This window comes from Canis lupus, chromosome 13 (genome assembly GCF_048164855.1).
Source record: "Canis lupus baileyi chromosome 13, mCanLup2.hap1, whole genome shotgun sequence".
Classification (NCBI taxonomy): domain Eukaryota; kingdom Metazoa; phylum Chordata; class Mammalia; order Carnivora; family Canidae; genus Canis; species Canis lupus.
In genome coordinates this window covers 51,783,903-51,844,850 of record NC_132850.1, presented here as the reverse complement: position 1 = coordinate 51,844,850, position 60,948 = coordinate 51,783,903, and the positions used below count along the sequence as shown (strand labels likewise).

At 45.4% G+C, this 60,948-nt stretch overlaps 1 protein-coding gene across 6 annotated transcripts; it reads left to right on the top strand.

The window, feature by feature from the left end:
* The first annotated feature begins 272 nt into the window (after window positions 1-272).
* On the top strand, window positions 273-46,146 carry TMEM154 (transmembrane protein 154). Of its 6 annotated transcripts, none has more exons than XM_072773650.1 (8): window positions 273-495; window positions 7,251-7,304; window positions 21,916-22,173; window positions 22,263-22,301; window positions 27,996-28,023; window positions 29,281-29,366; window positions 31,550-31,607; window positions 35,573-35,694. In XM_072773650.1, the coding sequence occupies exons 1-8, from the start codon at window positions 408-410 to the stop codon at window positions 35,580-35,582; spliced, it is 621 nt and encodes a 206-aa protein (XP_072629751.1). In that variant the 5' UTR covers window positions 273-407; the 3' UTR covers window positions 35,583-35,694. The 6 variants fall into 6 exon arrangements, with proteins under 6 accessions (XP_072629751.1, XP_072629753.1, XP_072629752.1 ...); XM_072773652.1 differs by lacking the exon at window positions 35,573-35,694 and adding an exon at window positions 33,605-35,539 and having other exon boundaries at window positions 276-495; XM_072773651.1 differs by having other exon boundaries at window positions 279-495; window positions 31,553-31,607.
* Window positions 46,147-60,948: the final 14,802 nt, after the last annotated feature.

Here is a 60,948-nt window from a genome sequence, read left to right as displayed (position 1 = left end):
TTCCGGACATTTCCATCATCTCAGAAAGTTCTAGTGGAGAGCGCCGCTCTGGTCTCTGGGCAGCCCCAGAGACTCACCTGGGGTGGAGCAACATCACGAATGGAGAATGCCTGCGGTCCAGGATCCTCAGTGCCCCGGATCCCGGATCCCGAAGCACAAGGGGGCCCTGGGCGCCGTTTCCAGGAGACAGTTTCCGCAGCAAAGGGCTGGAGAGACCTTGCTCCCTGCATCCGCGCTTGCAGAGCCACTTCTCTTTTGCAATCCTTGCTGGTCTGACAGGCTCCTGCAGAATTACATCACTTCCTAAAAAACAGGCAAACACTTCTCCTTCAAGTTAGCACCGACCCAAACAAGCAGGAAACAGGAAATGTTGGGGTTTCAGGGAGGCTGAAGCCCGGCGCCGCACGATGCCGGGGCGCGCGGAGCGGAGGGCTCGGGGGGCTGCCCTCGTGTGCGCGCTGCTGACCGCGCTGCTGCCCCGCAGCCCGGCCCAGGGTAAGCCGCGGCCCGGGGGGCGGGGGGCCGGGGGGGGGGCGGGGGTACCGGGGCCGGGGAGGGGGGGCTGCGCAGCTCGGCCGGGAGGGACACAGCCCGCGCCCGCACCCCCGGCCCTTCCGCGAAAGGAGGGGAGGACATCGGAATTGCGGTGGGGGGTGCGGTGGGGGGTGCGGGGGCGGGGGCGGGGGCTCCCCCCAGCAGCTGTCACTCCCCGTAACTCCCCGCAGCATTGCTCTCCTAGCAAGTTGGGGTCCCTGTAGCTGACCGGCTTTAGCAGGCGCGTTTGGAGAACCACAAACTTGTTGGCAGTCGGTGTAAAAAGAACATTTCAATCAGAAGTGAGGAGGAGTTTGCGTTTAAGAATGCGGGGCTGGGACATCAGCAGTTCCAAAGCCTCCTGGAAAAACTGGGGTATGGAAATGTACACCTGGAAAGTGTACTAAATACTGTAAAAAAAAAAAAAAAAAAAAAAAAAAAAACCAAAACAGTAAACAGGAAATTATCGGAGGAGTTACCCGGCATCCATTCTAACTTAATCAAGAGGCGTCTTTCATCTGTTTTTCTTTGATCTTGTTACTTCGGGGCATATGTTCTTTGCATGGATTGTTGTTACTAACGAACCTTTATTTCAGAAAGTGATGCGATTGTGGCAAATCAAAGGTATTGGAGAAGACAAAATATTAAATATCATGGTTTTGAGCTAAGAGCAGCAATTGATTTATACCCCGGGCAGTTGCTACAAGCGGCACAATCACCCTGGATGGCCTGATTGCCTCCTGTAGCGTTGTTGACATGCCCTTGGGTAAATAAACTCGGGCAACAGTTTCTACCTGCCTCTAGCTTAGGTCAGTATTTCAAGCAAAAGGAAAGTTCTCAAGCTACAGTTCTTTAAGGAGGACCGGGGAGGGGGGCTTGCGGGCACCCGCACTGACCCAGCCACAGTGTGGCAATTTCCTGGAGATTCACCGTGAGTGCCCAACCCACATTGCCCCACCGATCTCTTGCCCTGGGTGCTCTCCACGTGGCCTTGCCAGGCATCGGAGGTGGAAAATGAAAAGTGAAAGGCGAACCATTCCATCTGGAAAGATGTCTGATTGAAATGGGAGGTGGTGATGAAGACGAGCAGGGGGGTGGGGTGGGGGGCAATGTGTAGTCTTAGGCACAGTTTTGGGGCTGGGAGCCAGCATGAAGACGACACAGCTCAAGCTGCCCTGTGGCACAGGTGCAGAAGCTGGGGCAGGGGGAGATCAGATGTCCAAGCCCCAGGACCGGTCAGCTGGCCGGCCTGGGACCCCGGGGTTCCCTCCTCTGCCCCAGTGAGAGTCCTCTGGGCCACACTCCTTTCCCTGCAGGGTGTCCTTGGCATCTCAGGAAGCAGAGCCCAGCCATCCCACTTCCACCTCTTGTGAGTCTCAAGGCTACCACAGGTGCCTCAAACAGGTCCTGAAAGTAATATGTAAGCTTGCCTGAGTATTTTCTTGAGCTTCTCACTATTTTCTTGACGTTTCTGAGTCAAAGTGTCTGCCATCTGGGAGATGCAAAAGGATCATCTGAAGACTCAGTAAAAATTTTCTTTACAATACCGATATCTGATCAGTGGCTCTTCCCCAGTAAGACCTTTGGCTCCGCCTCATTTATGCCCCTTAGACTCTGGTCAACCTCCTTCCCATGGCATCTCCTCCATGTGCCCTCCCGCTCCCAGCCAGTCATACCGAATGGAGCGTGTGCTCCAGGCCTCTGTGGTTCTTGTCAAAAGTGAACAAGTTCTCTTTTTTAGAACCCTGAAGCCCCAGACCCCTACCTCCTCCTTGACGTCTCTTCTCATCTCTCCTTGGCTGGTCACTTTACCTGTGTCATATCCACATCAAACTAGGCTTCTGTAAACACAGCCCATCATGTTGAATCCTAATTGTGCGTGTCTCCCTGTCTCCCACCAGGCTGTAAGCGCTGCCAGGAAGGTTCCTCGGTAGCTCATCCTTGACTTCCCAAAACCCAGTTGGGATCAGCATAAATAAAGACCTCCATAATTCCTGATAAATGCTAAAATCATTCTAGAATGGATTTGAGGCTGATCGCTAAAAATCAATGAGCTCCTGAAAGCAGATAGTGCTAGAATGGCAGAGAAGTCAGAGATGAGAAGCTGGGTTTATCTAGACAATCCAGCACACTTATTGAGCCCTGTCTGGATTTCTAATGTCAGAAAGTGCCCCCCAAATGCCCATTCATAAAAAGCTATATAATCAGAGCTAAGGGGTGATCTCTTATAAATGAAAGATTATGTATTTTTATTTAAAAATAACTTTATTTATTTCTTCATGAGAGACACAGAGAGAGAGGCAGAGACACAGGCAGAGGGAGAAGCAGGCTCCCTGTGGGGAGCCCGATGTGGGACTCGATCCTGGGACTCCAGGATCACACTCTGAGCTGACAGCAGACGCTCAACCACTGAGCCACCCAGGCGTCCCCGATTATATATTTTTACATTAATTTAAAATTTAATTTACGTTAAAATTAATTTAAAATGAGCTAATGATGTCTAAGACTTCAGGATATGAGTTAGTTGATAGTTGTCAAACTCCTATTTCCTTGAATTTTTCAAAAAATATCTTGGAGATGTTTGGTAGTAGAATCCATCCTACTGACTGTATGAAAAATGGAGGCACAGACTTACTCAGGTCACAGTGCTAACTAGTAGATCTAAGCAAGATTCAGCCACAGGAATCCATGCTCCAACATATACTATAATGCCTCTGGGTTTCTGGGCTCTGCTGAAGTATGTGTCTAGTTTCAGGTTTAGAAAAATATGTCTCGGGCAGCCCCGGTGGCTCAGCGGTTTAGTGCTGCCTTCGGCCCAGGTCCTGATCCTGGAGTCCTGGGGTCGTGTCCCACGTCAGGCTCCTGCATGGAGCCTGCTCCTCCCTCTGCCTGTGTCCCTGCCTCTCTCTCTCTCTCTCTCTCTCTATCTGTATCTCTCATGAAGAAATAAATAAAATCTTAAAAAAAAAAAAGAAAAGAAAAATATGTCTCTGGTACCCTTCCAACTATAGATGTATCCCATGCATTCTTAGTTGGGGTCTAAGGTCTAAGGTTATTGCATATTAATAAAGGAGCTGTATCTGGTCGGGTCAGAGACTGGCCTACAGGAAAAGGGTTGGAGAGAGCTGGGGTTAACTCTGGCCTTTAGGGGGAAAGGGAAAGGCTGCAAGGTGCAGAGTGAGCAACAGGGCATCTGGGGATTAGCACAGTTAAGACCAGAAGCAGGAAAAGCGGAATGATGAAGTCATAGGTAAGAGACTTCAGGGTGTGGGAACCAGGGAGAGAAAGCACAGCCTTGTGTCATTCTTTATGGGAGAGTCCTGCGGAGAACTGACCCCAAGGACCAAATAGCCTTCAGAAACCAAACAACAACAACAACAAAAACAGGCAGAAAGGGATTTATTGGGGTTTAAAGTCCCTCCGCGGGATCCCTGGGTGGCGCAGCGGTTTAGCGCCTGCCTTTGGCCCAGGGTGCGATCCTGGAGACCCAGGATCGAATCCCATGTTGGGTTCCCGGTGCATGGAGCCTGCTTCTCCCTCTGCCTATGTCTCTGCCTCTCTCTCTCTCTCTGTGTGACTATCATAAATAAATAAATATTTAAAAAAAAAAAAATAAATAAAGTCCCTCCGCGTCTGAAAGCCTGATCCAAGAAACCAGAAGACGGCTGGGTCTTGGCTGGGATGGGCCCAACTGGGCAAGGAAACAATACGACATGCAATTTGCCTACCTGTGTATAGTTTGCACCGCCCTCTGATGTTGGCAAAGATGAGGAGAAATAGGAACTCTGCACCACTGGTGGGAGGGTTGGTGCAGTCCCTAGACCATCCTGCTGCTTAACCCATTCATTGGGCTTTTAACTTCAGTCATATTTTTCACTCTAGAAAAATTTTTTCATTTCCAGAATAAAAAATGTAGTGTCTTGCTTTTATTTTTTCTTGTTAGTTATTCCTTCTTTTATGTTTTTCTTTTACACATAGTATTTTCTGATAACTTTGATCTGCCATGTATGTAGATCTAATCTTGTTGCTCATTGTATCTGTTGATTCCCATTTGTGAAAGAAATCTTGGGGGCTCTGAGGACCCAATCTGGCACCCAGAAGGTGACTTCACTCCATTTGACCGAAACCCAGATTCTCTGATTCCAGCACCAGGTTACTGTAAACACTTTCCAAATACCATCTAGTCCTATCACCGCAGAATAGTATTTGGAAGATATGGAGGCAGGGATGGGCCAGGCTCGAGGAAAGCCAGTGCTTGGACCTCAGGCTTACAGCCCTGCCTTGGGATGGAGAGGGGACAGGCTGAGCAGGCCTCAGGGGTCAGACTGCAAGAGTTGTATGAGCAGGTGCCAAAACCTCATGAAAGGTACAAGCCAACAAAGCAGAGTCTGCTGTGGGGGCATCAACCAGCAGCAGGTCAACAAGAAAGCCAAGGTTATTGCCAAGGAGAAAGAAGTAGAGAAAATCAAGTTGAAAATCAGAAGGGGGGCCAGGGTCCATGGCATCAGGATGATGGTGAGATCAGCCTGGGGGGGGGGGGGCACACCTGACTCTGACTAGAACTTTGTCAAAATCATTGCTCCCTCCTTTCCTTCCTCTCTTCCTTCCTTCTTTTCTTTTCTTTCCTTCCTCTCTTTTCTTTTTTATTTTCTTCTCTCTCTCTTCTTTCCTTCCTTCTTTTCTCCCTTCCTTCCTTCCTTTCTTCCTTCCTTCCTTCCTTCCTTCCTTCCTTCCTTCCTTCCTTCCTTCTCTTTCTCCCATGGCCTAGTGGTTTTTTTTTATTGGTGTTCAATTTGCCAACATATAGAATAACACCCAGTGCTCATCCCATCAGGTGCCCCCCTCAGAGCCTATCACCCAGTCACCCCCACCCCCCACCCACCTCCCTTTCCACCACCCCTAGTTCGTTTCCCAGAGTTAGGAGTTTCTCATGTTCTGTCTCCCTTTCTGATATTTCCCACTCATTTTTTTCCTTTCCCCTTTATTCCCTTTCACTATTTTTTATATTCCCCAAAAGAATGAGACCATATAATGTTTGTCCTTCTCCGATTGACTTATTTCACTCGGCATAATACCCTCCAGTTCCATCCATGTCGAAGCAAATGGTGGGTATTTGTCATTTCTAATAGCTGAGTAATATCCCACTGTATACATAGACCACATCTTTATCCATCATCTTTCGATGGACACCGAGGCTCCTTCCACAGTCTGGCTATTGTGGACATTGCTGCTATAAACATCGGGGTGCAGGTGTCCCGGCGTTTCACTGCATCTTTGCCTTTGGGGTAAATCCCCAGCAGTGCAATTGCTGGGTCGTAGGGCAGGTCTATGTTTATCTCTTTGAGGAACCTCCACGCAGTTTTCCAGAGTGGCTGCACCAGTTCACATTCCCACCAACAGTGTAAGAGGGATCTCCTTTCTCCACATCCTCTCCAACATTTGTCGTTTCCTGCCTTGTTAATGTTCCCCATTCTCACTGGGGTGAGGTGGTATCTCATTGTGGTTTTGACTTGTATTTCCCTGATGGCAAGTGATGCGGAGCATGTTCTCATGTGCTTGTTGGCCATGTCTAGGTCTTCCTCTGTGAGATTTCTGTTCATGTCTTTTGCCCATTTCATGATTGGATTGTTTGTTTCTTTGCTGTTAAGTTTAATAAGTTCTTTGTAGATCTTGGATACTAGTCCTTTATCTGATACGTCATTTGCAAATATCTTCTCCCATCCTGTAGGTTGTCTTTTAGTTTTGTTGACTGTTTCTTTTGCTGTGCAGAAGCTTCTTATCTTGATGAAGTCCCAATAGTTCATTTTTGCTTTTGTTTCTCTTGCCTTCCCATGGCCTAGTGTTTTAGCTTTGACATTTAGCCTAAGAGATGGACAGGAGCCCCCTGAGAGCATTATATAGCCTCCTATGTCCCTACAGGCCCAAACCTCTGTTCTAGGAAATCCTCATAGGTATATTTGTCTCTGAGTTTAAATTTCTTGTACTATCTTTTGCTTTCCTTCCTTTTTTTTTTTTAATAAACATTTTATGTCCTTGGGATTTCCTTGCTTTTTTGAGATTTCTTTATCAATGTAAAAAGTTGCCTCTTACACTTCATTCAGTAGCTCTAGGTATTGTATATTGGGAGAATTTTTCAGGTTACCAACTATACCAGATTACTCGAAAAGGAAATTTTTCTATATAATCAGTCTGGAGAACAATTTGGAAATACTTAGTCAGCTGGATATGTTTATACCCTACAATCCCAATAATTTAATCCTAGGTATATACCCCAGATCAAAAACAAGTGTGCAGCAGAGTCATGGCCAAGAATGTTAATTTTAGCAGTGTTTGTAAAGATGGAAAAAATAGACGCAACTTAAATGAGCAGAAGAAAAATACATGAATTTTAATACACTCCCAAGATGAGATATCATACAACAGGTAAAATTAAGGAACTAGATAGACCCAAATGTATGAAGATGATTCAATCTCAAATGTAGTTGGCCAAGAGAGCCAATTGAAGATTATCCACGGAATGATTACATTTATTTGAAGTTTTTAGAAACATTCCAAATTATGCTAATATTGCTTAGGGATATAGGCATATTTGAAAATTTGCGACTGATACAAGTTAACTTTAGGATACCAGTTACCTTTAGAGAGGGAGGGAGGGGAATGAGACTGGGAGGAGTACAAGGAGGGCTTTAATTTCATCTGTGATGTGTTTCTTTCAGGAGAAAACATGCTGGTCCTGGAATCAACAAATGAAGACCTACTGGCCCAATTTTGTGAGTGTCTTTTTTTTTTTTCTGATCTATGAGCTTGGAATGGTTTTTATATATTTCAGTGGTTAAATAAACGCTTGTATAATAGCCTGTGTTTTGCCTTTTGGATCTAAAATATTTATTCTCTGCTCTTTAAGAAAAGGTTTACCAACCCATCTTCTGGCCAATATGGAAAAGTGTAAGATAATTGGTAGATATTCAGTTATCTGCTACGTTACTCTATTCTTTTAGGTAGGTAGACATTCATGATGAAAAATTATGAGAGTGCCTCTGAGTTCTCAAGCTTTCCTCCACATTTCCCTTCTATAATTCCCAATCTCTTTGAAAGACAGTCAAGATGCCTTCATCTCAACCCACTGCGGTCCGGCTACTGTATCAAGCACAGGACTCAAATGACTCCATCCGGGCCACCAGTGCCTTCTAATTGCTAAGCCCAAGGGACCCATTTCTGTCCATATGACATGTTTTCCTCTGCATCGCTTAATATAATTAATCAATTATAGAAACGCTTTTCTTCCTCGGGTCTTTTAGTGCCATTTCCTCCTTGATCTCCTACGACACTGATTGTTCCCTTCCCGTCTTTGATGAGGAGTCTTTCTCTTCCACCTGCTCATTTCACAGTAACATCCATCTGTTATTTCTTATTCCTTACACCATTCCTGGGCCACGGCATCCATGCCGATTCCCAAAAAACCACCTCCCTCCAGGCCCAGCTGCCCAGCTCTAGACCTGTATTCTCACCGCCAGCTCTCCTTGGCCATGCAGGAGGGGGCCTTAAGCTCAGCATGTCCAGGAGGGAGCTCCTCAGCCCCCGCGAGTGTAGGCCCTTGTTAGCTCTCACCTAGTTACTTCATTGACTTCTTGACCCATCTCCCTGCCTTTAGTCTCCTCTCCAACCCAATTTCATGTAACATCCAGAGCACTAGCCCTATAACCAAAAGTAATCATTTCCCCCTGCAGTGGAAATCCCCCTTCAGTGGGATTTTGTTTCCTTGAGGTAGATGGACAAACCCCTTGACATCATTACAAGGCCCCTTGTGAGAAGTCCTGAGGTCCTTTCCTGCTTCACCCTTCCCGCCACATGCCCAATGGTACAACTGCCTGAATGTGCCAAGCTCTGAGGCTTTCTATGTGCTTCGACTATAATGTCTTTCCCTGATACCTTTGCTTGATGAACTCCTGAGATTCAATTTAAAAATCTCCTCCTCTGTGAAAATTTCCTGAATCTTCCACCCCCAGGTAAATGAATGCCTTCCTCTCCCATGTCATGTCCTTGTACACAAACAAATGGCTCCTAGTAAACTCTATTATAGTTTCTGATTTATGTGCCATTGTCCCTACTTGCCAGTGTCTTCCCAGGGAGACATACACCTGGTCTCGTTCACCTGTATATCCCAGGACCTAGAATAGTGCCTGGTACATAATAGGCACACGACTCAATGACTGAAGAATGACATGAAATTTATCCAAGATTTACATGTATTTGTGACAAAATCATAATCATTCAAATAATAAAATGAAACTGTGGTAATACTTGGATAATATGATTTTTTTTAGTTAACGCTGTTTTATCTTATTCCAAAATGTTAACTATCTTGAATCTTTTTATGTATAAATAGTTTATTTCTGTCTTCTGGAACTGAAACAGACAACAGTTATTGCTTCCCTTCCTGTGGAGAATACTATGTAGCCACATCTATGAGTAGTCTTGAGAAAGAATTCTTTTTTTTTTTTTAGGCTTTTCTTTATTTATTCATGAGACACTCAGAGAGAGACAGAGATATAGGCAGAGGGAGAAGCAGGCTCCCTGAGGGGAGCCTGATGTGCACATGATCCCAGGATCCCAGATCACGACCTGGGCCAAAGGCAGACACTCAACCATTGAGCCACCCAGGTGCCCCACTGAGAAAGTTTTCTTATCTATCTTCCTCTCAAACTAGGGATGGAGTTCAGACTCAGAAAATATGCATTGAGCAGCATGACAATTTGCAGAAAGTCCAGGTAGTCACAAACATTTTAGGGAGACTTTTGAAAGGAAGACAAAAGGAATACAAATTCCATAGAAGATAAATTTCAAGCCAGTAGGAGCGGATTTGAAAACTCAAAAAAGAGATAAAATTTCTGTAACGTGAAGTGAATAGAAAAATCTGCCTGGGGGGTGGGAGTGGGGGAGGACAACACAGAAGCCTTTCCTGATTAATTAAAGAAGATGGTTTGAAAGGAGAGTTATCTACTGGAGCAGGGTCCAGTTGGTGGTGGTGTTTTTGGTTTCTTTTTCTTGAACAAAACCATCCAATCTAGTTTGTTTTTGAAATTTGAATTTTTCTTCTATGTGTTTTTGTTGTATATGAATAAAACCACCTTTATTATTTCCTGCCTCCCTACTCCATTGTAGTTTTCAGAAATAGGAGCCCCAGTGGTTACTCGGGTTTCCTGACATGTGTTTTTGTCTTCCAGTGACAAAAATATTAATTTAAAAATTCATGTATTTTTTTAAGCATTATGTTTATTTCTGGTTAAGATGACTAGATTTAGCAGATAAAAATATCCAGTTAAATGTAAGTTTCAAACAAACACTTTTTTTTTTTTTAGTGAAAGTACCTCTCATACAATTCAATGTAAATAGAGGCCACACAAATATTGCATGGGACACATTTATACTAAAAATTATTTGTTGTTTATCTGGTATTCAAATTTAACTGGGTATCCTGGACTTTAGTAACTGTGTGAATACGATTATCTCTTATCAAGCAAAGATCATCCCTATGTTGGTGTATCACTAAGACCACAGGCATATTGGCTATGTAGTCAGTTAACAGATATTAGAAGAAAATTTAGGCTGAGTCCTAGATCAAACATTCAAATAACAAGGAAATAAAATTTTTAAAAATTTTTAAAAATTTTTATTTATTTATGATAGTCACACACAGAGAGAGAGAGAGGCAGAGACACAGGCAGAGGGAGAAGCAGGCTCCATGCACCGGGAGCCTGACGTGGGATTCGATCCAGGGTCTCCCGGATAGCGCCCTGGGCCAAAGGCAGGCACCAAACCACTGCACCACCCAGGGATCCCAACAAGGAAATAAATTGTGCTGGAAAAAAAAAAAAAAACAAACCACGAGATAGACAAAACAAAACCAAAAACACCCCAATGCTTACATAGATTGAAACCAGGAATCCAAGAGTGGATCAACTTTAGAGAATCTACTAATGTAATCCACCACGTTAAAAACTAGATAAGAAAAAAAGTGCAGGATTATATTAATAAGGGCAGAAGGGAGGTTGGCAAGAGGTTGGGACTGCCCAGCATCAGCAGCTCAAGCAGCGACAATTCTCAGTGCTTGAACCCTGTTAGATTGTCCAGGATGGAGGGGGCAGGATTGAGTCTCTTTCAAGGTAAAATAAGATCAGGAGCAAGCAGGGCTTAGGAGACCTAGTAAGGGACTTTGCTGACCCCAGAAAATCCAACCCACAATTTGTTCCCTTCAGACACCACTTCAGAGACCTCAGGAGATTACCTCCTTCCTTGGCCTCCTGTCATAAGAACACTTCCCCAAAATAAAACAAACTCTTGCTCTCTGCTCCCCCATAGGCTGGTGATGGTAACTTCTGATTATACTCCCTCCCCCTTCCTCCTGCTGCTCACAGTGAAGGTACATTAGCCCCTGGGATACCAGCCCACATCTCTTTCCCCTGCTCTCTGCCCTCTAATTTATCACAAACATACATCTCCACTCATGTTTTGGCTTGTCCCTGTCTTTTCAGGGGCCTTCTCTGGCAGCTCTGAGCCTGTGCTGACCTGAGGGCACACAAGAGCCCACCTTGTCTCCCTTCCCTACTCAGAGTGGGGCTGATAGCGGGCCAGGGAGAGGGCAAGGGCGTGGCCAAGAACTTTTGTTTTCAACTTACCTTCTGAAGTTGAATTTTTGAAACTGGCTATTCAAAAGCGAGATAGAAGTATAATAAAAACCGAAAAGGATTCAGATTAGTAATGACAATAACTATCATTTTAATAAAATCCTTTTTTTCCCCATTTGCGAGCACTCGTGTGTCTATTATCCCACTAATGGTAGAGAGAGTTGTGGTTTTTAAAATCTGATTCATTTACTTGAGAGAGTGTGTGTGTGCAAGTGGGGTGAGGGGCAGAGGGAGAAGCAGACTCCCCGCTGAGCAGGGAGCCCTACGTGGCGCTTGATCCCCAGACATTTAGAACCCTCGGGATCCCTGGGATCCCCAGACCCTGGGATCATGACCTGAGCTGAAGGCAGATGCTTAACTGACTGAGCCTCCTAGGCGCCCAGTAGAGAGAGTTTTTTTTTTTAATATTTTATTTATTTATTCATGAGAGACAGAGGCAGAGACACAGGCAGAGGGAGCAGCAGGCTCCATGCAGGGAGCCCGACGTGGGACTCGATCCCGGGACTCCAGGATCATGCCCTGGGCCCAGGGCAGGCGCTAAACCGCTGAGCCACCCAGGGATCCCGAGGGTTCTAAATGTCAAAAGTGTATATATATTGCGTCCCATAAAAATACACACATTCTTCTCATGCGTCCCATAAAAATACACACATTCTTCTCAAGCCGCCAGGTGCCCGCAGGCCAGAATAGGTCTGCAGTGTGCAAAACGGTAGTCAGATGGTCAGAACCGCAGCTCCCCCAGGTGAGCAACTTTAAATCGAGACGGCCTCAGGGTCTGGGCAAATCTGAATAAACAGGAGTAAACCTTCTTTTTAAAAGGCATTAAAAAAAAAAAAAAGACATCAAAATAAAACGTTTAAAACGCAACAGACATCAGAGCGTCGCGGGCCCCCTTGGTGGGCCACGTTTTCATCTGACAGTAAATTGCAATCGCAGGTGTGCTTCCCAAGGCAACGGGGTAGAAATGCGAGCAAGCCTCACAAGCGAATGTCTTACCCCATGACCCGCCTCAAAACAAGCACAAGACACTTTGTCAACCTTCTTTCAACGTGAGGCATTGTCACCTCCAGGCATCGGCTGGCTGCGGAGAAAGGTGCAGGGGCACAGGCAGCTCTAGCCCAAGGCCCCTAGAGACTCAGGCCCTGCCCTTGCCCCTCGGGCCTTTGCCCCCCGCCGATGAGCCCACTTCTTCCCACCCCATCCTCTTCAGCTAAGCCAGCCCGGAAAATACACCACACAGTCCAGCCGACATCGTAGACTACGTAGGGCAGCAGAGCTCACGATGGAAACGCCAACCGGGGGACCCAGGGGGGCTCGGCTGCCTTCAGCTCAGGTGTGACCCCAGGGTCCTGGGTTCCCTTCTCCCCGGGGAGCCTGCTTCCCCCTCTTCCCCTGCCTCTCCCTGGGCTTCTGCTCGCTCTTTCCTTCTCTTTCTCTCTGGCAAATAAATAAAATCTTTAAAAAACAACTATCCGTCCAGTTCCCTAATCCTGCCTCCAGAGAATCAGGTCACTTGTGGGAAACTATGGGGAACCCCGGATTCCCCCCTCCCCCACCGCTACCCAAACAAACCAGAAACAGAACCAGAAACATGAAATTTCATCACTCAGGATTCTTAACTCGGCATTAAGCAGTTCCTCTCTTTCTCCAGTGTTTTCTTTACAACTCAGAGAACTGAGGAAACCACCTTAGGTCCCTATTTCTTTGTGACCAAGAATGGACTGTGTGTTTCCTTGGAGGGTGGACAGAGGGAGGAGGACAGGATGTGTATATATATATATATTTTTTTTTTTTTGAGATTGTATTTATTTATTTTTAAAGATTTTATTTTACTTATTCATGAGAGATGAGAGACAGAGACACAGGCAGAGAGAGAAGCAGGCTCCATGCAGGGACCCCGACATGGGACTCGATCCCGGGACTCCAGGATCACACCCTGGGCTGAAGGCAGGCGCTAAACTGCTGAGCCATCCAGGGATCCCCAAGATTGTATTTATTTATTAGAGAGAGAGAGAGCAAGCATGGAGGGGTGGAGGTGGGGGGAGAGAGAGAGAGACAGAGAGCAAGGATGAGCCAGAGGGAGAGGGAGAAGCAGGCTCTTTGCTCAGTGGGAAGCCCGACATGAGAATCGATCCCAGGACCCCAGGATCATGTCCTGGGCCGAAAGCAGACGCTTCACTGTCTGAGCCACCCAGTCCTTCCTCCCCCAGCGATGTTCTTGATAAAAAGGTGAGAGATGCCCTAACATCATCTCTCAGACAAGCCTGGCCCACTTCTATTTCCTGAACAACGCATACCCAGTGGCTACTGAGCAGCAGACAGGGTTCCAGGTGTTAGGGGTAGATACAGAGCCAAACGGTGGAGGCATCGGGTGACAAACAGGTACCTGAATGAAATGCTCTCAGAACCAAGCAAACCAGAGAAAGGGCGGGACACTTCAGAAGCCCATGCGTGGTCCATGCAGGTCGGTGTCCCAACCCCAAGGAGCCCGTGTCCATTTACTTGGTGTTGGCATCTCCCTGCATCAAACACAATTATACTCCCACAGACAGGCTGGGGCCTCATGAGTCTGCTAAGTCAGTGGTTCCCATTTTCCCCAGGCCCATCACAGCCAGATTTCACAGATGCTGAACAACTGCTCTTCAAAAGATACCAGAACCGAAGAGATAGACCATTTATCTGACGGATGCATACACCTGTTAATTTTGCTTTCAGAGGCTTCTTTCTGTGTAGGGTTCTCCAATCATCTTTAAAGCTAGTCAGGACTATCTTCATGAATAGCAACAAATTAAAATAAAGCCAACTGAATTACAGTCTAACTCAGTAACTCTCGGGACGCCTGGGTGGCTCAGTAGTTGAGTATATGCCTTTGGCTCAGGGTGTGATCTGGGGGTCCTGGGATTGAGTCCCACGTCGGGTTCCCTGCATGGAGCCTGCTTCTCCCTCTGCCTGTGTCTCTGCCTCTGTCTCTTTGTCTCTCATGAATAAATAAAATTCTTAAACAAAACAAAACAAAACAAAACAAAAAGTTTAACTCAGTAACTCTCAACCCAGCATACTTACTTACTAAGCTCACTGGGGGAGCTTTTAAAACATATTGTTGCCCACGTGCAGCCACAGATACCCTCACATAACTGCTTTGGGTGGAGCTTAAAACCCACTAGGTGATGTGGGTGCACAGTAAGTGTTGAGAACAAGAGGTGTTATTAATAATTAAACACAACTAAATGAGGTTGTTTGTGCAACTTAAACCAATGGCTGTCAAAGTATGGCCTCCAGAGCAGCAGCAGCAGCAGCAGCAGCCTTTTTTTTTTTTTTTTTTTTTTTTTTTAGAAATGAAGATTCTTAAAAAAAAAAAAAAAAAAAAAAAGAAAGAAACAAATGAAGATTCTTGGAGCACCTGGCTGGCTCAGTCAGTAGAGCGTGTGGTTCTTGATTTTGGGGTTGTGGGTTTCAGCCCCATGTTGAGTGGAGAGAATACTTAAAAATAAAATTTATTTTTAAAAGCCTTAGGGACACCTGGGTGGCTCAGTGGTTGAGCGTCTGCCTTTGGCTCGGGGTGTGATCCCGGGGTCCTGGGATTGCGTCCCACATCAGGCTCTCCTTGGGGAGCCTGCTTCTCCCTCTGCCTATGTCTCTGCCTCTCTCTGTGTGTCTCTCATGAATAAATAAATAAAATATATTTTTTAAAAAGCCTTACAATTCTTGGCCTCATCCCAGACTTACTAAAGCAGTAACTCTGGGAGCAGGGGCCAGCACTCTGTTTGGGAAGCCCTCCAGGTGACTCCGATGCTAAAGTCTGAGGACCCGTGGTGTAACGCTCCCAGCTGTTCTATCAGCAGTGACCTTTGCTGGAGAAGAGGGTTTTACACTCCAGCACACCCTCTCATAGTCAGACTTCCCCTGGATGACATGCCTGTCACAGTTCTCTCTCAGCCTCGCCTGGCCAGAGTCTCCCAGGGGCTCCAGGCTTCAGTGATGATTTTTAAGCGGTTGCATTCTGGTGATCGAGTTGGCAGCTGCCGGGCAAGCCTTTGGCATCCAACTCCCTGACCTCTGATTCTTCTCCAGTTCACCAAGGAGAAGCAGTGAGAACAGGAGGGCAGAGTGCTGGGGTGGCCCAGGGCAAGACAGGAAGTGGGTAGGGTGGGGGCCTCGGATTCACCCTGAGAACTGCAAAAAATACTGAGGCCTCCGTTCACTGCAGATATTATGAGGTGAAGCTTTAGGCCTCAGGTGTACGAGAAGGTGCCCAGGTGATTCCTCTGTGCGGCCAAGGCCGAGAACCACCGGAGAGCTTCTTGGCTTGGTTTTGTCTCACCCTTCGAACACTGGCTGGCTCTCTGCCGTGTGCGGACGTGCAGGGGGATGGGACGTAGGCAGACTTTGGTGCCTTGAATATCTTGAGATCCATATCCTCCAGGTACTCCTCAGAGCAGGGCTGAGTTTGAAGGCCTCACACCAGACTTGCGTCTTCTTTCGTTTCATTATCTGAATTATAAAATTGTTTAAAAAATCAGAAAATAAGCGGAAATAAAATAGTTGACACAATTTGTGCCCGGAGTCGACGTAACAGGTGAAAGAACGGGTCCTCCGACTGAGGCCCAACACACCTGATGCGATCCTGAGCTTAGTGCCCTTCTCTCAGCCTTGCTCCCTTTTACGTTATAACAGCAGCGTGGCGTTCTTGCAGTTGGAGGTGATCCTTGTTGTTCTCTTTTTAACTTAAAAAACTGGAGCTTGCTTGCCTCTTTGTCCCATTCTCGAAAAAGAAGTTGGCTGGTTTGCTTTACCGGGAAGCAGAGTCATTTCCACTTAGTGACGGGCTTTGGAGCAGTGATGGGGCCGCGTGTCCGCTCACCTGCTGGGGCTGCCAGGCTCACCTCAAGCATTGCCCCCAGTTTTCCACAGATGAGGATGTGCCCCCCAGAGTCCCTGCCACATGTGTGGAATGTGCATCCCAGATGTGTTTGCATGGCTGTTGTCAATAATCATTTGTAAGTGACTCCGGGACTGTGCAGTTGATTATTTGGCAATTTGAGGATTTGAGGGTTAAAAGCCAAGTGAAGTAGTGCAGCTTGGGGTCATCCTTCACGCGACCCCTCCCATTATCTGTTGGTAAGGCAGAGGGAGAGGGATGGTGGGAGCGAGAATGCGGCGGGAGGGGGCTGGCCTGCGCTGGGGCCACTTGGGAGGGAGACCGAGCTTTTGCCAGAGCAGCCACCTGCAGCCCTTGCTGCCGTGGTTCCTCGGGCAGGTCACTGCGGGCTCCAGGGCCACGCACTCGGTGGCCCTCCCACGGCCTGTCTGCTTACCACGTGTTGTCCCTGCTCTTTCTTCTTTTCTGTACTTTTGCTGGCCAATGCGGCTCCCTTTTCGCTCTTCTGCTTGATCCTCTTGGTTTCTGCAGCTTTTTCAGTTTTAGTCCCCCCCGGGGCCATACATCTTTTACCCTGAAATATGTCCAAATTTGGGCAAGAAGACACAACAAGAAAAATGAAGACATTATACAGGCAGTTAGTCCCCTGGGAGCAGCAGAGACCCTGGTGAGCCTAGGGGTGGGGGAGGGGGGCACAAAGAGGTGGCGAGTCTCCCAACGCCTGGCATGAGTGGGTGCTCCACAGGCCACCCGGCAGCTCAGGCTCGCCACTCCCTTTGCTCTTCATACGAACACGGTGGGGTGGGCAGGACAAGGGCCTCCTTCTCTGGCCTCTAGGAAAGAGAGGGGTGAACCCCTGGGGGGCTTTCTTGGGCCCTGCTGGTGGGAGCCCCCATCCTGCCCTCCACGATGCCGTGGAGATACCCGCAAATTCCATGAGCCGCACAGGACGTGCCCTGCACATTCTGTTCCACACACGGCTCCAGGCCCACTCCCTGAGAGAGAGTTCTGGGTTCTCCCATAGTAATGCTGACCCAAGAAGGGTCTGTAGGATGTCGCTTTTACCCAAGAGTCCAAGATGGTTCCTGTGGGAAATTGCCATTGGCTCTTACGGGCATGAGCGAGTGTTGCTTGGAAAGGCTGGGGTCGGGCACCATGATGGCTCAGTGGTTGAGCGTCTGCCTTCGGCTCAGGTCATGGCCCCGGGGTCCTGGGGTCCTGGGATCAAGTCCTGCGTCAGGCCCCCCGCAGGGAGCCTGCTTTTCCCTCTGCCTCTGCCTCTCGCTCTCTGTCTCTTAAGAGTAAATAATAAAATCTTAAAAAAAAAAAAAAAGAAAGAAATGGCTAGTATCTAAAGATGTGTCTGAGCTTGAGTGGTTTCAGGGGGCCTTGTGTCCATTGGGGTAAGAGTTGTTGTTGCCCCCAGGCCACAGGAGGAACCTCCCCAGTGCTCTGGGGAAAAGTCCCTTGAGTTGCCCTCTGCACCCCCCCTGTCTGCTCTTGTGACCCCCTGGCTCCCCTGCGGGGCCCACCTTGGGTTCATCCACCTCTGGTTTCCTTACCTGACTCTTACTCTGTCCCCATGCTTGGTTACTGATTCGATTCAATGGCCCACCCTGGTTTTCCAGCTTTCCTTTTGGTGATGTGTAATGCTCCTGGCACAAATTCTTGGGGCTGATCCCCACAATTTGTCAACTTCCCCCCTTCCCGTCCAGCACCCCCTACACACCCAGCACTTTCCTGACTTCGTTTCTGCCGGTTCTCGTTGTGTGAGGCCTGGACTGGAGCGATCTTGGACAAGTCGTGAGGACAGACCACCCAGAGAAGTTTGGTGCTGTCCCCTCTCCTCCTGCACCCAACACCCTCACTCCTGCTCTCCCACACTCGAGACGAAATACAGACAGGACGTGCACGTGTGCCAGCTGAAGGACGCGCAGGGGTGCTTATTGTAGCATCGTTCAATGCACAAGAAACAACCTAAATCTCTATCAATAGGAAGAGGTTATGATACATCCTGGTAATAGGGGAAAAAACAACTCTCTGTGTATAGATATAAAGTAATCTTGAAGACCAATTTTGAAGTGCAAAAAGCAAGAGACAGAACGTATATAAATTTTGTTATCTTTTGTGTTAAAAAAAAGCAAACAGGAAACGATATTTATATATGCATGGAGTTTTTCTGGAAGGCAACAGAAACAGTGGCTGCCTCTGGGGAGGGAACGTGAGTGACTGGAGGAAGTGGTGATAGTGACATTTCCTTTCTGAGAGCTTAGTACCACGTGTCTAGTGCCAACTCAAAAATTCTAATTAGAAGCAAGATGAGCACCCGAATGTGTGGAAATGTGGAAATAGATGGGGTGCTGGGGATCACCGCTTAGTTGTGCAGATTAGGACATTAAGCCACAAGGGTAAATAATTTGTTCAAATTCCCAGAACGACGAAGCGACAGGAGCTGTGACTAGAACCTTTACTGTTATTTGGCATTTATGCTCTAGGAAGCACAGCTTCCAGACCCTATGTAGCAGAACTTAGAAATGACAGGCCTGTACCCCAGGCCAAGACGTTCGAGAATCAGCTTCCTCATCTGTAAAATGTGTACAGTACAGTTGTTGTGAAGATGAAATTAAGTAGTGCCTGTGTCCTAGTTCCTAGCACATACCAAGCATCTGATAAATGCCAGTTACTGTTATTTATTATTTTTGGCTACGATAATGTTGGTTGGGGCAGAGAGGACTGGGAGGAAGGTTATCAGAGAAGTATCTGGAGATGAAGGTGTGTAGGGTGAAAAGAAAAATAAAACAGAGAAGGAAAGAGAGAGAGAGAGGCCACCCCCTTGGTTCTTATTTATGTAGATAGTCACTGGAGATTCTGAGGGAGTCAATGATGCAAAACGTATGTTAGGATGTATGTGAGAGGGATATTGGGGAGAGAAATCCCAGCCCATTTTACTGCAGATTGTCACTAAAGGCCACCTGTGATCAGCACTGCTCCTTATGCTAAAAATAAAAGTATAACCCAGGACCATCTGGTGTGCTTTCTTTCCGTTTCTCTTTTGTTCCTGATTACCCAAATGCCCTTGTTATTCCTGCCACCTTATTCCTTTTTCTATTTTCTCTCCTGGGGCCCTGGGTCAAGTGTTGATTCAAAGCCTCTCTTGGAGGGGCACCTGGTTGAGCATCCAACTCCTGGTTTTGGCTCAGGTCGTGATCGCAGGGTTGTGGGATCGAGCTCTGCTCTGGGCTCTGTGCTCAGGGCATGTCTGGTTGTGATTCTCTCTCCCCTTCTCTCTGCTCCTTCTCCCACGAGCTCTCTCTCTCAAATAAATAAATTAAAAACATAAAATAAATAAATCTTAAAAAAGAAAAGCCTTCCTTGGAGAGGTGCTGAACACACCCTGCTGTTCTGGGCAGCTTTGCTTACAGCACATCTGGGCTGAGTCGCTTAGCAGGAGCCCTACAAAGCCAAGGTTTCTGGGACTCAACCCCCGTCCTTCCCCTTTGTGCCAGGAAGCCACCTCCTTATAGGCAGAGGGGCAAGGACATGGGGTTCCATCTCTTGTTCACCCCGTGATGACTAGTAACCATTCTATTCCTGTCTTATTAGGAAGATACCATGTGAGTGAGGTTTAAAGCTCAGGTTCAGTGACTAGCCTTCGTGGGTTCAAATCCTCCTCCATGATTGCTCTGTGACCACAGGCCAGTTGTGTAACCCCTTTCCCCAGTTTCCATCTGGAAAAATGGTGAAGACAAAATGAGATAATCTGGGTAAAAGGCAGAGCACAAGACTTGGCTTAGTAAATTCTCTATAAAGGTTAGCCTGATACAGTGGCAGCAGCCTCAGCTCTGCACAGCCTCAGCTGTAGTAGAAATAAGCAAAAGAAATAAAAGGCAAGTCTGGGTATTTGAAGAAGGTCCATAAGCACTGACCTCAGGGAAAGGGGTCAGGATCACCAAGTGCACCTGAACCTGTGCCACTCCCCTGCCACCACCACCCCCATATATGTCCAGTTGTCACTGGCTGGATTATCAGTGAAGAATACTATTTGATCCCAGTAGTTCTGCAAGAAGGGTGATGCTAAGGAGGAGATTTCTCTAGTGGACAAATATCTTTTCCTGGTTCAGGGTGATATATGATGCATCGAAGCCTTTGACGTATGTGTCATTATTATTAATTTATTACCTTATTTCAAAGACATAAATATAAAATAAAGCCACTTAACCCAGACAGAGGTCAATAAATAGTAGATATTTTTTTAAAAAATCCTGCTTTTGGCAAAAACAGATGAAGAACACCAGTTCGTTAGACTCTGCAGTTTGTAATTGATTCTGGTGGTTTGGGGTGGCATTTACCAATGGGATTATCAAATGGATTCCCTGGTCTTGGAGGAAATGGAAATGTTCATATGTATAACCAAAAAAAAAAATTAGACAGTGATCAAACAAGCATTTTTATAAATTAAATCAGAGGAATCCATTGTCCTTTGGTCATGCAGGTTGATAAGGTGGGGAATTGGCTCTGCAGGGGCCAGTCTGTCATTGTGTGCAGGGTAGCCTAACCTCTGCTTGAAGCAGCTGACTTTTCTGTTTACATAGCAACTCACACTTTAGAGAGAACTTTCACATAAGTTATTTGATAAGTCTTCTGTGGCCTAAACTCATAGGCCCTTTGCCTCGGTGGGCCCCCTTTGAACCACAGGCAATGTTGTACCCCGGTAGGACAGTAACCCCCCGCTTACTAACTGTGCTCACTACCTAGCCCAGACAAGGAAAGATTTCTCAGGTAATCATCAGGCTAATGGTCCTTCCCTGCCCTGTGATGGTTTTCCAACACAATCTGACATTCAAACAGAATGAACTTGCTTAGGCTTCTATATAGGGAAAGTTCTAAAGATGCTTTTTTCTTAAAAACATTTAAATATTGGTGCAGTTTCCTTAGTCTCTAAGGGAATCTCCTTCTTGAGAATTTTGCCTCACAAATGAGATCTGCACTGTGTTTTTATTTAGAATCCAGGAGGATTTCTGTCAGATAATCTCAGAGAGACTCAGTTCTCCGCAGAATGTGCGACCTGACACTGAGACCCCAGATCAGTCACCCCAGTTTCCAAGAAAGAATTCTTGGAAATAGGTAAACTTTTATTAAAAATTAGGACAGTGTGAGACACCTGGGTGGCTCAGTTAGTTAAGCTTCCGACTCTTGGACTCTTAGTTTCAGCTCAGGTCGTGATTGTAGGGTTGTGGGATCGAGCTTACTGTCAGGCTCTGCACTCAGCCAGAGTCTGCTCCAGATTCTCTCCCTCTCCTTCTGCCCCTCTCCCTCTGCTCCTGCCCTTGCTCACACGAGCATACGTGCGCTCTCTCTAAAGCAAGTAAATAAATAAATAAAATTCTAGAAAAATTCAGGACAGTGTGCCTTCCCTTCTACCCAAGTGTTATGTGGCAAGTAGTTAACTGTTAGTAAATATGGATTTAGATTTATCCAGAAATGTTATTGAAATAGCCTGATACCCTATAAGAGATGTTCTGGAATATCACCCTTGACATAGTAAAGCTTCTCAATGCCAGATACATTTATCTGGTCAAGACTAAACTGCCTGCATTTGTGGAAGTTTATCTCTAGGCTCTGATTCCATGTTCAATATACTCTCAGCTTGAGCTCTATTTACGTTAAATCAATACTCCGTCACACAGAACGAGAAGACCAAATGCAGTGGATCAAGTTTACCACTTGATGCATGTAGGATATATTTAAAAATCATTGAAAACATAACATAGTAGCTTTGTCTCCATGGCAATCTCAATTTTGTGTGTGTCCCTACAGATTTATCTGAGGAACCAGAACAGTCAGCGGATATGCCCTTGGAAGTGTATGGAAGAGAAGATTTTAATACTAATGCTACGTTTCCCACGGTGACCACAGAAACATTACCTGCAAATACAAGTTTTATCGACTTTGACGATGATGCAGATCAGTTAGAATTTATATTAATGGTGTTGATCCCACTGATTTTATTTGCCCTCCTATTTTTATCAGTGATAATCCTTGTAACACGCTATAGGAGAAAAAGAGCCAAACAAGGTAACCATTTCGTATGTTCCCATTTCCAGACAATTGCTTCGTGTGTTAATGAACAGTCAGTTAACAAAATACTTCTTGCTTCTACACAGAGCCGTATAGCCCAGGATCTCAGAGTGCCTTACAGACATGTGAGTATGATCCTGACGCCTGTCTGGAGTTGGGGATGGGGAAGGAAAGAACCAAGGGTTTTTTAAGTTGAGCAACAAAGACTACATAATGTAGTAAGTGATGAATATTCCCTTATATTTCAAAAAGAGAATAGCTTCAGCCTCAATTGAGATTTAAAACACACAGCTGCTGTCTCTGTACCTTATCCAGACGAGGGCCCTGTCTAATACCAGCCAAGAGGTCCATGCAACATTCCATAAGGTGTAGGAAACCAGGAAGATGGCAAAGCGGTGGGTCAGATTGGGGCTGGGGATGAGACCTGGGCTCGTCTCCACCAGAAGAGCATTCTTCTGTGTATATTTCTGTCAAAGATACGGTTTTCTCCTCCATGCCACATCCCAATTTGATTGTGCAAAGGCTGGAGTAAAGCATTGTTCTTATTCTGATTAAAGCCATGATAACTTTTGTATGAAATTCCCAATTGGCTGCAGATTACCATCAACAATCTGAAACCAATCCAATAGGGAGTTCCCTAGCTCAGAGATACCCCCGCGAGTATTCAGTTCCAAATCTAGAAGCAATGAACACTGGGTGTCAGGGTGCTTCTAAGTCCACAGTAGACGTGAGTATTTTTGGCTTGTTCTGCTAAAAGTGACTCCAATTAGATTTTTTAAAAATATATTTTATTTATTTATTTGAGAGAGAGAGAGAGTGAGTGCACATGAACCAGGGGTAGATGCAGAGAGAGAAGCAGGTTCCCCACTGAGCAGGGAGCTCGTGGGACTTGATCCCAGGACCATGAGATCATGACCTGAGCCAAGGGCAGATGCTCAACCAACTGAGCCACTCAGGTGTCCCTCCAATTATATTTTTATAAGTTGAAGCCTTTGGTTATTCCAAAAAATCACTCGAGGGCTGAGACCATCTCTAGTAAGCTACGTATTGATACGTGCATACAAAACTCACTCAACATCCCTCCCACTCACTACTAAGGACCCCCTGGCTTCGAGATCATGCCCTTGGCCTGCAGGCCCGGCTCACTATCCTTGCACCAGGAGAGCCTTTAAGTTCTCAGCAGGAGCTATCAATGATCATTTTCCATTAGGCCAGCAGGTATGGTAAGTAGGAGCTAGGGAAGAAGCACTAATGTGCATTACCTTTCTTGGCAGGAACCAATATAATAGATTCCAAGGGAGTACAAAATGCACATGCCTCTCCACTGCTTGAAATTTCAGGGTCACATGGGCGCTCCTTTGTAAGCTAAAGAAAAACATAAAGCAAACAGGGCTATCTGTACCCCTATTTTTTTAACCTCAGGGAAAGTAAGAATTTCCTGCTTAAACCATAACCTGAGCCAGTTCTACCTAATGATGTCACCGGACTTGGGGGGGAGGATGGGGGTGCCCATTCAAATGTGTGTGCTTTTAAACTCTAAATCCAGGAAAGGATTTTTCACTGACCTTCATTGTGAGAATCTCAAAGTTCAAAAGCCATTCATAATCAAGAACTGGCCTCATTCTCAGATGGCTCGTGCATCCTACACTGGAGCCACACTCGAAGTATTTGCTGTTCCCAGAGCCAGGCTTACACATTCATGATGCTTTCAGGCCTGGTTGACACTATTCTTCTGTTTGGGGTTTCCTTCTTGTCTGCTTGGCAAACTGCCACCCTGTTCCTCAATGCCCAGTTCTGAAGTTTTTATGAAGCCTTGAGTAATCACTCCCCGGGCAAAATTAATCACCGCCTCTTGCTTTTACAGATGATGTTGACACTTACCTGCACTGTATTTATGTATTTATGTTGGGATAAATTGGTGACTTTTCTTTCTTTTTTTTTTTTTTTTTTTGGTCTCTCTTACTACATTATGTTCTCTCTACGGTCCAAGAGAACCAAGAGCTTGTCTTATTTATCTCGTTTAACAGTGTGGTGTGGAGGTTAGAGTACAGGTTCTGGAACCACACTGCCTGGTTGACTTTTTCCCAGCTATGAATTCTCAGACTCTGTTTCTTTATTCTGTGAAATGGGTAAATCCAACACTTGGCTTACAGAGCTGTTGTAACAATTAAGTAGATTCATCTAAGTATGCCACTGAGGAAAAAGAGTAGCTGGCATATTGTTAGCTGCTGCTTCTTATTATTACTGACCCTTGACCTAACATCGTGTCTAGCCCTACACATATATTAGCTGCTCAGTAAATGCCGTTGAATGAATGAGTTAATCAAACAGTGTTAGAACTTTTTTTTTAAGAACACCTCCCTATTCTCAGAGGAAAAAACAAATTTGCAACTCATTCTTAACACAAATTTGCACATTCTCTTTGGTTTGAATATGCCTCACTTTGAGAGAACACAACACAGAAATCTTAAAATTTCAAAACAATTCCTTATCGCAAGTTTGGAGAGAGAGAGCTTTATCTGAATATTTTCTTTAAGATATACACAGCTGGTTAATTGCTTAACACACAGATATCTCTTCAAACTAAATGCTGAAAAGTTAACAACTACTGTCTGCTAAAGTCCACCTGTTTATATTTTACATTATAACACAAGTCAGTAAAAGGAGAGGAACACCTGGGTGGCTCAGTCTGTTAAGCATCTGACTCTTGATTTTGGCTCAGATCATGATCTCAGGGTTGTGAGATGGAGCCCCAGGGCCAGGCTCCATGCTCAGCAGGGAGTCTGCTTAGGATTCTCTCTCTCCTTCTCCCTCTGCCTCTACCTCCACCTTGCCCACTCACTCTCTAAAAAAAAAAACAAAAACCAAACAAACAAAAACAAATAAATAAATCTTCAAAAATAAATAAAAGGAGAACATTACAATTAACAAAATTTGATTTAAATATTCTTTCCAGGAAAAAATAAAACTGTCACACTGGGTCAGACCAGCAATTTTCTTGGAAAGACTCCAAAACAATGTTTTGTGGGAGGGCATGGATGATGTCCGCCCAGAGAGTTCGAATTAGACATATTGGTTCCCTCCACATGAGCAGAGCCTGGTGTGCTCTTCTGCCCCAGGAGGTGAGCCTGTACCTTTGATGACTAGGGAGGGCCTGGCCCACACATTCAGAAAGAACCCTTCTTCCGACTGGCAATCATGTTTTTCCTTTGGGCCTGTTTCAAGTCCAGGAAAAAGGGAGGTGCTGGGCAGTAATGCCAAGTTCCATCGCCCCTCTTCCTAGGCCTCCAGGCGGTAGAGCATTTGCGGTTGTTATTATTTACCATTTATTAAGGGTCTTGGTGTGCCCAGTCCTTCTGAGAGAGCTGCAGGGAGAAGAGCTGGCAATAAGCCATTGCTCTAAATAGGCTGTGGCTACATGACACCTGGCTCAGCGCAGGACATCTCCAGAAAGAGACTCTCTCTCTCTTGCTCAGTGTTCCGCCTGGAAAGAGAGAGAAGCGAGCCCATCCCCTGCGGGGCTCCTGCTCCCATTGCCTGCCCAGCAAGCGCCCCACCGCCCCACCGCCCCACCGGAGGGGCACAGGGGAGAGTAGCTGACGGTGGGGGCGGCGGCAGGCTCAGGGGGTGTAACTGGGAACTGCAGGCAGAGGACGAAGTGGGTCGAATAGTAGGAAATGGAGGGACTGTGGGAGGGGAGGTGGAATCAAGCGCAGGTGGGGGGCTGCGGAGGAGCTACATTTGCCCTCTGGTTGCAGAGGGAGTAGATGGCTTTTAATAAAGAGATCCAGGCCAGGTGGAGTGGAGAGGGCAGGGCCTGATTGCTGGGGACGCGTAATTGGTCTCCCTCCTGGTTTAATGCTCTGCTCTAGTGAGCTCTCCCAGATGTTTTCCTGTTGCCATGGTGGCTGGGGCAGGGCTAATGGTCTCGGAGCAGGGGAGACAGGCCACAGAAGGCTTTTTGCTCTGTTTGAATACTGATTACAGGAGCTTCGCATTTGATGCATCTGGAGCACTTTTGTAATGGGTTTTTAAACTTTTCCATCATCTGCATGCAGGGTTAGGTTTTGCTCACCACAAAGCCTGCAGGCACTCAAATAATACAGATAAATCCATACCCTCGTCAGTGGGGCTGTGGGGCCACTTGTTCTCTGAGAAATTAGAGTGTGTGTGTGTGTGTGTGTGTGTGTGTGTGTGTGTGTTGGGAGGAGGTTACTAAGCAGGAAAAGAGGGGAAGGGAAAGGCAAAACAGGGGGATCTTTAGGGGTCACATCTAGGGGAGGTTCAATTGTGCAGGGACTTTATTTATAGTAAAATCCCTTAAGGAAATAGCATATCAATTTTAGATTAAAAGTATTAATATAGAAATATAAGATGAACGTATACCCGTTTCCCCAGTCCAAGTGTCTGAGGATCAGGTGCCTGCAGGGAGCTTCAGGTTCCTACCAGGGGCAGAAAGACATAGCCCAGAGCCCTTGGAAGGTGAGTGGTGATGGCACAAGGCTTCCCTCTGTGCCCAGCTGTCCTGGATCAGCGATGCCGTGAGAGCTTGCCAACCCACAGGAAATTACGGCGGCTCTCGGCTGCCAGGAGCTCAGTTCCAGGTGCCTGCTGGTTCTGTTTCCTCGATGGGGACCTGCATTTCTGCAGGCCCGGCGAAAAGAGACCTCTGATTGCCAAGGATCAGGAACATCTGGCTCTTCGGCCGACCTCTATGAAGTGGTTCGCTTCTCAATGCCTCTCCCGTCACAAGAGGTGCCGTGGGCCTATGCTATGCACTCACTTGACATCGCTGCCTCATTTCTCTGGAGGCAAAACAAAACAGAGCTTGAGCTGGGGCACTGGGCTCTTGACTCCTGCCACACATTCATCTGAAGTCTGATGGGCATTTGACAAACAGTTAGCTGGTTCTCACCTCAACTGCAGCAACAAACAGCGGGTTTGCTCAAAGCTTCACTTTTATGATATGACTAAGTCCAAAACATTGGGCATGAATTTAACCCGTGTTGGACCATCCAGATCAAGACCTGCTCATTTATTCAATACATGTTTACTGGATGTTTGCCAGGTACTGTGACAGCTAGACGGGAGGTGAGGGGACATCAGGACGGACAGGACAGGCATGATCTCTGTCCTTTTGGAACTATGTTTTAGTGGGCGGGACAGACAAAATTAAGCAGGTGGATTGACCAATGGCAAATTGTGCCAAGGGCTGTAAAGGAGTAAGCAAGGTGCTGAGCTGGGAAACAACTGGAAGGGTGAGCCCTGCTTCAGCAAGAGGGTGCTCCTTGAGTATAAACTGAGACCAGAAGGGCATGAGAGCAGAGTTCCAAGGAGAGACCTTGATGGAATACACCACAGCCTGTCCCGGGACAAAGAGACAGTCACAGTGTTGGGCTTGTTGGGTCACAAGGAGATACAACAGTGATATTTTGAACTGGGACGTTTTGGGGTAGGGGACCAAGGAACAGTCCTTCTTGTCTGACTCTTCCTTGCTTTCTCTCACCATGAAGGTTTTCTCCTTCATATGGATTAAAAATAAATAAATAAAAAGGAATAAACATGTGATTTGAGGTAATAAACACTCTCAGAGGGCCATCATATCTTGAAAAAAACAAACAAGCAGATTCCATATGGATTAGGACCTCATTTCAATACGGCACATGTTTGACTCAGAGGCTAATTGTTGCTCCCTTAAAAATGCTATTGACTTAAAGTCCCCTCTTGTCTCTGTGGAGATTTCAGCTGTTGGTGAAATAAAAAGTTGTTATAAGACAATGAAAGCTAACATAACTTTTATATATTTTTTTTCTCTTTAGATGAACTGGGAAGTGAAAACATCAAAGTGTAAGTCTCCGCTGCCTCCAACCCAGCTCAGTGTAGACAAGGGTATCAGAGAGAAGGGCAGAGTAGAGAGCCACCTGCTTTTTTAAGAATCGTTGTTCTGATACCCTTGGGGGGCCTCTTGCTTCCTGGGCCCCAGGAGAGGGCCCTTAGCAGGCTGCAGGGGGAGGGGGGGTGCACTCTAGTCCCCCAACCTCCATTCAGTAGAGGGTCTGGGTGTTGAACAGGGTCCTCTTCCAAAAACCATCTTGTCTGACTGCTATCAGTTCCAGATGCATTGTAGTTAAATATTCCGACCCTGGGTGTATTTGACAGACATCGGTTTGTTTATTCTGATTAAAAATGTTATCACCAGGAAAGCTAATGTTCACTGGTATTAAAGCAGGAGAGCCTTGGTAGAAGCATAAAGTTCATGCAGCAGAGCCACATTAGGGTGGGAGAGAGAAGAGGAATGGAGGGGGAGAGGAAGGAAAGAAGGAGAGAGATTGAGAGAGAGAGAGAGAGAGAGAGAGAGACTGGAAAAGAGGGAAAGAGAAAACAAGATTCCACCAGAAGAGTGCTCTGGGGCAATGTCACCACCTCCTCCCCCACTCTCTCCCCAGCAACTTTGCCTGTTTAGACATTTTGCTCACTTCCTCTGCACAGGGTCACGCCCATGCTGTGGTTCAGAGTGGGTGGTCCTCCACCCCAGCCCCATTTACATTAACCAGGGGCTTCTTTCCCATGACCGTGTGCTCTGAGCCCCAGTAAGGGAAGGCAGTGGGTTTCTGAAAGCAATGGTTCCATGTCTCCACCATGGAAAAGCCTGGGAGTTGACAGGAGAGGTGATCAAAGTAGCCTGTTCTCAGTGGCCACTTGACCTGGGGCACAGGTCAGAAACCTCAAGAAAAGGGAAGTGAAATTAAGCAAGGCCCCAATGCTATACAGGGCAGCTCCCCTGAGGATGGTCGTGGTGGAAGCCTGGCAGCTCAACTTTGTACCTTCTGGGGAGCAGAGTCTCCTGGGCTCCCTTTCAGCCTGAGAGCTAGACTGTGTGGCCTCCGTCTTTGGATCAGTGATGGATGAAGGCCTATCTGAGTTCTAGCCTTTCCTTCTTTGAGAATTTGGGACATGCGAATGGGGCAAACCCCCAGTCTGCCCTGGAGTGTCACATGAGAAACCAGGTTCATCTTTCTCCCATTCAACAGCCCAGGCTCTTCCCAAATGAACTGGGCACACCAGTGGATTTTTGTTTCAACACTGTTTTTGCTCTTCCTCTAGGCCCATTTTTGAGGAAGACACACCCTCTGTTATGGAAATCGAAATGGAAGAGCTTGACAAATGGATGAACAGCATGAATAGAAATGGTACAGTAACTTAGAGTCGCTTTTTCTGTCTTCTGTCGTATGAGAAGGTGCAAGAGTTTTAGAAACACCCAGTGAATGCTGGAGTGGATGGCGTGAGCCCAATCCACATGAGATCTGCAGCATGTAGATAATAAACCTGGGTCAGACCATCCTTAAAGACTCGGTTTGATTAGGGCACCACTTAGTGCCATTTGTTTTTATTTTTGCACAAGCTTTTGACGTGGCCTCTTTGAAGAAGCAAATGGTCTTTTTTCAAACAAGGAACTCTCTAGGTCCAAATTATCTGGAAGAAATTAGCATCTGGCATTACCTTATATGCTGTAGTATTTAGAGATCTACAATTTTAATCTGTATGTGGTTATAAAACTTCACCACATGTAGTTTACATAGTTCAGTGCTGTCCAGTGCAATAGACACTAGCTATATTTAAATTTATTTAAATTAAAATTTTAAAAATGAAATAAAGTAAAAAATTTTGTTCTTCAGTCACTCTGGCCACATTTTGAGTGCTCAGCAGACTATATTAAACAGTGCAAATCTAGAACATTTCTGTTGCTATAGGAAGTTCTATTAGATAACACTAATATATGTAGTATAATAAAAATTCTCATGAACTTATTTTCCATTTGATATCTGGCAGTAGTTCTGTATGTTCCCTGCTTTTTTAAGTCAGTATTTGAATTTAAAAATGATGGCAACTTGGGGCACCTGGGTGGCTCGGTTGGTTAAGCATCTGCCTTCGGCTCAGGTCAAGATCCTGGGGTCCTGGGATCAAGCCATAGAGGTGCTCTGCTTCTCCCTCTCCCTCTGCTGCTCCTCCCACTTGTGCTCTCTCTATCTCTCTTTGTCAAATAAATACATTTAAAAAAAATCCTTAAAAAAATGATGGTACCTATTTTTTCTCCTTTTAAAATTCCTTTAAAAGGTCAATAAATTATTTTTCATGCTCAGATTAACAAACTCCACCATTTTTATTGTCATATAATTTGTATTTTTTAACATTCATCTTTTAAAAATACCCTGGGGGTTGGTCAGATTCAACAATAACGAAGTCCAAATCCAGAGACCTGTTATCAGAATTATTGCGCCAGACGCTTATCAACATAAGCTTTCCAGAAGATTAAAACCATTCAATGAACTCGTACAATTTTGAACAGAACAGTTTTTTTAAAAGATTTTATTTACTTATTCATGAGAGACACAGAGAGAGGCAGAGACATAGGCAGAGGGAGAAGCGGGCTCCTTGCAGGGAGCCCGATGTGGGACTCGATTCCAGGACCTTGGGATCACAACCCGAGCAGATGCTCAACCACTGAGCCACCCAGGCATCCCAACAGAACCGTTTTTCATAGCCCATTACTGAGGAAAGAATGGCTCCATAAAGCATTGAAGGTTAGGGGCAGGCCACTGAGATAATGCTTAAGGTAGTTTCATTTTGTTGTTTTTAGTTTATAAAATATACATTTCATAATTTGGAAAATGCAAAAAAAAAAAAAGTAGAAAGAAGAAAAACATCACACCACCCAGAGATAACCTCTTTGAATAACTTGACATATTTCCTTTTGTGCCTAAGATAATGTAATACAAAATCAGGACCCTGTTACACTCATTAAATCAGAAACTCGGAACAAGGCCTTTCTATTTAACGACTACAGCAGAGAGTTATTTTGACACATTAGTGATGGAGCCGATGGATTTTGTTTTTCCTTAAAAAATCACTGGCCCTAATAGGAGAGAACTCTGACAGCTTTAAGAAGGTTAGTTATTCCTCACTTTCCCTGCTGCTTTTGGAGTGTGCGTCCTGCCTGAAGTCATGCTGCAGGCATGTCAGGACCTCCGGTAAAGCTATTTTATTCCAGTGTTTAACCTGAAACATGCAGATTCTAGCTTTTGGAGCAACAGTGGGGTTCTTCAGGGACTGAATAACCAAGCAGTGATGAATTGTGCCCTTTCCAACAGGGGCAGAGGCATGTTGAAGTCTTGTATCTGTGCTTCTAATGCTTTTTCCATTTCAAGAGCCTTGCCACCATTAATCTTTTAACCTCTGGAACTCCCTAGTGAGGCCATTTCTGCACAAGTAACTGGACAGATCAGGGACATGCAATGCTCAAATATAGGGGTTTTGTGGATAGAAAAATAAAATTTTGGTGACTAACCATGAGTTTGCTTTTTTTCCATCCTAGCAGACGGCGAATGTTTACCTACTTTAAAGGAAGAGAAGGAATCAAACCACAACCCAAGGTACTTCTAATTTCTACCATTGATTATATGTATGTGGGGGAGGGAATTGGAGACCAGGGTAGAGCACTTTTGCTTACCGTCTCTGTGCCTGTACATTTTATGTGACAATTCACATATGTGCGTAGTGTGGGGAAAAGAAAGCATGGCAAATAGAAAAATATAAAGTAAATATCCTTGTTATATATAGATACAGTCTTTAGAAGTAAATTAGGACTGGCATTTTCTTGCCCTTCTAAAGAGACACCGTTGAAGCGGCTTCTGTTTTAGTCATAAAACTTGACGATTATATCAAACTATAGTTTTGTTTCGCTTGGGTGAATAGATGTTTGGTAAGGAAAACAGATGGGAAGTGGCAGTCTTAAGGGGGATAATTGTGAATAAGAGCGGACAAAATGAACATCTAAAAACCAAAACAAAAGAAAACCCCACCAGGCTTGGATTGTTAGGAGAGAAATTAAATGAGAATTTACTAAGCACATTCCATTCCACCACTAGGTGGCTCTGCCTGATAGAAAATTTTAGTGTCTAGGGCTTGGGTGTTTTTCCGCACACCATGATCTTGTTTAAATTTTGTTATCTTTTATGAGGATAAAAATGTGCATGTTTGGGGTGGTTTTGATCGGAGAATTATTTGGTCAGGACATGGGAAGTGTCATAGGAGAAAGGATTGGTGATTCAGCATTCCAGGGACCTGTTCCACACAATAGCACTGTGATTTGGGGGGCACCAAGTTGTTGGTAGGGGTGACTCAGAGGTGATCAGTGAGCAGAGAACTTGACAGAGTCTGTGACTGACACTTTATAATAAACTGGGCGCCTGGGTGGCTCAGTCAGTTGAGCATCTGCCTTCGGCTCAGGTCACGATCTCAGGGTCCTGGGATCGAGGCCCACATTGGACTCCCTGCTCGGTGGTGGCGGAGCCTGCTTCTCCTCTCCCTTTGCCCCACCTCTGCCCCTGCTCTCTCTCAAATAAACAAATAAAAATTTTAAAAAATTAGAATAAACTTTCAGAGCAGGATTCTATCTTCTCTCCCTCCATGTTAACCAAAGGCTGTGCCAGTCATCTTAAATGCTTCCAGAGTGCAGTCACTGGTCACTGGGCAGTCCAAACGCTGGAGCGTCCCAGGGGAAGATTGAGAGTAGAATGTGGTTGGGGCAGTCAGACGTTTGTCTTCTGGACTCTTCTTCTGCACCTTCCCCAAAACCTTATCGGAGAGGTGGTCACCCCACATCTCACACATCAGGCCCTCACAGTCCTTTTTTTTTTTTTTTTAAGATTTTATTTATTTATTCATGAGAGACACAGAGAGAGAGGGAGGCAGAGACACAGGCAGAGGGAGAAGCAGGCTCCATGCAGGAAGCCTGATGTGGGACTTGATCGTGGGACTCCAGGGCCGAAGGCAGGCGCTAAACCACTGAGCCACCCAGGGATCCCAGGCCCTCACAGTCCTAATGAGCCAAGCCTAGGCTCTGACGTGGAAGTCCACTTTGTATTGAAGATATCAGGCATTTCTCTTAAAGTTGCATCACTGGCTCAGGAAAGATTCTATCCTATTTAAGTGAGATACCAGATACTAACAAGCAGATGAAAGAGAAAAATTCTAGGGGGAGTATCACAAAGGAAATCACAGAGCAGTATTTTCTCTGCAGTTTAGTCTTAACCTAAAGATGAGTCACTGTGTATTTCTGTGTAGGGTTCACTCACATCACCACCAAAACCCTATAAATATCTTATTACCATAACTCTGACGAATACCCTCCAATGATGCGAAACATAGGGGGTTTTATAGACCTGCCTCCTGATCTCTGAAATTATTGGCAACATGGAAGAGACCTAATGTTAGAGAATTACATGGTTATGACAGCATCTTAGAAATCACGTTTCTGAAATACTGAAAGGTTGGTCTTTAAAATAAGCTGTAGCTCATTTCTGCCTATAAGACAAAAAGCCTTAACTGATTTGGGGGGCTGCTTTATGCTAAACTATTATTTTTTCAGGTGAATGTCCACATTCTTCTGTTGGTCCAGAACTATCTGGCTTTGATTCAGAGGACACTGGTCAGGCCTTACCCGCTCAGCGATGTCAGAACCAGGGCTATTCTACCAGCAATGGCAAATCCCAGGGCCTTGGTGCTATAAGGACGTTCTGATTACTCAAAGAGCAGTACAATACTATAAAGCAAATCTAATTTTTAGTCACCAAAAACTCCGAAAGATACAAAGCACTTAGAACAAAGCCTGCCACAAAGCAAACTCTCAATAAATATTGATATTATTATTAAAATTCATAGACATAAATTCACTGCACTTTGGGCTAATAAGCCTGTGTCCAAAGGCCCAGGCACATCCACGTTAGTGGTTGGGGCATTTTTTTTTTTAAAGCTTTCTATTTTAGTTTTAGGTGTATAGCAAAATGAGCGGAAATGACAGGTCCCATCTGCTCCCTACCCCTATACACACACAGCCTCCCTGACTATTGGTGTTCCACGCCAGAGTGGTACATTTGTCGCAATAAGTTAACCTACTTTGACACATCAGTACTCCCAAAGTTCCCCATTGGCTTTAATGTCTGAGACTCATCCTTCCTCTGCCATTTAAGCAGTGAACAGGTGACTGTACTGCTTCAGAAAGTATGTAACAGTCACTGTAGATTGAACTTAGTAGAAAACATACTTCTCCATCCTCTTGCTAAATTAAGACTTCCAGAATGCATTTAAAGAATTCAATTCATCTTGATGCTAGAAAGACACCCTGACACAGAACCTCTGTTATATGTAAAGTCTTTGTACTTCTGGAAAAAGGGGTCAATCTGGTCACCACCCTACACTTAATGCACTATGTGGGGTGTAAAGACTTTTCTCATCAGGATCCATAGTCTCGAGTCTTTTAGAACTCTTCCCACATATCCCATTGACCAGCCATTGTTCATTACTTTGCCCTGTCCTCATTGAATGGACATTTTCTTTTATGTTGTGGAATCTAAAGTTTAGCACAGGATTTTATTAAGGGCCAGAGAACACAAAGCAGTATGGGAAGTTTATACTATGGTTTTCATGTCTTTTGAAAATCAATAAGAAGAGACAACAAAGGAATTGTGTACAAGGGGGAGTTTTATATTCATATTTCCTACCTTAGCATTTCTCCCATAATTCATATCTGTTATGTGTGAGACATTGTAAGTGGAATGCTGTTTAAGGGTTGCGGCAGGGCAGAGGGAGAGGTCTGCCCTAGAGTCGAAGAGAATTTCATCACTGGCATTGTTAAGCTTTGCCAGCACTCAGTGATAACAGAGAGCAGATCTATTGAGTTGGTTATATTATTGTTTAAATTCTCTGTAAAGAATGCACTGCCTTATTGTCTGCCCCTCCCAGCACCTTCCTGAATGCTGCTAGATAGTAGTAACCACAAAGATAGACTCCCTTTCATCATAGTGCTTACGGTCTAGCCAGCCTGTCCCTTCTTCCCGAGGCCTTTATAGTTAGACAATTTCCTGCAAGCGTAGTGTTTCTGTCTCTGCAAGCTTAGGTGACGAACCACAGAAAAGGAATGGCAAATATTAGCCGAGTGTCCATCTTCTTTCCCTTATGCCAATTGGCCACAGTGATGAGTTTATATTGAGTAATAGCATTGGGAAAGACTAGGGAAAAAATTGATTTGGTTCCATCCAAGTGGATTTATAATTTTGAAAGCACATTAATAACAAAAAATAATAAGACATTTATATAGCATTTTATACATACTGGATGCCTGGGTACTATCACGTAGGAAGTTGAGCAGTCAGAGAGGGTAAATAACAGCATACCTGTTCTGGTTTTGTGATAATTCTATTGTTTATTTTATGATTCACATCTGAGCTCAATGACATAAAAATGGATCACTTCAGTATTTCTCGGGAAAATCTAGGTTAGTTTAATAAAGAATTTCGTGAATTTCTTCCTGTCTCTGCTCTTTGTCTTTTTTTTTTAGAAAATTATGATGATGTAATTTTACAAAATATATTTACTGAACAACCCAATATGTGCCTGGCATTGTCTACATCACATCAGTTCAACCAGCTAAAAATGAAATAAACTGTATGAGTAAACCTGGAGCTTGGAGCGGTTCAATGATTTGTCTAATTTACACAGCAGGTTTATGATAAAACTCAATGTTTCTTTTAAAACTACATTTTTGAGACGCCTGGGTGGCTCTGCGGTTGAGCGTCTACCTTTGGCCCAAGGCGTGATCCTGGAGTCTCGGGATCCCCCTGCAGGGAGCCTACTTCTCCTTCTGCCTGTGTTTCTGCCTCTCTCTCTGTCTCTCATGAATAAATAAACAAAATCTTTATAAAAAAAAAACCCAAAATTACATTTTCATTTTCTTTTATTAATTAGTTAAGAGATATTCCACAAATTAGAGATCAAAAAAATAGAAGGAACACTCAGCAGCAAAAAAGGCAGCCACCATGAGGCTAATGCATGAAAGTATTTGGTGAATGATGTATCCATCACCTCATGTATTCATGGATGAGACTGAACCATTAATTGCAAGAAAACAGCAGTTTTGGTGAACTGTGTTGGCCTCTCGGCTCAAGTAAATCTCTGTGGCCCCTTCCAGTTATTTTCTCTATGAGTTTCTTTCCTCTTTTCCTTTCTAGTCTCTCAAAAGTCCTTTTAAAACTCAGTAAGTATTAAATAAGAAGTATATTGAGTGCCAACTGGTTTCCCTCAAATCTGAGCTCTGTATTTTGAGGGATACAAAATAACTGCTTATTAAAAAAAAAAAAAAAAAAAAAGGAACCGCTTATAATCCTGCAGGATGATACCTTCAAATAACATTGTTAAAATGCAAGTGTGTATGTGTATGCGCACGTGCGTGTGCATGTGGTGGGTGAGGCAAGATGTATTAAATTTAATAAACCACAGCATTGCTTGAATAGTGGCCCAGATTATGTCTGCTGTGGGCATGATCTATGTGTGTTGGATGAATGTTAGGCCTGGGTGTGATGTTAGCCAGATGTGTGACCTCTATAATTCTCTCCCTACCCATCCCACCTCCCTCCCACCCCTTCCCTGCCCCAGGGCCAGGGCCAGGGCTACTTCGGGAAGGAGAAGGGATGTTATATTGCTGAAGAGAAAGGGAGCATGATCTAATTGTGAGGTGACTTTGTGCTGTGCTGAGCTCTGTACTCCCCCCACACCAAGTTAGGAAGCATCATCACACAAGAAAGGTTTAGTGCAGGTTTATTGCCATCTTTGGAGCGAGGAAACATTAGCTGTGGTCACGAAGAGGAAGTGTGAGAAGATAAACTGGTCAGGAGAACAAAGATGGCTGCGCCCCGGGGGCACTCGGGAAGGAGGCCTTCAGAGCTGTCCTCATTTCACTGTTAGCTTCCCAATTTAATGCTTTCTTAAAAATCATAAGATGACGCTTTGTCATCAGTTCAATTTGTTTTTACAGTTTGTGGGCCTGTTACTATAAAGGCTTTTGCGAAAGCTGTCCCACATTCTTAAAATATCTGCATAACACTCAGAAAACGTACTCTCTGATGCCGCGGCCGTAGACAAGACGCTAACACTGCGGAATTAACACTGAGGCAAGCAATAGAAGTTTGAGGCAGGATCACTTATTGTATTTGGTGCAATTGTGTGGCAGTGGGCCAAGATATTTTTAACAGGGAACTCTAGGATCTGCCAGAGTTGGAAACGCCTGGGCTTATTTGATCATTTCACAGAGATGATAAGTAGCCACAGGGACAGCAGGGAACACGTCTAACTCGACAGAGGAATGAGCGGGCGAGCGAGAATGCCTCCGGGCGCAGGTCGTGGGCCGGAGCCCAGGTTGCTGACTCTCACACAGGCCTGACGGCCACTGCGCCACCGCCAGTGAACATTTGCGTGTGAGAGTTGCAACACTAGGAATGACCTGATGTCCCACGGCTGAGGCAATTGGTATCCACTTTGGGACAGTCTTGTGTGGCAGGCCCTGTCACACTGCTCGCAGGCCACAGAGCCGAGCAGAGAGTGCCAGGTGTGAGCTCTGGGCTCCTTGGTGCTTGAAGTAAACAAGTTCTGGTTGGTGACGGTGCCACCAGCTAAGCCCTCAAATGCTTGTAGAGCGTTTTAAACAAACCACATTTAAGTACATTCTCCTCAGAAATGGAAAGTTTGGAGGCGCCAAACTTTGGCTCGGTCTGTTAAGCATCTGCTTTCAGCCCAGGTCATGATCCCAGGGTCCTGGGATTGAGCCCCACATCGGGCTCCCTGCTCAGTGGGGAGCCTGCTTCTCCCTCTGTCTCTGCTGTTCCCCACCCCCCATGTATTCTCTCTCTCTCTCTTTCAAATAAATAAATAAAATCTTAAAAAAAAAAGAGAAAGAAATGGAAAGTTTGTTTTGGAAGATTCTTTCTTAAAGACTTTGCATTTTGAAGCAGTCAGTGTTCAAGCTTGTGTTTAACCAAAAAACATTTGCTAGCATAGAATCTGCAAAATAAGAATAACATACATTTGTGTGTTTGTGTCAGGCCGCTAGTATAGTGCCTTACGGAGATTTGCTCACCTATCCTTTACAACAACCCTGTAAGATACATGGTATTATTATGTGTGTTTTGCAGATGAGATAAACACAGAAAACTGAGCCTAAAACAAGGTCAATTTGCCCAAGATCACACAGCCAGGAAGTGGCTGAGCCTTGATTCAAGCTCTGGCTGTCTGACCCTGTGCTCTTATCTACTACGCTGAAAGAGCCACTGTTAGCACATACTAACCTTAGTACTGCCATAAAAACAACACGAGGTGTGAAATACCTAGGCATAAACTTAACCAAAAAATGCATGGCATAATATAAAAAGAAATGGTTCAATTTTATTGAGGGACATAAAAAATTTTTTTAAATAGAGAGACACATACTGTGCTCCTGAAAGACTCCACAATGCAATAAAAATTAAAATTTAGAGCTCTGTCTCATGCCATAGATTAAAATAGACGCCAAATAAGATTAAATGCTAAAAAAAGAAAAAAGTACAGAAAAAATATAAATATTATTATAACTTTGAGGTAGGGACTAGTTGAAAGCATGACACACGAATCAAAAACCATATCAAAAAAGCATAGATTTAGAGGTGCCTGGGTGGCACAGTCCGTTGAGCATCCAACTCTTGGTTTTGGCTCAGGTTATGATCTCAGGGTTCTGTGATCCAGGCTCACATGGGACTATATGCTCAGCAGGGAGTCTGCTTGGGATTCTCTCCCTCTCCGTCTTCCCTCCCCCCTGCTCTCTCTCTCAAATAAATAGATAAATATTTTTAAAAAGAAAGAAAAGCATAGTTTTAAACTACATTAAAAGCTCTAAATTTCTTTACTTCAAAAAACACAATAAATAGAATGAGGAGGAAAAGGAAAACTGGGGAAAAGTATTGGCAATATATGTATAATGAACAAAAATGATTAATACACAAACCAATAAAAAGATAGTCCCATTCTATTTATTTATTTATTTTTAAAGATTTTATTTATTTATTCATGACAGACACAGAGAGAGAGAGGCAGAGACACAGGCAGAGAGAGAAGCAGGCTCCATGCAGGGAGCCCGACGCGGGACTCGATCCTGGTCTCCAGGATCATACCCCGGGCTGAAGGCGGTGTTAAACCGCTGGGCCACTGGGCCTGTCCAGTAGTCCCATTTTAAATGAGTAAAAATTATCAATATTAGCAATTTAGCAAAAGAAAAAAATCAAAATTACCAATAGACCTTTAAAAAATGTTTCTTTTTCTTAGAAATCATAAAAAGTAAAGGTAAATATGACGATATTTTCACCTATTGGATCAATAAAAAATGAGAATAATAATATCCAGGATTGAAAAGGAAATCTCCCTAAAGAGAATGTGGGGAGGAAAAAAATCTAGGGAAGGGGTAATTTGACAAAGGGCTATTTAAGCTTTAATATGAGATACATTTTAGCCTGGCAATTTCTCTTCTAGGTATGTTTATGCAAAGGTAACAACTGGGAGTGTGCAAAGATTTTTTTTATACTAAATAAAAACTGAAAATCAGAAGTAGTCTACAGGTTTAACAATAAGGACGTAGTTTAAAAAATGGTTTTTGGTCTGATGAGACACTAGAATGCTCTGTAGCCACTAAAAAGATACTGTATTTTTATTAGCAAGGAATGATGTCTGTATGTGAATGACAGTGAGAAAAGCAGATCACAGCGTGATATGCATAATATGATTCCATTTTTGTACCAAAGAATGTATATCATGATCAGAGGAAGGAAGTTTGGAAGAGTACAGACCAAAATGTTAACTGTGGTAAGATTGTTAGTATTTTTCGTTTTGCTTATTTGTTTTTGTTTTTTCGTTTTGCTTATTTGTATTCATTTTTTCAACAAAGAGTATGGATTGGTGTTTGTTTGGTTTTTGTTTTTTAGATTTTGTTTTATTTATTTGTTCATGAGAGACACACAGAGAGAGGCAGAGACACAGGCAGAGGGGGAGAAGCAGGCTCCCTGCAGGGAGCCTGATGCAGGACACGATCCCAGGACCCCAAGATCATGACCTGAGCCAAAGGCAGATGCTCAACCACTGAGCCACCCAGGCATCCCAGTTAAAAAGTTTCTTAATCTTCCATCAGCTTTCCATTTCAAATAAGTTTTGCTGTAGAAGTTGTCTTTTGCTCACAACTGCCCGCCTCCTCCTTTCCCATCGATGGTCCGACCTTATCACAGCTTCTTCACAGCACAAACACCAACACATAACCATACACACATTATCTCCCCTCTCCTTCCATGGATAGATCTATTTATCTATCAAATTGCTTCAGTCTTTTTAGAAACACATGCTGGTTCCCTGAGCAGGAGAGCTCTGAAGCAGGCGTCAGGAGAACCTAGCTGTTGCAGACTGTACACACCTGTGAGCTAAGGAGTTGTGAGGTTCTGTTGATTATTATCATCCAGGCACTTTCTTGGAGACAAAGGTCACTTCAAGTAGGGATGTTCTGGAATTGGAGCGAAGGGACACAAAACTGAAGAAAGAAGTGGGAGGAGAGGTAGAGTGGCCTGCTTTCCAGGAGATGTGGGTGGAGGCATGGTCTCAGTGGGAAAAGCTGCAGAGCCAGATATGTGGCCAAGATAGCCAAGTCAGAAACAAAAGCACAAATGAGCCAGCACAGTCATGTCCGAATACCACGTCCCTAATTTATGTCGACTCACACCCCAAGATGCATTAGGCATCATTAGGATTGAATTCTAAATGACACCGAGAAGGCATCTCTAGATCCTTTGTGGATGTGAACAAAATGGGCTTTTGAAAACACGCCAGGACCACGAACTCCTGAGAAAAAAACAATGCATGGAAATTTTTTAAAAAAGGAAGGGGGGAAAAAAAGCAATTTGGCATGTATTCATAGGAGAATGGGATTAGATCTATTTAAAGGGGGGGGACCCCCAACTCCATCTGGTTCTCTCCACATCAGCACAAGGGAGGGATCTTAGAGCAAGAGCTAGGGATTATTTCTTGGCCTTCATGGATTTCCTCCTCAGGGATCAAATATAAAATCCAAACCAAGCTTTGTTTCAGAAATTGTAAGCTGGACCCTGTTGGCTTCCTGATCGTGTACGCTCTCTGGAGTCCCCTCCGTAGTGCAGTGACCAGCTCTCGGTAGCTTCTTGGAAACATACCATGGTTCTGTTTTTTTACAGTGACAGTGAATCCTGAGACTGAATGGTGCTAAGGTTTTCCAAGAGAAGCAGCCCCGGAGGGAGCCTGCCGAGCCTGCCAACAGAGGATGAAGAGGATGCGAATTTAATTAATTTCAAATCAACATAGACACAAGAACCTTTTGCTGTTTCTCCCAACGCCCACTCTTCCTAATGATGGCATCACCTGTACTTGGAAGAATGCACGATTGAGAAGCGCGAGGGAAGAGGCTTGGCTGCCGTCCTGGGCCTCTGAGGGAGGAGGACCCAAGCAGGCTCTCGCCCCCAGGAGCGCCTCTTCTCTCCTCCAGGCCTACCCCTGGCTGCCCGGTCCTCTGGGCCATGCTCTCTAGGTCTTTGTTACCTTTCTGCTTCGTTCCTCAAAGTTTAAATCAGGAAGCTGTTTTATATATGGCTTCCTTCTGGGTCACCTTATTACCTAATTAGCGCTGGATAATTTCCTCTGATTAGTCAAGTCCTCTGATAGGTCATGTGCATTCGGCAGCAGCTTTCCTCAAGGCGAGTTACATCATGGAAAAGACAGAAAACAAAGCGAGCGTTTCACTGTGTGCATCATCCCAGGGGCTTGGTAAGCTCATCTGCCTGCCAAGAAGACAGAGTGGGAGAGGCCGCCGTCCGGAGGAGACGCTCTTTGGGGCCTTGGGGACTCGAGTTGGCCAGAGCCCTTGGGACCTTCTTGGAGGAAAAGGGATCTTCAGTGACAGAGCAAAGTGATTTCCTTCTCAGCTACAATCACCGGCTTGTTCACATTTCCCCAAAGCTCATTCTTACTCTCGCCACACCTCCCCCGCCTGTGGTCTGGGACTAGGACATGGGCACAGGGTGGGTCATCTGTCAGCCTTCTATGTTTTCAAGATCTTTAAGGTCATTTGAGACAGACAGAATAGGAATAGGAAATACCTGTGCCTGTGGCACATATCACTCGTCGCACTCTCCTGTCAGGCTGGGGCAAGCCTGGTGTCCTCCTCGACACGGCTCTCCGGGAGGCCACTATCAGCCCATCAGAGATGACATTCAACACGGTCTCTGTTGACACCCTCGCACGAGTAGCAGCAGTGCACCGTGCAGGAGGGCCTGCTTATCATTCCCACTCACGTAAAATCAATCCTCCTTTAATCCTTAATTTTCTAATTCTGACCTTTAAAGCAATCTAGCAAATCGGAGTCCTCAGGTCTTCTACGACACTTGGTATTTTATTCCAGGGAAGAAGAATGAAAACTTTATTTATTTTACTGTCCTCATATCAACTGCAGGGAGATGAGGCTCACCAAACTCTTGCTGTTGAATGGGGGGGCTTGTGTCTGGAAGGCCGCCTTGAGGCGTAGCAGAAACGGGCCTTCTCCACCCTCTAGCTGGCATCCGCCTTCTGACCTGGGCTCCTCGTTTTGAAGGCAGGGTTCCAAGCCAGGGAAATCTTTCCACACAATAAAAGAAAACTATCTGCTTGTGTTTAACCACTGCTATTATGCTAGCTTGAGACTTCACAAGGCCTTGGCGAAGGACAGTCTTCACGGTATAGAATTTCAACAGATTGATCTGTCATATTCTCGTTAGCACATCCTAATAGGGCATTTTTGTTTTCACCCCTGTTCTGCATATTCATACTCAACCTGCAGTCCACGGTGACTCTCAGATATTTCTGCCAAAATTGCCATTTTCTGAATCACCGAATCTATTTTGTTACTTTGTTTCTTCTCAACATTTTGACTCTCAGAAGAGTCTCAGATCGCTTCCTTCTCTCTCTAGGTATCCAAGATTTTTGATGAACTCTGAGGCCTGTACATTTTATCCAAGTCTATCAAATAATGGAGACTTGAGAAGTTCAGAGAACTATAAGGGGTCTTGGAATCTCGTTTTGATGAAGCAATATTTTATGATACGATAAAGATATTCTCGTTCAGTATTTAAAATCACTTCAAATTCCAGCAAGAGAAACTTCAGCAACACGCCATTCAATTTATGTCTGAAAAATGTACCGGTGTCTATAAGTGCACAGTACACAAGGCATTTGTTTTAAAGGTAGTTTATTCTTGGCCAGGTGTATTAACCAAAGCTGTGAAGGGTCAATCCTAGCGCCCTCTTTTTATTACTGTTCAATTAATAGGTATCATATATTGAGGATAATTTCAAGAATTGCTTTTAAACCCAAAGTTAATTTTATGTTTCAGATTATTGTTAGTAAAAATTTAACTAATTGGCCTTAATTACATAGCCGATCAGAACAAAATCTGGCTTCAGAATATTTTAAAGATATGTAAGTTTCACTGCATTTTTGTACATTTTAAGCAGACTAAGTTAACAATATTGTCAAGTCGAACTCCTCAGGAAACTTATTTAAATGAATGTGTAAGAATATCAATCTGTTACTCTTAACTCAGTGATGTGACTCCTCTTTCTGAGGAGCTCGTTGTTACCCAAACACATACAGCACGGATCCAACTTCTTATCCATTGGGGGAACAAATGCTTCTATCAGTGTAAATGGATGCTTTAAAAAATGCTTTTGTCTATTTTTAAATTTTATCAATTTGTACCATCTCTGGAAGAAGGCCCCTATGATGAGTAAACATAAAATATAGACTTCAGTTCCAATATCTGTCAGAATTAACACAAATTCAGAATGTAGTGGAGTGATAAGACACCGTTTTATACTAAGAAGACACTGCTGAAATTCTCACTGTGGGGAAAACATTGAAATTTTATACTGAATTAAATTTACACATGTTATGTTTTCACTCTCAGGAGATACTCAAGGTAAATCCTGGGGTTCCATTTAATATGTACAACAGGCAGACCAGGGTAGCTTCACTCATAGATTACATTTCCTCGATCTTAAAGTAACCAGAAGAGTCACTGTATAACAGTGTGGAGTGAAATTATTCAAATTGGTTATTAATAATTGCATAATCCAAATAATGAATTGCCTAGATTTGTTTATTTGTTTGAGCAGCTCTGTGACATTACCTTGGTACTGTCCCATCTGGTACTAAAATTTTATTTTCCTCCTAGTCCTTTTGGGGGTGGCTATTTGTAGATACTTGGTGGGGTTTTTTTGGTTTGTTTTTTGCCCTATTACCTTTTCTAAATAACATGTTATATTCATGAGATACCAATCCATGCAAATATATATGAAACTAAAACTTTTTAAAATCAATTCTATAGATACTCTAAGCTCTTCTTGAAATACTTTAAAAAGTTAAATTTATAAACCAAAGTACATCCAGTAATGTGAAGACTTTAATTCCAGTGCCATACAAGTTTAGAAATACAACACTGAAGCATTTAAGACAACCAAAGGTGAATGGATTCGCTTCCATTAGACTTCAGGTGTAGAGGGCTCAGGTAATTATACTCCTCATTTCCCATCACAGTATCATCACTGGCCTTTGGTGCTTTATAAACAAGGAATTGGACCTTTTACAGAAAGCATATTCTTCACATTTTTCACCTCTTTGGTCTGCATGTCAAGAATTCAATGAAAGATATGTAGAAACTACAAATAGTAAGCAACATTTTTTCTAGTGTGAAGATCAGTGGAGAGTGATCACTAGATTACTCTGACTTAGGTGAAACCCCTGAAATTATAAATAACATCAAGAACATGGGAAAACTCTGCATGTTTAATAAATGTCAGACTTCAGAAAGGGCGGAGATTGTAGTTTTCCAACAAGTTAAAAAATAATCTGCTAGATCATTAGTAACTTAGCATGTATACATCTTGTTTTTAAAAGTAAGTGAAAATAGTGTAAAAAATGTATTAGACTCTCTCATTTTTCAAGCAGTAAAGTACTTCCTCAGAAGGTCACTGAGATCATCAGACATTGTATTTACCACTTGGCTTCAATGTATAAATCCTACCTTGTAAGCCCCTTGTAAGAAATGGTCCCATCACTATTGGTTAGAACTGATTTGCAAAACTACTAAAGTTGTTTGTTTGTTTCAGAGAGGGAGGAGGTTAGGGACAGAGGGACTGGGAGAGATGGAATCCCAGTGTGGAGCCCAGCATGGGGTTTGATCTCACAACCCTGAGATCATGACCTGAACTGAAATCAAGAGTCAGACGCTTAACCAACTGAGCCACCCAAGTGCCCCCAAACTATTCTAGTTTTAAGACTGATGAAAGGTTTTAGGGTTTTTTTTCTCCTGCCTTGTATGCTGAGAATAATATATGTAATAATATTTTTCCTTTACAGCTTATGGCTTTAGATTTGTCAGATATACATGTATATATGTGTAAACTGCTCTCTTCTCAGCTGCATGATTTTTTTTTAGAAAAAATGAATAAATCCGTACATGCTTGTATGCTAACTTATTTACTCCACAGTGATAGACTTAAAAGCATTTCTAAATTTAACTGAAAAATAAAGCACTCTAAGATAGGAGTAAAGAATATTTTTGACATTAGTTTCTATGTAATTAACGTATACCAAGATTTAAAGTAAATGTTTATTTGAAGGTGAGGTATTTGTTTACTAAAATGTTGCTGACTAAGGGTAGAGGAGTGACTTAAATATCTTTTTAAAGGAAATTCCTTTAACTTAACTTCTGTGACTTTGAAAAAGAAGGATTGTTACCTTTGATGATTATGCTCTCTTGATCTGTATACCTCTTTAAATAAATGAAACAATACCAATTTTAAAAGTTCTTGTAGAATTGAACCTGCCTTATACAAAATTATCTACCCTAAAAATTAATTAGATTTTCTACATATCTAAAAGATATTATAACACATTCTTGTCTTTTCTCTTTGCAAAATATTTTTAAATTGAGAAATGCGATTTTAATTGTCAATGGAATGTAATTTTTAAAATTATTTTTAATAAAAATAGAAACAGCTCAGAGCTAAAGCCTTCTCTTTTGCCTGATTTCTCACTTTCCTTCATGTCTTTGAGTCTAATTTCATTTTCTACACGTTGGCATTATGATAGCTAGAGCAGGACTGACGAGCAAGTTCATAACACATAGGCCATACGAAGACGTCTTTGAATGAGGATGCATTCTTGCAGGGCAAAAAAACTAGTCAGCACATTGACAGAGAGCAGAAGGATAAAAGGCCCCAGCAAAAATAAAACCTGGTCAGTGATGGCAGCATTGTACCCCTAGAATCTGTGGCAGGGTGTGCTTCCATCCTCTCCTAACCAGAACAACTAAGGGACCGAATGTGGGACAGACCCGCCTGGAGATGGCTTGGACCCAAAGAGCGACAGTCCTCTGGCATTAGAGAAATGAGACTAAGAGAAAACAATAATGTTAACTGTAACTAGCATTTATTGTGTGTATCAGTTCAGGAATTAAGTTTAGCTTCTAAGAGTAGACACACAGAACACAATTGTTTTAAGCAAGATCTTTTCTTCTCACGCATCAGAGTACAGAGGTAAGCTGTGGTGGTAACTGCATGGTCACCTGGGTTCCTTCTAATTCTCCCCCCTCCATCAGTGCGGAGCTCCCATCCTCAGGGTGGCTGTATGATGCATATGCTCTAGCATATGGTGGACGAGGGGATCCATTTATTTCCCACCTCCATGAATCTGTACAGAAATTCCTCCATCTTGTCCCATGTGGTGACTCCTGACTTTCACCTCATGTGAATGTGCCTCTCTGTTTATAACCTGTCCCTGTCCCATTCTGGGTGGACCTCCATTTTTCCTCTTTGCTTATACTGTCCAACACTCTGCCTTCAGAGACCTGGAATAGATATATCTGGAGAAGGAGCCCAGTGAATTCATGTCAGGAGTTGTGTTCTGAGTGGGGCTGGAAAAGGGAGTGAGGAGTATGTGAGGAAAAGCTCTTGGGGGGTTCTCTGGTTCAACAGATGAAACCAAGATTGGTTGTGAAGACCAAAGGGGCAGGATAGAAATCAAAACCTGGGACACAAGTCTGAGCAGGAGGTAGACAGAAGCAGACCACAAAGTGTTGGCAGTGAGGAGGGTGTGGAGGTGATTTCCACAATGGAGCTGAGTTGTCCAGTCTGTTTTCATTGGCCACTGGATGCACAGGGAATGGTGGTCAGCCTGCCTTACTGGTGGAAGGGCAGAAAGGACACTAGGTAATAATACCTTCTCTATGGCAGAGCTGCCCCTCCTCCCTGTTAATTTGAGAAACTCAGTTCTAGAGAAACAGCATGAATATTAAACTCTGGGCTAGGATTTGTGCTCCCACAGCACTGGGACCCGTACCCTGACTCCTATCAGAGCTGTGAGAGTGGTGGGAGCCAACTGGATTGTCTGAGAAGGGCAGACCACCTACATCTCTGGTCCAGGCAGGCAACACAAGGTGAATAAATTTCTTTTGAATAAATACTTTCTTTTGAATAGATTTTTAAAATTTATCCTAAATATACTTTTCCTAATTTTCTGCCCTTATGTGTAATGTTGGTGTGTTTGTTTAAACAAGACTCTTAATTCCATGAGAAAATGTCCAATTCAAACTACCTCAGACCAAAAGAAACTTAATGGGGGGCACCTGGGTGGCTCAGTGGTTGAGCATGTGGCTTCAGCTCAGGTCATGATCCCTGGTCCTGGGATTGAGTCCCAGATCTGGCTTTCTGCAGGGAGCTTGCTTTTCTCTCTGCCTGTGCCTCTCTGTGTGTCTCTCATGAATAAAATCTTAAAAAAAAAAGAAAGAGGAAAGAAAGAAAGAAACAAACAAACAAACTTAGGGGCTCAGGTAACCAAGTTGGGCAAAGGCAAGAAGTTGCTGCTTTCAGAAACAAACAGAAGCAGATTAGGCTACAAGAAAGGGCAGCCGGACTAGATACTCAAACACAAGGCTCCTTCGTATTTTTATCTTTCCTTCATTGTCTGAAAACTTTTTCCACGGGGCCATAACTATTGCAGGTAGTAGCTTCAGGGAGCTTATCTTTCTGTCCTTACCACCAAGGTAGAAGGGAATCTCTTTCCTTTACCCAATGAAGAAAAGTCCCCGAAGGACTTCCATGCCTAACCGGGTGAAATGGTATTGGGACTGACTGGGGTTGACATTTCCCTGTACAACCACAGGTTGAAGTGTGTGTGCGTGTGTGGGTGTGGGTGTATCTGGTACACACATTGGTTGGTTGTTGGGGTGGGTGGGTGATTAGTTCATCGGTTGGTTGGTTGAAGAGGATTCATGAGGAAGCAGTTTTTTTTTTTTTTAAGATTTTATTTATTTAGTCATAGACACACAGAGAGAGAGGCAGAGACACAGGCAGAGGGAGAAGCAGGCTCCATGCAGGGAGCCGGACATGGGACTCGATCCCAGGTCTCCAGGATCACACCCCAGGCTGCAGGCAGCGCCAAACCGCTGCGCCACCGGGGCTGCCGGAGGAAGCAGTTTTTAAAGGGAATCAGAGTGCTATGACCAGCAAGGCAATCTGTATTCTTAGGAGTGATATGGAGTCTCCACCAACTGTAAGAAAGGGAATGTGAGAAGAAGGCTGGGAGTGAACCGTGATGAGGGTGACATGGGGCCACTTCCTCAAGCAGCCTGGAGGGAGCAGCTTTCCTGAGAAGAGTGGGAGCACTTCCCAGCTGCTGTTCTGGGTTTCCAGGGGTCCATAGGAAAGGGAGCCAGTCAGAAACCCCAAAGAGAGAAAATACTAGAAGGCTTCCCTGAAGATGTCACCGGGATCCATTCATTTTGCAAACATTTATTACAAGCCTACTCTGTGCTGGGCCAAAGGGTACAGAGGGGAGGTGGGATGGCGTGGGAAAGGCCGTAGGCTCTAGAGCCTGACTGGCTGGGGTTAAATGCTGGCCCCATGCTTCTGGCCAGGTTACCCAACCCCTCTGTGCCCTACTTGCCTCATATGACTTTTGGAAAAAACCAAGTGAGTCAATCCATGCGAGCGCTGTGAACAGGGAGTGTGTGGTAAGGATTGTATAGTGCTGGCTGTTGCTGTTGTCATCTCTGCCCTTAAGGAGATCACAGTCCAGAGGCTGCCATGACACAAACTGGAAGTCTATGGAACAAGATGAAAGACCTACCAGACTCCTTTGGTAAGATGCAGAGTTGCTGGGAGGCTCCCTGGCTGAACGGCTTGTAGGAAATCACGCTGCCCAGGACTCTGTCCCCAGGCACCATTTTGTAGGTAATTGGGTCACAGAAGGCACTGTCACCCAGTGAGCGCCATTCCAACTGGGAATGACAGTATGATGATGAAGACTTTTCTGGAGCACACACTCTGTGACAGACACTCTTCTGTGTGTTCATGTGAACTAAGTCGCTAAGGACTCTGGCCTGCCATCCTAGTGCTTGTGACTCCCTCTATTCCACCCCTGTGGAGGGAAGGGAGTGCCGGTTGTCGCTGTGTTTTTTGTTTTGTCTCAGTTGGGCAGGCATGGGATAGAGGGGGAGGGGCTCATCCACTCTCTCCAATACTCTCTTCCCCCAACTCCTCAAACTGTCTACCTAGTCCTCCCCTGTCCTCCACAGAGGGGAAGGAGCCACTGAGGATGTCCCAGCTCTAAGCCCACTTGGGAGCAATAGACCTCTGTTCCCCAGCTGACGTAAAAGGTCTTCATCTCCAATATCCCTTCTATCCCCTTCCTTATAGAAGGGAGGGGGGAAGCAGCCAGGATCCTCAGCTCTCTTTCACAGTTGGACACATGGAGGCTTTGGACCCGGGTGAGGCCAGGAGTAGGGTCCCATGGATCTGGGCCCAGCTCTGTGGCTTTGCTGCCTTTTTCTGTGGCCAGTTCCAGAAGTGTTAGCACCACCTTTCTTCCCATTCTTCCTTCTGGATTCTTAGTCCCCAGGTAAGTATATCATAATTACCCTCATTTTATTTATTTATTTATTTATTTATTTATTTATTTATTTATTTATTTATAGAGAGGGCTGGGGGAAGGGCAGAGGGAAAGGGAGAGAGAATCTCAAATAGACTCTGTACTGAGCATGGAGCCAGATGTGGGGCAGCTCATGACCCTGAGATCGTTAACGTGAGCCAGAACCAAGAGTTGGACGCTTAACCAGCTGAGCCATCCAGGTGCCCCCATGACACCCGTTAATAGGGAGGTGAGGCTGCTGGCTTATGGCCCACAGGTAGCGTGTGGTAGAGCTGGGGTTTGAACCCAACTAGTCTGTTTCCAAAAGCGGTCTGCTTGTTACCAGGCTCTCCGTGCAGGTATACCACGTTCATCAACTGGGAAGGACTTGTGTGAAGGGTGACCCTGGATGGCATTCTGTCCGCTTATTTGAGTTTCATTCATTTGTTCCTTCAGTTAACATCTTTTGAGCCCCTTGCTCTAAGTAGAGCACAGTGGGTGCAGAAAAGAAGCCAGGATCCTCCCATCAAGCTGTTTCAAGAGATAAGGCCTCTGCCCCAATGCAGAGTGACAAGTTCATGGGGAGGAGCAGATGTAGGGCTCAGAGACACAGAGGAGGAAGGGTGATGGGCTGGGGACAGCAGGCAGGACCTGACGGAGAAAGTTGAATTGGAACAAGGTCTTGAGGGACAGAGGGTTGTGACAAATGGTCGTTTAAGAGAATGGCATTCTGGTTGCTAGGGGAGAGTATGAGGAAAGGCACGGAACCGGGAGCGCCATACAGCACGGTTTGGCTAGAGCACGCCAGGCATGTGAGAGAGAGTGGCAGGTCAGGAGGGAGGGAAGCCAGGGCCTTGACCTCTGGCTTGGAGGTTGCATGTCGCTTAGCAGGAATGAGGAGCTCTTGAAGACCTTTGGGACTGAGCACAAATGCTCGGCACTGGGGTTTGGAAGAGTGATCCTCACAGGTGGAGGGTGAGTTTCAGGGAGAGATGCGAGTAACAGGAAGTGGGTGCAGCAGCGGAGAGAATTCGGAAAGAAGGAGAAAAGAAAGAGGAAGGACGCAGCAGATATGATCAGGTCACTGCCCCCACTCCTTTAGCTGCTTAAAAACCTTGAGGTGGCTTCCCACTGATGTTTAAATGGGCTCAAAGTCCTTAATACGGCCTGAACACCACCTTTGCCTCTTGCATACCTCAGGTCTCCTAGTGCGTTAGCCAACAGCCTTCTCTTAACTCATGGACTATACCCTGCTCCTTCCTTCCTGGGACTTTCTCACGTGCTCTTTCCTCTGCCTGAAATGCACCCCACCACCTCGTACCCCACCCCATCCTTTGCCACAGTAGCTCCACCCAACCTTCGGATTTTAGCTTAGTCAAAGCCTTCCCTGGCCCCCACTGTGTGTTCTCAGTACCTTTCCTTTGTGGCACATGTGCCACCGTTGCAATTTTACATTTGTTTGCATGATTAGTCAACTAATGGCTGTCTTGGTCATAAGCTTTGCGAGAACAGATAAATCCCTGCCCTTGACTGCAAGCATCATGAGAAGCAATAAATATCTATTGACTTATTCTCATACCCCCGGCACCAATCATCTTTTGAGCTAATATACACTCGAAATGTTAGATCAATGAATGGAGAATCTACAGGATTTGGTAACTGACTATTCAGAGGAATACAAACTAACACCAGGCTTTGAACACCAGTGGCAAGAAACATGGTGTTGCCATTTGCTGCAACAGGGAACACACGAGGAACCATTTTACAGGTTATGTTTTCCAGATTATGAATCCAGCATCGAACAAATTGATTTGGAGGTGCCATCAGGTCGTCAATTTGTCTGGTAGGCCACAGCAAATTTAACACTACAATTTAAGGGAAATATCACAGCTAGAGAAAGAAAGAGGGACAAGTTTGGGGGATATATTAGTAAGAATTAGTTGCCTACATGTAGCAGAAAATCCAAAAGAAAAGAGGTGTTAAATTTGTAAGGATTTATTGTTGCCTCACCGAAAAGAAGCTTGGAGGTAGGAAGCCCAGGACTGGTATGGTAGGTCTGTGGTGGTCTGAGACCACGCTCTAGCTTTCTATGCCACTGTTCATGGTACGTGGCTGCTATCTCAAAGCTGCCTTTGGCCCCAGATAGCTGCTGGAGCTCTGGTCATCCAGCCTGTCTCGCTGGCAGGAGGGAAAAAGAGCGAGGTGACACGTGCTCCCCTAAAAGGCTGATGCGCTTACATCTCATTGGGCCAAACCACTAGAAAAGCAGGGCATCTAGCTTTAAGTAAAGCTGAGAATGTAGCCCTTTAGGTGGGTGCGTTGCTATCTTGAAGAAACTCAGGGGTTTTACTAAGAATAATGTATATTCGATGGGCAATGGCTTCCCACAGGAGCCACAGCCTCGATGAGATGTTCGAGGTCATGCGAGAAGTGCGCAGTTTCATAAATGTTCATCCAGCTGAGCGGAATGAGTGCCCCGTGACAGGTCCGTGGGATTTTAGAGGAGCAAGGAATTTCCATAATCACTTAGTGCAATCCCTGCATTTTGCGGACAAAGACCTGACCCATAGAGACAGAGAGCTTTGGCCAATGTCACAGCACATTGGGGCCAGAACCAGGTTCCCCACATCTAAGACTGTGCGGAGAGTTTGTAGCAGCCCCAGCTCATGCGCGAGTAAGGGCTCCCTTCATGGAGCATTGGAGCGACTCGAAGGAGGGGCGGGCATGGAACAGTCTTGGGTTTAAATCCCAGCTGTGTGAGCCTGGGCAAGTTACCCAGCTTCTCGGAGCCTCAGCTCCTCTTCGATGTAATGGGGCGATGGCACGGAATAGGCACTTTATCACTGGTAGTCATTATTATCATTATTATTAAAAAGAAATGTCTTTAGAATAACTCAGTGAATCAGTGAACAAACCAAATGTGACAACAGACAGCTATCGGTCATCGCCACTGTCGTTGTTTGTTGGCTGAGAGCTTTAGAGCTGGATAGCTCGTGTCTTCTATGCCCTTGTATGGAATTCTATTGCTCTAGCTTTCTGCGTGTGCCCTACTAGCATCTGTGCTTCCTTGGACTCACGCTGGCCTGCCTGCCAGCCCATGCCATTCCCCACCCCACCCCCGCCCGTGACACCTGTGCCACTTCTAAACACACCGACTCTATGGAAGACGAACTAGACACAGACTTCCTCCACTCCTTGATTTCAGTTTCCTTTTCCCACCTTCACATATCCCCTCTCACAATTTCACCTGCCCCCCAACTCCCCTCCCATCCAACAGGCAGCACATTTTGAGTGTTGACACAAGACTGAGCTTAGTGCTTCAGGAGAGTAAAAAGAAGACAATAGTCGTAGACTCTGGCCTTGAATTGTTTTCAGTATGATGACAAATGTGTGAGCCATAATGACATTTTCTAAGGCATCATTACTTTGAGGTATGATGCAGACAGCTGTGCCGGAGCCGTGTTTTCCCCACCTTCCCCCTTTATTGCTGACATTTCCCCAATGCTGTCATTATCGACTCTTTGATACTTTACATAGTTTTGGGTTATTAATTTGTGTGGAATTTTAAAGGCTGGGAAATAGTTATATTAATGATCTCTTCTTTCCTATCTTAAAAAAAAACACTTCATCAATTCAGTATCAACGCTCAAGGTAAAATAGCATTAAGTTACCAAATGAAACATGCGAAATCTATAAACACTATGTGAGATCCTCGTTAAAATTAATTTATTCTCTTTGGGCAGATACCGGGTTCTAGTTTGATTTGGAAATGCAGAATTTATGTCTGTTGTAAAATATGGCAATAAGTCCCATATTGCTGTGGCCAGGACGAGATGCCAGCTGGAGAGGAAACAGTTCAGAATTTGCCTGTCTGGGAGGGTTTCACATCCAGAGAGCCTGAATCCCTCTCTGCAGTCAGAACACTCCTGAATTTCCTCTCCTACCATGAACTAGCTGGGTGACTTGGGAAAGCTGCTTCGCTTCCCTGGGACTCAGTTTCCCCATCTGCAAAACAAAGCAGCTAGATTAAATCATTTCAAGTCAACAGTTCTCACACCAAAGTGTGCACAAAAAGCATCTCTCTGAGCAGCTTCTTAAAAAATTGAAGTCCTGGGTCACCAGGCCAAAGGGGGTTTGACCCATGAGCCAGCAGTTTTAAAGAGCATGTCAGATCATTCAGAAGCAGGGAACCTGTGGACCTCACAGAAATCTGCCACAAGCCCTTATTCAGCCCCCGTATGCTGTATCTTCCTCTGAAATATATTGCAAGTAAATTCTCAAAGAAGAAGGGGCACCTGGGTGGCTCAGCGGTTGAGCATCTGCCTTTGGCTCAGGTCATGATCCTGGGGTCTCAGGATCAAGTCCCACGTCGGGCTGCCTGCATGGGGCCTGCTTCTCCCTCTGCCTGTGTCTCTGCCACTCTTTCTGTGTCTTTTGTGAATAAATAACTAAAATCTTATAAAGAATTCTCAAAGAAGTAGAAGATGGAGAAGAAGAAAGAAAAAGAATAATCAAGAACCCTATTATTATCCCTGGGGGCAGAGGTTTGAAGGCCAAGCCCCGTGGTCCTCAGGGCCGAGCTGCTGGCCCTGGCCCCTCTCTGCCCTGAGCTCCCGAGCCCTCGCAGCTCCCCGTGCACGGGAAGGCCCAGCAGCGGCTGCCTTTCCCACTAGCTTACTGCTCCCTGGGAATGAATGTCTCATCTGTTTCCAAGTTCAAGACCTCTGGCAGCAGGGTCTGCTTTGACTTACTGGGCATTTTTAGCAGCCCCTCCTCAGTGTCAGGTGAGAGCCCCCCAAGACTCAATGAGATAGCAACACAAAGGAGGCCTACCTAGCTTTGAGCGCTGTAAGAGCAGGTCTGTCGTGGTTTTCCACCCGTGGGGAAGTTCGAGCATGGCCCTCTCAGAACCCGGGTGCAGTACTTCCAAAGACCAGCTGCCTGACATATGGCTCTGAGAGGGAGAGGAGGAGGGGCTTCATTTTCCCTGACGAGGTCTTCCTATTGCTAGTGTAGGGTGATGGGCAGAACTGAGCACTTTTTGACATTTATTTTTATTTTTTTAAAGATTTTATTTATTTATTTATTCATGAGAGACACACAGAGAGAGGCAGAGACACAGGCAGAGGGAGAAGCAGGCTCCCTTCGGGGGAGCCCGATGTGGGACTCGATCCCAGGACCCCGGGATCATTCCTTGAGCCAAAGGCAGACACTCAACTACTGAGCCACCCAGGTGCCCCACTTTTTGGCATTTAGATTAGGGACTCCTTAGGACAGGAAGTTGAAACACTGACGACAGTGGCTAAAACTTACTCTGTGCTAGGCAACATCCTAAGTAAGCACCTGTACTAACTCAGTTAAGCCCCTCCACAAACCTGTGAGAGGGGTGTCGTGCATGTATTCAATTTCCAGAAACCGAGGCGTGAAGAGGTTGGATAACTTGCTGAGGGCCACCATCTAGGAAGCAGGAGACCCAGGATTCCGGGCAGGGCAGCCTGACTCCGCAGCTCAACTGCCTCCCTTATGTTCTGGGGAGTCTCAGCTCTCCCTCAGCTGTGGCCTGAGACCACAAAGAGCTCCTTACCCATTCCTTTCTTATTTTTTTCCGTTTACATCATCGGTGTGCAGGCGGGCTGTGTGGAGAGGGGGCCAGGCAGAGAGGGATAATGCTCTTGGGATAATGGAAGGCAGCCTCGATGCCTTCCTTCACAGTAAACACCCAGAAATCTGGGAAAAGCTGATAGCTTTGGTAAGCAGAGAACATACTGGAACTGCTCAGCAGCGATGATCGGACCCTTTGGGACCCTGCTGCAAACAGACCTGCAAATGCAAGTGAGAAGCTGGAGCAGCTGTAAGCCCCTCTCCACCCGCTCCAATAACTTTCAAGGCAAAGGTCCAGTGCATCTTCCTTTGAGGGTTGTCCTTTTTTTCTTTATGCCCGAGTAAGCATGCTCCTCTTAGTCTTCAGGTGATTAGATAGAAAGATAAAATGCCTTGCACATATACAGCTTCCTCCTGCAGGAAGTGAGCGGATGGGAGAGAGTCACTGTAATGATGAGTCACCACCTGGATTTGAAACAAACACACCTACCAAGAGACGCAGGGTGTAGACTCAGTAAATAACCAGCCGACTGGCACTTCTGAAACCCATTGCTGCCACGGATTCGTTTTCCTAATTTTTTTTTCTCTCTTCATTATTCACTGCTTGGGGGCTGTCCTAGGCAGCAGCCTGTTCATTGTCTCCATTAAAATGCAGAGCTATCCTTCGCCCTCTACCTTCAGAGTCCTGGGAGCCAGGTTCAGTAGGAGGGGAGAAATGAGGGCAGGGCTAAAGAGGGACATATAAAAAATTAATGAGCCATTCATAAAAATGAATATTATTACCAAAAGGAGCCGTCTGCCAACATCTCCATATATATTTTCTCTCAGCTGCTGGGCTCTGGAACAGCGCGGAATGAAGCCAATGCATCATCTTTTTAGTGGTTGCTCAGTTGATCTACTATTAACTTTAAACAACCAATTGTGAAATGAGCACTTCGCTATGCCGTGATGATGATGGGCCTTGCCCGGCACTATTTTTTTTTTATCATGTAAGCTTGAAAATTGGTAAAATAAATTCAGCTGTGCTTAGCACAGTCCCGGAGCCCTACAGAACCAGATTTTCAGGTGTGTGTGTGTGTGGGGGGAACGGCTCCACTCCTCCGGCTTCGTGAAGTCATTTTTTTTTTTTTGAAGATTTTATTTATTTATTCATGGGAGACACATAGAGAGAGAGAGAGAGAGAGAGAGAGAGAGAGAGAGGCAGAGACACAGGCAGAGGGAGAAGCAGGCTCCACGCAGGGAGCCCGACGTGGGACTCGATCCCGGGTCTCCAGGGTCAGGCTCTGGGCCAAAGGCAGCGCTGAACCGCTGAGCCACCCAGGGATCCCCCCTCCGTGAAGTCATTTGCACAAATTCTAGAAACTGCCTTTATTTCTCTCCGCCTTAGCATCTCTTTCCCTGAAAATCCCAAATGCCAAGATGTTGGGCTTTTTGCTGTCTCCACGAGCGATTGCAGACGGCCTCCCTTTCTTCCCACTGACACACTTGCACGTGGGATGCCCGTCCTTCCCCCGAGGCCCGGTTGGTCCGGTGACCTTTGGACCCCCCCCCGCCGGACCGACCGGCACCTGCTGCTCCAGGAGCACCTGCTGCTCCGCCCGCTGGCGCTCCGCTGGGTGGCCCGAGGCTTTCTGTCCTTTGCTTCTGGGGGTTGTCGTGCCGGCCCGGCTGTGGGCTGTGACCCTGCAGAACAACCCCGGTGCCCCCCGGGCTGTGGCCCAGCATCGCTACTGGCGGCCGCAGCACCCCCGCAGGCCCCAGGCTGCAGCCGCGCGGCCGCGCTCCAGGACAGCCCCCGCGAGCACCACGCGCCCCGCAGGGCCGAGGATGGCCACCCCCGACCGCCCTCCGCGGGGGACCCAGGCGCCGCCCCGCCTCCCGCGGGGAGGGCAGCGCAAACAGACGGGTATGGTTGGTTGGGTTTTTTCTTTTTTTCTTTTTTTTTTTTTTTTAAGATTTTATCTATTTATTCACGAGAGACACAGAGAGAGGCAGAGACACGGGCAGAGGGAGAAGCAGGCTCCCTGCAGGGAGCCCCAGGCGGGACTCGATCCCGGGACCTGGCATCACGCCCTGGGCCAAAGGCAGACGCTCAACCACAAGCCACCGGCGCCCCGCGGATATGGGTCTTCTGCAGCCCCCTCCCTCCAGCGGTTGCCCCAGGGCTAGTCCATGCAAAGCCTAATCCTGCCATAGACTTAGCACCCTGCGTCAGGGTGCAGGGGTGGGGTGAGGGCGGCTCTGCAGGTCCCCATCCGCAGCTGGACACTCTGCGGGGGTCATCGAGCTCATCTTGAACCTTGACTGTTGCCTTCACATGGAATCAACCCTGACCACCCCTCAATTTGGGACGTCAGGCCTCCTGTGAGGAGATGCGTTTCTTTTCTTTCATGCCACTCCATGCGGTGATGTGTTAGGGCGGCTCTAGGGAACGAATTCATTGGGGGTACCAGCGCACCCCAGGCGGCTGAGAAGACACCAGGTGAAGGCCAAACAGTCTCCCCTTAGAACTAAGAGCTCATTAGCTCGTTTGTGTGAAGTTTTGACACCAAATATCCTTAGAGTTCGTGCTTCAGGTCGCTGTATTGTAAAATACAGAAAGTTTTTATTTCATGGGGTGGGGGGTGTTGAATCCACTCTTGTTGTTACCATCAAAGGAGTCCTGAGTCCAAGCTGGAAGCTCACCTCTGTCCTTTCCCCACAGGGCGGAAACAAGGACGCTGTGACAGCTTCCCCTGGAGGTGACAGTTCAGGGTGTCCTTTGTAACTATTTCACAGTCATCTCCATGTGGTAGCCACGTCATCCTTCTCTCTGATCTTCTTCCCATCCTTCCTTTTACCTTGGCCTTGCCTCATGCAGCTGCATACCCATTTTGTGGGTATGATCCTAAGAATTCTGATGGAAGGAAATCCAACAGTATCCTTTTTTTTTTTAGATTTCATTTATTTATTCATGAGACACAGAGAGAGAGAGAGAGAGGCAGAGACACAGGCAGGGGGAGAAGCAGGCTCCATGCAGGGAGCCCGACATGGGACTCGATCCCGGGACCCCAGATCACGCCCTTGGCTGAAGGCAGACGCTTGACCACTGCACCACCCAGGCGTCCCTCCAACTGTATCTTTAACCTAAAAATGAAAGGGGACACTTAGGTAGCATTTACGCATTTAAGAACTTATTTAATTCTCACAACCAGCTTGCTACTATCCTTTTACAGACAATAAAATTGAGGCCCAGAGAGGCAAACTTGCCAAAAGTCAACAACCACTAAGTAACAGGACTGAGACAGGAACCCACAAAGTCTGGCTCAAGAGCCCTAACATGTAACTGCAGTGCAAACTGCTTCCAAGGTTAGCTACAGACAAAAAGGCCCTACTGGGGCTGGCAGCCACATGCCATCTTCTGCTTCCCAGCGTTCGCCTTCCGTTTGGGACTAACCCACTTGTGACTGAAGCTCCCCCAGAGAACACACCGATCCAGGCAAAGACTCACAGCTCCACCTGTAATTCCTCAGCATCCCCACCACTGAGCTGAAATGGTCAAAGCAAGCCTCAATCGTAACACAGAGGGCAGCATGCCCCAGCTCCTGGCCCTCAGGATGCGCCTTGCCACCTTGCTCCCAGGCTTGCTCTACCATGGAGGCCCTCTTATTCTCTTCCCCAGAGGTGAGGTTGGAAAATTATGTCTACATTCAGGCCCAAAGGCAGGGGGAGGCTGTCAGGAGAAGGGGTTGCTCTTCCGGCCTCCTGCTCCTGGCTCCCTGCTAAGGTCCAGCTCCTTCCCTGGGAATGACCACACACATATCCTACTGGAAAAATCCCCCCCTTTACCCGAGTGGTTGTGGTCCTCTCCCCTCATCTCAACAGGACCTCTACATCCTAATACAACACAATAAATCTGGGATCGCACCCTGAGGCCTGCAGTTCCAGGAGCAAGGGGAGGGAACACCCATTATATCCTCTGCGCTGGAGAGGACAGTCTCTGGTCAGAATAGTCATCCCATCCCCCTATAACTTGTCGACAGACTCATTCTTAGCTCTCTTAGCCATTTCCTCACCGCTCTAATCAAAAAGACATTCCATTAAAGAAGTGAATAAGAAAAAAGGAACTGAATTTAGTGAGTGTGAGAAACATTTGTTTCTTTTGTTTCACACAGTCATTGCAATGTGAAGGCGATGTGACCACAGCTGACTCACAGTGTTAATCAATTAGCCCACAACACGTAGAAGACAAATGTGACAATGACACAGCAGTAGAAGTTCGCACCTGGCTTCCAGGAAGCTGTCCTGAGCCTACAAGCTTTGTTTTATCTGCTCCCCGCTGCCCCAAACATTAGGGCTTTGCAGGCACTGACTTCTGATTCTGTCCCTACAGAGGCTCCAACAGTTAGCTCAAAGCTAGGGCGTGGTGAGTTAGAAAACCATCTCAAATTTATGGACATTTCAGGCCTGAGCAAAGGCCGCATACAGCGTGGAAGCAGAAGGATGGTTTTTGCTTTTGGGACAATCTGCAGCAGGCTTTCTTAAACCGCTGCCTGATGAGAAGGAGATGGAACCCCCACCCCCACCCCCAGGAGAACCCCATTTCTGATTTTGAATTAAACAAAAGTTGTACATTATGTGCCGACAATGAAGTCATCTATGCAAAAAAGAAAACATTTCTGATTCAAAACAGCAACTTACTATAGTGATTATGACAGCGGTTTAGGGTAAAGTTCTTCAAAAGATAAATAAGATCATCTCAAATGTAATTACGTCGAAATATTAAACATTCAAAGCTCAACTTACCAACAGTTCATAGTCTGGACTATTATGAAAGCACTTGAGTCAACCATAGAGTAGCTTCCAGCAGAATCTAGAAAGATGCTTAGAAAATAAAGATTATTGATTTTTTTTCTTTAGTTAAGCAGCAGAAAGAAACCAGTGATTTAGCTTCTTATCTTAAAGATGAGAGGGAAAAGGACATTTGTAACTAAGTTTGAACGAATTTATCAGCCCCAGAAGGGAGGCTTTTTAGGGCTCACATCTGGCATCTGAGTGGCCTGTGCTGTGCACAGAGCTGCGGGGTATTTCTAGTGGCTGACCTGAGCTGAAAGCCACCATGAACCAGACAAGGGCCTTGTCGTCATTTTTAACACCTCCCTTGTGCTTAGCTCCTGGCCGGCTCACTGAAGGTTGGGATATTTCACTTTTTTTTTTTTTTTTTGCAAAATTTTTTCTTTTTTTTTTTAACATCAGAGCTGACTGGTTGCATTAACCATGGTGACCACATTCCTTGTTTTGTTTTGTTTTAAAGATTTTATTTAT

Bases quoted from the DNA above. Each gene is read 5' to 3' on its own strand.
- TMEM154 (XM_072773648.1), top strand. From the start codon at position 408: ATGCCGGGGCGCGCGGAGCGGAGGGCTCGGGGGGCTGCCCTCGTGTGC. The intron at 22,302-27,995 runs GTGAGTATGATC...TTTTCTCTTTAG, and splicing joins TCAGAGTGCCTTACAGACAT to ATGAACTGGGAAGTGAAAAC. The intron at 28,024-29,280 runs GTAAGTCTCCGC...CTCTTCCTCTAG, and splicing joins GGAAGTGAAAACATCAAAGT to GCCCATTTTTGAGGAAGACA.